The sequence below is a fragment of the Hibiscus syriacus genome, unplaced genomic scaffold (assembly GCF_006381635.1).
Source record: "Hibiscus syriacus cultivar Baekdansim isolate YM2019G1 unplaced genomic scaffold, ASM638163v2 tig00112517_pilon, whole genome shotgun sequence".
NCBI classification, from domain to species: Eukaryota; Viridiplantae; Streptophyta; class Magnoliopsida; order Malvales; family Malvaceae; genus Hibiscus; species Hibiscus syriacus.
In genome coordinates, this window is record NW_024063353.1 from 356,815 (window position 1) to 417,762 (window position 60,948).

The following is a 60,948-nucleotide window of genomic DNA, read 5'->3' on the forward strand; positions in this document are numbered from 1 at the left end:
TCTCATTTAATCAAAAAATGCATTTAATCTCATGTCTTTCTATAATAATATTAATCGAACTAAACTCCTTCCATTTAAACTACTAAATGTTAATGATTTCTAGAATGTTGAAATTAGATCCAATACTAGCTGGAGCTTAAGGCGAATCCTAAAGATGAGATAAGGTTTTTCTTGTTCTGTCTTCTCGAGCAAGAAAGTGAGTGAAATTTGGAATGCGATTAGGTTGAAGGACACTAAAGTACCAGGCAGAAGCTGATTTGGTTTCCTCTCACATCCCAAAACATAGTTTGATAGTATGGATGACATTACTCGATAAACTTCCTACTAAGGAAAGGTTGCATCGTATGGGGCTTATCATTGAATGTCAATGCGTTTTTTGTGATGATGTTTTGGAGACAAGGAACCACTTGTTCATTGAGTGTCCTATGGCAGCTTATTTATGGGAAGCAGTTTTCTTCCTTTCTGGCTTGCGGTTTAGAGTTTTGTCATGGGAAGCTCATATAGCTTGGGCTTGTGCTAATTGGAAAGGTAAATTCTTGCTCACTACGATTATGAAGATTGCTTCAAATGCTCTTTTCTACATTCTATGGGAAGAAAGAAACAAAAGTTTGGTCCAAGGTCGATCAAGAAATGTTGAAGAAATGCTCCATGCCATTAAGGATATTGTTGGTTTACAATTAAGGGGTAGGAATATAAATAGATTAGATATTGTTAATATTACTCTTTGTAATAATTGGTGTATAGTTTGATCATTGATTTTTTGTAAGTAGGGTGATCAAATGTAATCAGAACTCTGATTGTTTTTATAGTAGTTTACTGCTCTATGGGTAATAAAATTGAATTATCCAAAAAAAAAAGTTAACACCACCACGGCATTGAGATCCATAAATAATTATTAAACATTTGCAAAAGAAAGTAATAATTTAAGGATAAAGTACATAAACGTCCCCAGACTATAAGTATGATTTATTGAGCCCATTAACTATTAAAAATTATAAAATGATCCTATAACTATATAGAGTTTTTTTGTTGAGTCCCTTGACTATTAAAAATTACAAAATGATCACTTGACTATTCATTATGTTCCAAACTCGTCATTTTCTGTTAAAAAATTAATGACTGCATGAGTTGGATGTCAACATATTAACTGAGATACAATAGTTGTTTGAGACTATGAGATCAAGTTTTATCATGTATCAGTTAGCAGATTAACGTACAACTCACACCATCGTTAAATCTTTAACGAAAATTAAGAGTTTGGAACAAAACTAATATTCAGATGACCATTTTATAAATTATAATAGTCAATGGACTCGACAAAGTAACAACTTGTAGTTAGAGGACCATTTTTATAACTTTTAATAGTTGATAGACTCAATAAAATAATATCCTATAATATAGAGAACATGTACTTTACCCATAACTTAAAAGAAAAGGAAAGAAAAGGGAATACTGGGTTTTCAAATTTTCTAAAGTAAATTATATCACAGGTCACTAGTTTATTAGCAAGTTTAAAAACGAGTCATTGAGTTTTAAAAATCATAATCAAATCACTTAAATAATCGATTATAATAATTAGCTCATTATACCATTAAAATTCAAACTACAACCTGATTTATAATATTTTAATCATGATACACCCAAGAATTTCAAAAGGTTAAAATCCAATTACTCAATTAATAGACTATAATAATCAAGTCATGTGCAATATAAAATATATTAGTCTATGGTGGTTGGTGAACCCAAAATTTTATCTTGATCTTCTCATTCGACATATCATATTAGATTCTGAAAATTCATAAAATCACCCACAAATGTTCAAACTTCTCGAGCTCGGATCTACGTCATCCACTGTTAGATGACCTCTATAGAGATATGTTCGTCTCCTCGCCAACGATAACTCCTCCACTGTTTCAATCTTTGAGTGGAGCCCCCAATCTTCATGAAGATCAAAACCCGTATCATCTATTTGTTACAAAACTATTTAGTGACTCAATTGTAGCTTTTGAAATATATGACTTATTTGTAATCTTACTTATAATGGACCGGCATGTGGTATAAAATTTTAATTGAAAATATTTTCTAACAATACCATTTACCATATGTCCAGTATTCAAAATAATGGTGATCTATTTGTAGCAAAAGATTGTTAAAAGTGAAAAAGTGAGTGACTCGATTGTGCCTTTTTAAAATATAGTGACTTCTTTAAAAACCTACTAATAATAAAGTGATTTGTCATGTAATTACCTCATTACATACAAGTAATATATGCGATAGCAGCTCCCCTTATTTATTTATTTATTTTTTGTTGCCTTTCCGGTTCTAAGGTGTCACGATGAATAATTCAGACCAAACCGCATCGCACACCTAGTTTAGGTAGGTGAGTTTCTCAGTATAAATTTTCTACATACACAAAAACTCAAACTTGAGACTTTACTTAAGCGATATCAAACTAATTATCACTTGAACAAACCCCTCTTGATAGCTACCCTTATTCATTTATCATCCTAATGATATGTGATTGTTTACCACAATACGTCGACGTTTCACTTGTGATGGGATCAGAGAGTTAAAACTTATGGGTGTCAGCGAGATGAACTGCGGAGATTAAGAGGTTATAGAAATTAGAGTAAAATACATATTTTTAGCATTTAAACTATCAGTTTGATTATTTTGTCGCAACCTAAGCAGTATACACCAATTTGACCGATGCGGGTGTAGCCTAAGCAGAAGATATATTCGTTATTAAACTTAAGTCTAATTGTGGTTTTAGTCCCTCTATTATACTAAAAGTTGAGATTTGGTGTATTAATTTATTATATTATATCTAATATTCGACTCATTAGAGGATAATTCAGATCAATTCTGCAAAAAATCGTTACAATAATTATTCTTCTAATCTTTTATTTTATAATATTTAATTTTAAATTCTTAAAATATAATGTCTCGCCTCATGTAGTAGTAATTTTTTGAATAAAATAATAGCATGATAACAAAATTATCTCTGAACGTTTGCACAACTACTCACTTTGTTCCCCGTCTCTTTTTAAAGCATTTTAACCCACAACGTTTTATTTTGGAGCAAAATGTCCATTGATTGGATGGAAATTGTTAGTTGACTAACAATCAACACCTATTGACCTGCCAGGTCCACACTTGATGCTAAATATCAAAATATTATTTTTAAATATATTTTTATAAGTGTATTTATAATTAATTATAATTATAATTTATTTAAAAAATTTACATAGTGGCATCATATGATGCATCAATAGAAAGCATTAACAATTTGTTAATTATAATTTCATCCAATCAAATAAACATTTTACCCAAAAGTAAAATATTAAGGTTAAATGCTTTAAAGAAAAAGGTAAGGAATAAAATAATCATTGTGCAAAACGTTGGGATAATGTTCCAATTTGCAAATGTGCCATGACTTTTTTTTCTTGGTTTTTTGAAATGATAATGTTCCCTTGGCCGCCAGGCAATCAAAGATCAAGAATATAATTAATATATGTACAAAGACTTTTAACTATTTGACAATAAACGCTCATACCTCTACATACGTACTTAAATAATCTAATATTTCAATCCTTACCAATATTTAATTTTGATTACGTTGCTGCGAGTCGCTCTCTAAGTTTACCGGCAACAATAATTATTAATTTAGGTAATCAAGCCGAAACCAAACATAAAATGGGTTAACCAAATATATTAATTAAGATAACTTTACGGCAAAGTTGAAGTTAAAATCACAACTAAACTTTGGTTAGGACAAAGCCATAAGCTGTCTAACTTTTTGTCTGATTTACAAGGCTGAAGATTTGTGTTTGTGTCAGGCATGCTTATCCTTTGTTAATTTTATTTTTAATGCAAAAACAGTAGGTAGGATGACGACGAAGAACAAGAGCCGGTTGTGTTTTCTTCTTACCCGTATCACAAATTGTTTAATATTTCAGTCTATGATTGTCGATAACATATCGGTGTTGATATAGGACGTTGAATATTTTTATGTAATTTAAAATTTTATTTCGGTTAATATTTTATCGTATAAAACTATGATGATATTTGTTTTATTTTTTTATATATTTTAATTATTTTAATAAAAATTATTTTTATCTCTTAAAATTGTATAACCTCATTTTCTAACATGAAGCTTTTAGGTCCTTCCTTGTTTACAATAAATTTTATATATTTTCTTATTTTTCTTGTCATAATATAACCCAAACATAATAATTTAACAAAATATAATTAAAAAAATTTATTTAGTCTAGTGATTGGATTCCGAAATCCTTTCCCAAAAGTATTCATTGTAACACCCCCAACTCGTACCCGACCCGGATACGAGTCTGAGATGTCACATTACCTTTTTAAAACATTACTCTTAACAATAATACAAAATACTTAAAATTATATTAAGAAAATACGATAATATACATATATTAATACAAGTTTACCAAATACTCAGAGCATACACAACTTAACCCTTTAGTTACATGTCAACACCCATTTACATAACAAATGACCTACTGATTAGATTGCTTCTGATCTGATAGTTGCAGGAGTAATGTTGTCAGCTGCTTAACCTGTATCTTCTACTTTCTCGGATCCTACGCGTGAAACACTCACATGCTAAGTCATCGACTTAGTGAGGCAATGTAATAATAATAGCAAGGAACTGTAATGAAAATGCCATAATGATATGAAACGAGATGAAATCGTATACTTAATCAATGTAGTTTATATCACCATGATCCTTACCCGTAGCATATTACATTCATTCACGAATTTGTATTAATAAGTTTATTGGCCCATGATACCATACTAGAACCTAAGGTACGTGAGTATTGTGAGGTTGTGCACTATGTTGTCACCACAGCTCGTATAAATTGCACCGAAGTACAACGTAGAGTTTTTGCACCGAAGTGCCGCGTAGAAATTTGTCCCGAAGACCACGTAGAATTTCCCGAATGACCACATATAAATTCCTTAAGAATCATATACATATGCCAATGATCAATTATGTGTCTCAAAAGACCTCACAAATGTTCCAAATAATATATATATCTCGAAGGACCGCGTAGACCCTCTACCCTTGCATGCAACTATACCTATAGTTCTCATCTACAGAACATGGGCTTTTACAATTCACATAATTTATATCGCATAGACATATCATTTCCATACCTTTACCACATAAACATTTCATTTTCCATACTTTTATCACATAATTCATATAATTTTTCTTGCATATTCATGTCACATAATGCATATAATATGAATTCATGTCAAGTATCATAATATGGAATGTGATCATGTATCAAATATTTAATCTAGACTTATCACAAGTCTAGAACTGAATATACTATATTCATGCTATACATACTCATCTATATTTCCTTGCTTTTTCCTCGATCGATCTTAGTTGTCGATTATCCAGAACTCGATTAGGCTCAATATCTACATAAACATAATTTTCAAGATGATATCAGATGCCTAAGTCTGAAATTAACTTCTAATAGCCTAAACAATTTTAAGGAATTGATTTTTATTTTTTTCTTTAGGGGGGAATCGGTTCTCTACTGTGGGGGTATCGATTCCTCTCTGGCATTCTGGAATTTCACATTCGTTTGAGGGGGTATCGATTCCCCTTGAATGGGTACCGATTCCCCTAGCCCAGAAATCCTATTTTGAGCTCGAAAATCATCTCATTTCAGCTCAAACCTTCATATTTTACTCCCTTTAATATTCTTAACTTTCATACACTTACTTAAACTAATTATTATCCATTCAATACCTCTAAACTTAAAAAAACTAATCCCATATAGAATTTAAGAATCTTACTCAAATTTCAACTTGTTCTAATTTTAATTCTATCACCTCATACTTCTTAATTAGCTTGATGACAAGTCAAATCTAGCTTCTAATTCTTATTATGACCTTTAATCTAAGATTTCATTCAATGGCTCCCAACTTTAATCTCCCTTAACTTACAATTCTTTGAGTTTCTAGGTCCTTGTTTCTCTCCATCATCTTTCCTAAACTTCATTAACCAACCATGCTTAACTCATAAGAATTAATCCAAAAGAAGACAACTCACCTTGCGCAGCTTCACGATTGGAGAAGAAGAAGAAGAAAAGAGAAATATCTGGAACCTTGTTTCTCTCAAATGCTTTCCACGTGGTTTATAAAATAACCTTAAGGAATATTTAATATTTCTTACTAAAAGACTCTTTTGCCCTCTTAATTTTCCTTCTTTGCTTATCCTACATGAAATTCATATTAAATCTTTCAACTATTCAATTTATCTACTTTGGTCACTAAATTTTAAAATTCACAATTTGATCATTAACCCGATATGGAGGACGTTACAAATATCCCTCCCTTAAGAAAATTCATCCTCAAATTTTTATTGCACGAACATATGAGGGTATTGACAACGCATATCTTCTTCACGTTCCCACGTGGCTTCCTCTACTCTGTTCCTCCAGAGAACTTGACCAATGGAACAGTTTTATTCCTCAACTGTTTTACTTCATAATCCATATTCTCACAGGCTCTTCTTCATATGTCAGATTCGATTGGACTTTTACTTGTTCTGGTGCAATGATGTGAGAGGGATCAGACCTATACCTCCGCAACATAGACACGTGGAAAACATTATGAATTTTCTCCATTTCTGATGGCAAAGATAACTAATATGCCACGGGTCATATCCTCTTAACAACTTCATATGGCCCAATGAATCTAGGACTTAACTTTCCTTTCCGACCAAATCTTAATACTCTCTTCCAGGGAGATACTTTAAGGAAAACTTTATCTCCAACCTTGAATTCAATCTCTTTTCTTTTAAGATCAGAATATGACCTTTGTCGATCAAAGGCCACTTTGAGGTTATGCTGAATTTCTCGAACTTTCTTTTCTACATCTTGAATCAAATCCGGACCAAGAACACGTCGATCTTTGAGTTCATACCAATTAATGGAGTACGACATTCCCCCTATAATGCCTCATGGGGCCATATTGATACTGATAACTATTGTTGTAAGCGAACTCTGCCAGAGGTAATACTTTTCCATGATCCTTGAATTCCATTACGCATGCTCTCAACATATCTTCCAATATCTGAATAGTTCTCTCTGATTATCCGTCAGACTGAGGATGAAAAGGCGTCCTAAAGTTTAAACGAGTTCCCAACACTCCATGTAAAGATTTCCAGAATCTCGAAGTGAATTGAGGGTCTCGATCAGAGACTATGGAAACAGGCACTCCATGCAATCTAATAATTTCTCTAATATACAGTTCTGCATATTTTTTCATAGAAAAATCTGTTCTAACCTGAAGGAAATGCGCTGACTTAGTCAATTGATCAACAATTCCCATTGAATCTCTTTTGTTCGAGTTAAGGGTAACCCCAACAAATCCATCGTCACATTTCTCATTTCCATTGAGGAATGACAAGCGGTTGCAATAATCCTGACGGAACTTGATGCTCAGCTTTAACTTGTTGACATATCAAACACTTGGACACAAATTCAGTAATGCTTCGCTTTATCCCTGGCCACCAATACCGATCTTTTAAATCCATATACATCTTGGTTCCACCCGGGTGCATCGTCAATGGACTGCAATGAGCCTCTGCCAAGATCTTCTTCAACTCTTCATCGTCTGGTATCACAATTCTTCCTTTAATACAAATTTCCATCCGACTTAACCTCAAAGTCTTTAATCTCTTTACTCTTTACTTGCTCAATTCTTTTCAAACACCTTTCATCTTTACTTTGCACTTGTCCTATTCGTTCCAACCATGCTGGTTTAAGTTTTAACTCTGCACATAGACCACCGTCTCCAGTCAAGATAACCTTGCATCCATCGCTTGTAAAGCTGCAAACGTCTTTCTACTCAAAGCATCTGCTACCACGTTAGCGTTCCCAGGATGATAGTCAATTATTATATCATAATCTCTCAAAAACTCAACTCATCTCATTTGCCTCAAATTAAGCTCTTTTTGAGTCATCAGATATTTCAGGCTCTTATGGTTTGTATACAAGTAACATCGTTCTCCATACAAATAATGACGCCAAATCTTGAGAGCGAACACCACTGCAGCCATTTCTAAATCATGGGTGGGGTAATTCTTTTTATGTGGTTTTAACTGTCTTGATGCATACGCTACTACTTTTCCTTCTTGCATTAATACACAACCCAAACCATTATGAGATGCGTCACTAAATACTATAAAATTCTTGCCAGATTTCGGTTGAACCAATACAGGAGCTTCTGTCAAAATTCTCTTTAAAGCTTCAAAACTATCTTGACATTCAGGAGTCCAAACAAACGGTACATTCTTTCTCATCAGCTTCGTTAAAGGCAGCACTATCATCGAAAAATTCTTAACGAATCTTCTATAATAACCAGCAAGTCCAAGAAAACTCTGAACTTCTGATACATTCTTTGGAACTTCCCAATCTATTATAGCTTTTATCTTTTATGGGTCCACCCAAATCCCATCTACATAGATCACATGCCCCAAGAAATCACTTCATTATGCCAAAATTCACATTTGGACCATTTGGCATAAAGCTTCTTATCTCTGAGAATTTGCAAAACTATTTGTAAATGTACGCTATGCTCTCAATGACTTCAAGTAAACCAGTATGTCATCAATAAGACAACAACAAACTGGTCCAAATAGGGATAACCAGCAAGTCCAAGAAAACTCTGAACTTCTGATACATTCTTTGGAACTTCCCAATCTATTATAGCTTTTATCTTTTATGGGTCCACCCAAATCCCATCTACATAGATCACATGCCCCAAGAAAATCACTTCATTATGCCAAAATTCACATTTGGACCATTTGGCATAAAGCTTCTTATCTCTGAGAATTTGCAAAACTATTTGTAAATGTACGCTATGCTCTTCAATTGACTTCAAGTAAACCAGTATGTCATCAATAAAGACAACAACAAACTGGTCCAAATAGGGCTGAAAAATTCTGTTCATGAGATCCATGAAAGCAGCAGGTGCATTCGTTACTCCGAATGGTATTACAATGAATTCATAATGACCATATCTCGTTCTAAAAGCAGTCTTTGGAATGTCCTTCTCTTGAATCTTCAATTGGTGATAACCAGAACGTAAGTCAATCTTCGAGAATACCGAAGCTCTCCTTTTAACTGATCAAACAAATCATCAATGCGTGAGAGGGGATATTTATTTTTTATTGTCACCTTATTGAGTTGTCGATTGTCCATCCAGAGACGCATTGATCCATCTTTCTTCTTAACGAATAACACCGGAGCTCCCCAAGGCGATACACTTGGTCGAATAAATCCCTTCTCCAACAACTCTTGCAATTGATTCTTTAACTCTTGCAATTCTTTCGGAGCCATCCGATAAGGTGTCATTGTAATTGGAGCGGTTCTCGGTATTACTTCAATTTGAAATTCTACCTCTCTATCTGGAGGTAATCCTGGCAACTCAGCAGGGAAAACATCAGGGAATTCCCAAACTGTTGAAATCTCATCTAATACTTTCTCTATAGCTCTTGTATCTTTCATATTTGCAAGAAAACCTTGACATCCTTGTAGCAAACATTTCACTGATCACACTTATTTATGTTCCTTCTAGACTCTTCAGGGTTACTTTTTTCGATCTGCAGTTAACATCCCATAAAAACGGAACAACCAATCCATTCCCAGAATCACTTCAAACTCGTCCAAGGGTAATTCCATCAGATTAGCAGGGAATTCAATTCCATGAATCTTTATGGGACACCCCTTACAGACTTTGTTTACTCGAGCACTATGGCCTAAAGGATTAGTTACTATAATTTCATTACTCGTGGCTTCTAAAGGAATCCTCAATTTCTTTACTAATTTACTTGTAATGTAGGAATAATTAGAACCTGGATCAATCAGTACCAATACTAATTTATCATACAGCTGAAAAGTACCTGCTATAATATCAGGATCATCCCGATCTTCACTTGTCTTTAAATTGTATACCCGAGCAGTTGAGCGAACTTCATGTTATGCAGAGGATTCAGATTGGTTTCTTCCTCTGCCCCTTCCTCGTCCTCTCTGTGAGGTAGAGCCAACTCTCTCAGATGAAGCAGGCTCACCAACCAATAATGGGCAATCCCGAATAAAATGTCTGGCGTCTCCACATCGAAAACAAGCTCCAGAAGCTATCCGATATGACCCAAAATGATTATTCTCACAATGTTGACACTGTCTCGCTTGACTCTGAGTGGATCTCCCAACACTAGATCCCACTGATTGCGTCTGTCTAGGCCTCACTTGACTTGCTCCTTTAGCTGAGAATGCAACTGATTCGGATCAAGCTTGTGATCGAAATCCTGAGTCTCTTCCTCTTTTTTGGTGGTGCTGAGCTGGAAGAAACACCTGTCCTCTTTGATGTCTGAACTCTAAAGTCCCCGAATCTCTCATTCTAAGCTCTTTCAAGAGCTTTGGCACGATTAATCACCTCTTGGAATGAGGACAAATTCAATACTATCAGCATCTCTTTCAATCTAGGGAGTAAGCCCTCCATAAACCATTCACAAGCCTCTTTTTTAGTTGGTACCAGCTCAGATGCAAACCGACTAAGCTTGTTGAACTCATATTCATACTCATATACAGAGCGGTTCAACTGCTTCAAATTCATAAACTCTTGCTTCATTTGCCGAATGAACTGATCTCCAATGTACTTGTTTTTGAATTCTTCTAAAAATAAAGACCAAGTCAACTGGTCATTTGACATCCTTATGGTGACGTTCGTCTACCATATCCTCGCCTGACCCCTAAGTAACGAGACAACTCCATCTAATTTCTCCACTTCAGAGCAGTGGAGACCATCCAGCATGATTTTCAAATCATTTAACCAAAGATCCGCCGCAACCGAACCTTCCTCCGCTTCTCCCTTAAATTTGGGAGCTCCTAAACCTCTCAACTCTTTTGCTACATTTATTCTTTGAGTTGGTGGAGCAGGAGATTGAATACGTGTCAGAATAACGTCTAATGTTCTGAATAACGTATCCTTATCTTGTACATGCACTCCTTGAGATGCATGTTCTTCACCTTGCCTAGCCAGGGCAGGTGAATTACTGCTTTCAGCAGGCATATCTTCTCCCGCTTCACTTCGAGAGCTACTATGTCCGAACATCTAATAAGAATAAACATATCGCTCTATTAGCAAACCATCATAATCATACTATACCAGATCAGAAGTTCTCACTTTTTGTTGGCATGTATTCTATTTAAAGACTCTATAGACTCTGGTTTATGCCTAGAATCGGCTAAACCATAGCTCTGATACCATTAAATGTAACACCCCCAACCCGTACCCAACCCGAATACGAGTCTGAGATGTCACATTACCTTTTTAAAACATTACTCTTAACAAATAATAACAAAATACTTAAAATTATATTAAGAAAATATGATAATATACATATATTAATACAAGTTTACCAGCATACACAACTTAACCCTTTAGTTACATGCCAACACCCATTTACATAACAAAATGACCTACTGATTAGGTTGCTTCTGATCTGATAGTTGCAGGAGGTAATGCTGTCAGATGCTTAACCTGTATCTTCTACTTTCTCGGATCCTACGCGTGAAACACTCACACGCTAAGTCATCGACTTAGTGAGGTAATGTAATAATAATAGCAAGGAACTGTAATGAAAATGCCATAATGATATGAAATGAGATGAAATCGTATACTTAATCAATGTAGTTTATATCACCATGATCCTTACCCGTAAGCATATTACATTAGCATTCACGAATTTGTATTAATAAGTTTATTGGCCCATGATACCATACTGAGAACCTAAGGTACGTGAGTATTGTGAGGTTGTGCACTATGCTGTCACCACAGCTCGTATAAATTGCACCGAAGTGCAGCGTAGAGTTTTTGCACCGAAGTGCCGCGTAGAAATTTATCCCGAATGACCACATATAAATTCCTTAAGAATCATATACATATGCCAATGATCAATTATGTGTCTCAAAAGACCTCACAAATGTTCCAAAGAATATATATATATCCCGAAGGACCGCGTAGACCCTCTACCCTTGGCATGCCAACTATACCTAGTTCTATCTACAGAACATGGGCTTTTACAATTCACATAATTATATCGCATAGACATATCATTTCCATACATTTATCACATAAACATTTCATTTTCCATACCTTTATCACATAATTCATATAACTTTTCCTGCATATTCATGTCACATAATGCATATAATATGAATTAATGTCAAGTATCATAATATGGAATGTGATCATGTATCAAATATTGAATCTAGACTTATCACAAATCTAGAACTGAAAATAATACTATATTAATGCTATGCATATGCACTCACCTATATTTCCTTGCTTTTTCCTCGATCGATCTTACTTGTCGATTTTTCCAGAACTCGATTAGGCTCAATATCTACATAAACATAATTTTCAAGATGATTATCAGATGCCTAAGTCTTGAAATTAACTTCTAATAGCCTAAACAATTTTAAGGAATTGATTTTTATTTTTTTTTCTTTAGGGGGAATCGGTTCCCTACTGTGGGGGTATCGATTCCCCTCTGGCATTCTGGAATTTCACATTCGTTTGAGGGGGTATCGATTCCCCTTGATTGGGTACCGATTCCCCTAGCCCAGAAATCCTATTTTGAGCTCGAAAATCATCTCATTTCAGTTCAAACCTTCATATTTTAGTCCCTTTAATATTCCTAACTTTCATACACTTACTTAAACTAATTATTATCCATTCAATACCTCTAAAACTTTAAAAAAAAACTAATCCTCCATATAGAATTTAAGAATCTTACTCAAATTCCAACTTGTTCTAATTTTAATTCTATCACCTCATACTTCTTAATTAGCTTGATGACAAGTCAAATCCAACTTCTAATTCTTATTATGACCTTTAATCCAAGATTTCATTCAATGGCTCCCAACCTTTAATCTCCCTTAACTTACAATTCTTTGAGTTTCTAAGTCCTTGTTTCTCTCCATCATTTTTCCTAAATCTTCATTAACCAAACCCATGGCTTAACTCATAAGAATTAATCCAAAAGAAGACAACTCACCTTTGCTTACAAGCTTCACGGTTGGAGAAGAAGAAGAAGAAGAAGAAGAGAGAAATATTTGGAACCTTGTTTTCTCTCAAATGCTTTCCACGTGGTTTATAAAATAACCTTAAAGAATATTTAATTATTTCTCTTACTAAAAGACTCATTTGCCCTCTTAATTTCCCTTCTTTGCTTATCCATCCTACATGAAACATTCCTATTAAATCTTTCAACTATTCAATTTATCTACTTTGGTCAATAAATTTTAAAATTTTACAATTTGATCACTAACCCGGTATGGAGGACGTTACATTCATCACAACCTCTCTCTTAAGGGTTAGTTTCGTATTATTTTTGAAAAGTCGTTATCATAATCTCTCTCTTAAAAGTTAGTTTAGTATTATTTTTGAAAATTTACTTTTAAATATACTATAATTTTTTTAAAAGAATGACTACGGTTAAAAAGTGAATCTAAAAAGATAAAACATCTGTTATAGATATTATATTAAAAATTAAAATTATAGAATATAAATTATATTTACACTTATTAATAATTTATATATCAACCCAAATTATAATAAAATATATTTTATAATAACTCACTTTAATATTAATATAAACTATCAACTTTATTTACTTTTAGATGATTAAAATAAATATTATTTTTAGATAATTAAAATAAACTATTAAATAATAAATTATATTTTTAAGGATGTTATTATTAAGTTGTTAAAATAAAATATAAATACATAATTTAGTGAAGTTCATGCGATAGTAAGAGTAAAATTATAATTTTCTTTCAAACGCAAAGTTAAAATGAAAAAACTATAAATCATAACTTTTACGCTTGGTTTGAAACTACTATTCTATCATATTTTTATGTATATTTACTCGTTCGACAAATTTTACGATCAAACTTAACTTTTTAGCTAAAAATACCTTTAGAAAACACTACCAAACGGACCTTAATTTTTCATCAATAGGGTGATAATACGTATTATAATTTTATTAGATATATTAATTTGTTGAGATAATTAAAATAAACTATTAAATAATAAATTATATTTTTAAGGATGTTATTATTAAGTTGTTAAAATAAAATAAATTATTATTTATTTTTAGATAATTAAAATAAACTATTAAATAATAAATTATATTTTTAAGGATGTTATTATTAAGTTGTTAAAATAAAATATAAATACATAATTTAGTGAAGTTCATGCGTTAGTAAGAGTAAAATTATAATTTTCTTCCAAATGCAAAGTTAAAAATGAAAAAACTATAAATCATAACTTTTACGCTTGGTTTGAAACTACTATTTCTATCATATTTTTATATGTATATTTTACTCGTTCGACATAATTTACGATCAAACTTAACTTTTAGCTAAAAATACCTTTAGAAAACACTACCAAACGGACCTTAATTTTTCATCAATAGGGTGATAATACGTATTTAATTTTATTAGATATATTAATTTGTTGAGAAAAACGACGTATGAACATACGGGATCAATTATCGCTAGTCTCTCAAAGATCCAGCGATTGAAATGAAAAATTTTCTTAGCAGTAATGGTTTTAATAAAGTTTGTTTATTTTAGTGATTAGAATGAAATAATGCTAAAATTCAACGACCACAAATGCTTTACCCTAAATTCCAATTATTTTTGGTAGTGGCGTTGGACTTACGGCGTTGGCCGTAGCCATCGGGGGTGCAATTGATTGAGGTGTGTTAGGCCATATGCCTCTCTACTTTCACATTTATTTATTCATTCTTATCACAAAGTGCCTTTGAATTTCGTCGAGGCGTCCATCTATTTTACACGTTTTCTACGCAAAAATAAAAATGAAGGAGAAAGGGTATAGAATTAAAACAATTGATTTGATTCTTTTCCACTTTCAAGTCAAACTCCATATTTCTAATTCATACACTGTTGTGTGTGAACTTTGAATTATTAGGACAAACTTTTAAAAAACATGTAAAATAAGATTTAATATTTTTAAAATTTTAAGTTCGAGTCCTGTAACGTATTTAATTTTTTTGATTTAAGCCTATGTTGTACCTAAATTTAAATATATGAAATTAAATTAAATTACGACTTGGTGTATGAATATGTGAATCAGTCCAATTTTTTAATTTACCTAAAATAGGTTTTGCATAAAAAGAAGAAGTGTGCAGGGAGAGGAAGATCAGTAGAAATTGCGTTATGAAATTTATTGATTGGCTTAATATAAAAATAAGTGATTAAACTATACTCAAAATTAATTTTTGGTGTTTAAAGATTTTTCGTTAAAAATAGATGCAAAAAGTTTTTTAGTTATATTTTTAGGCACTTATCGTTTAAAAAAACCGTTAAGTAACACGTGTCACGTCTAGATTTTTTAAAAAATATTTTTTAAAATACGGATATGACATGTGTCATTTAACGATTTTTTTAATAGTTGGCACCTAAAATTATAACCGATAAAAATTTAGATATCTATTTTTAACGAAAAATTCTTTATACATTAAAATATTTTTCGAAATATTTTTAAATATTTATTTTTATATTATGCCTTCTTGATTCAAAGTTAAACAGTGAAAGGAACACAAATTGATGGGTCCAATTTCAAATCAATACCTTATCTTTGGTAGTTGCTTCTTTTTATTTCCCAAGTTAGATGTGATGTGTGTGATGCCCATTTCCTTGAAAGTTAAGCATATAATAATAATATAATAGTTATAATAATGTGCAAAATATTTGATGGTTGTATATTCACAAAAGCGGATCTCAGATTTTATGTTAAAAATAAATTTATAAAATATTAAAAATATATAAATATTTTTAATTAAAAATATAAAAAAAATTAAAATATATAAATTTAAAGATAATGAGAGTCTCGCTCGCATCCCGTTGATTCATCCTTCTGTATGCACCTTTTAATAGTCCAAGTCTTCCACTTGAACATGTCTTTTCCAAAAAAAAAGAAATTATTATGTGTATTTATCTTTTTTAAATGTTTTAAAATGTTAATTTTTTAGGATTAACGGTATAGATGGTCACTTTCGTTTTATTTAATTAAGATAATTACCATAAGTTAATTGTCGTTAACAACAACTAAATATTTTAGTATAATCACATATTTAGTCATTGTCATTTACGTATTCTTTTAATTTAGTCTTACTTTTAATAAATTAAAATACTTAACATAAATTCATAATATTTTTTATATATATTAACTTTAAAAATTATTGTTTATATTGACTTATTAAATTATTTATTAACTTAATTTTACAATAGTTTATTTATTTTAACTTAAAATATATATTTTATGTTAAAATATTTGAAGTTAAGATAAGAATAAAATATATTTAATAATTTAAAGTAATAACATAACATGTTTATTAAATTAAGCTAAAATATATATTTTGAAAAGTTAGAATAAAAAAATATTTTTAAAACTTTAGGTAAAAATAAAAAAATTAAATTAATAATAAAATATATTTAATAAGTTAATATAAAAAATTGTTAACTGTTAACATCATCATTCGATTAGAGTATTAAATTTATTTTAATTTATTAAAAGTATGATTAATTTGAGAGAATATGTAAATAATAATGACAAGATGTGTGATTATGCATACCATGTCATCTAATATGTTAACAACGGCAGTTAACATGTAGTGACCACATATCGATTAAATAAAAATAAACAGGATCATACCTTAATAAAATAAAAACGAAATTGATCATATATTATATTTTCTGAAATAAGTGAGAAAAAGTGAACAAAACACAAACATAAACGATCACTCTTGTTGTTAACCCATTTTTATAATAGTCTAGAGAGATTATTAGATAATATTTATATGAAATTTACTTATTTAATTGATAATATAGAAATATTTTATAAAAAAATATAAAATTCGCTAATAAAAATAATATTATTATTTTTTTTAATCTCCATAAGGACCAAAACTACTTGATGAGTGAAAACGAATCACTTGGACAAAATGAATTCTCTCTCCATTCAGATATGTTCCCCTGAATACTGGATTCGAATATTCCGTACCAAAGGAAAAGGGTTAACTTACTTCACAAGCAATATGGTAATTCCATTCTATGTTTTCTTTTTTATTTTCATTAAATTTTAATTTGATTAATATTTAAAAACGTAAAATATAAAACTATAAATTCGTATTTAATGTTCCAGTTTTTTATAAAATAAACATTTTCAAATAATAAATTTATTTATAAAATTTAATAAAAATGTTTATGTATTGAAAAATAAGAATAATTATTTTTAAAAACATATGTGTACTAGTAAGTTGCACGTCATTGAACCAATTCCATCCATTATAATATTATTTCCTCTTTTGCAGAAAGAATAAATCAAAGTTCTAGACGCGTATACAACACGTTTCTGTATTTGTGAGTATATATATATATAATATTATTTTTAAAATTTTAAAATTTTAAAATTTAGCAACACATTTTGAATTTAAACTATATAAAATATTAAATTTTTTAATTAAGTTTAAAGTGATTATAAAGTAAGTATATGTTTTAAATCATTAAGTCATTTGATAGTGAACACTCGATCACTCTACTAAGTCGTCGGTGCTCGAACCTGTTACTTCTAGGAGTAATAACGATTCTTTTATTCACTGAAGCAAGCTAGATCGTACATATAAAAGATCAATATGAATTAACATATAATACTAAGTCAGAGTATAATGATTACATCGAATATATAAATAACTTGTACATTTTCTATAATTGTCCATATTTTTGTCATGGGATGAATTTTAGAACAAATAAAATTAAGCTTTAAAACAAAACAAAAAATCATAATGAATATATTATGTAACACTCCAAATTATTAAAACTAGTTTTTTTTTAGGTTTAATAATAAAAAAAAATCTTATGAATTAAAATATTGATTGAGGGCTTTCAATAATAATAAAATTTCATATCAGTTTTAGTTAATGGTGTTCCTTCTGAATCATTTCGTTTAAAAGAAGCTTCGTCAGGGGTGTCCACTCTCACCTCTGTTATTGATACAAAACATTAATTTTAATTAATCGAGTGAGCATCGAACTTGAGAATTTTAAATTGATTGTCAACATTTAAATTATTCAAATCAAGTTTTTTATTTACAAAAAAGAAAGTATTTTTCTTTTTCTGATTACAAGAATAGTATTTTTTCCCTTTAAAAACACATGAATTCGCACCTTGTTAATAAAATAAATATAAATCCCAAGAAAAGTTGCACTCCAATAACAACTAACATAATATACATGAAAGATTTGTAAGAATTGGGTAAATGATGAAAAACTTAACTGTGTAAACCAATCACAAGACACGTCTCTGGTTTCAATATAGACATATGTTGTTAACATTTAACGATATTATTTACGTGACAGTAGGATGGCAACGGGCCTAGTATTGGTCCCCCGTCCCCGTCTCTATTTAAAAAATTCGTACTCGTCTCTGTTTAGAAAACCGTGGAGATTTAAACGGGGATCCCTATCGGGTAATCGTGGAAAACCGCTGGGAAACGGGTATCCCAGTTTAGCATGAACGGTTATTTAAACGGATATCAGGTCGGGTATATATATATTTAAATTAAATATATAAATATTATATATATATTTTAATTTAAATTAAATATATAAATATTATATATATATATATATATATATTAATTTAAATTAAATTTATTAATATTATATATATATATATAATAATTATTTTTAATATTTATCTGGCAGGGTATCGGCCGGGTAATCGGGACGGGGATTATCAAACCCGTCCCCGTCCCCGTTTAACATAAACGGTTTTTCCCCGTCCTCGTCCCCGTTTAGCATAAAAAATTTTCCTTCGTCCCCGTTTAATTCGATTTTCGGTTTTTCCCGTCGGGTTCGGATTTTTTTGCCATCCCTACGTGGCAGTTAACAAAATTGGTATAACTAGGGCACATGTCCTTATAAAGTTACATATTAGCAGTGTTGGTACTTTACTTTGTTTTATTCCATTTTGGTCACTACTTGTATATGATTTGTTTCGTTCAAAATCTTTTATTCCAGACATGTGTTAAATTTATAGATTAAATCTCATAGATTTTAGAATTAATCACTAATCCAATTCTCACACTTATTATCAAGATAATATATATCTTATAACTTGTTCACGTGATTATATTAAACCATTTAAATAATTCAATCATTATATTAATATAAATTTAAAAATAGTTGTCATTTCGATATCAAAGCCATCGTTGGGTGGTGACTTATACCCTTCAAAAATAAAGGTTTAGATTTATTCTGCAAGGCATACTTTTAAAACAGCACTCAAAAATGGGGAATTAATTTATAGAGACGTGTCTCGTGATTGGTTTACACAGTTAAGGTTTTCATCATTAACCCAATTCTTATGAATCTTTCATTTATATCATTAACTCAAACTTTTAACGAAAATATTATTAAAATATAAAAAATTTTAATTTTTAAATACTTTTCTGTCGTCAGATCAAAACGGGAATAATCAAAACTTTGAATAATTATTAGACAACTTTATCTTTTTTAATATGTAACTTAATCTTGGGGTTAATGACTATGAATTATTTTGTTTGAAACATACTCGATATAAAAGTAATTTTTCTTTGTTTGGTTTCCCTTTAGATTCAAGGTTTCGGCTTGGTCAATCTAGATCGATTCGGGTCGTACACTTGGTTTTGATGGGTGAGCCTCCTAACGACGATTTTCTGTATACGCAAGGACTCGAACCTAAGACCTTATTTAAGTGATATCAAATTATTTATCACTTGAATCAACCGATGTTGAGCATATAAAAGAAATTTAATTGTTCCAAGCTTAGACATCTGTTGAGTTTAAATAAAATAAAACGACCAACGCATCAATTGAATTTAATAATTTTGAAAACGACATCATTGTATGATTAAATAATACAAATATACAATATATATCGTAAATTTATGACGATTAAAAAAGATTAAATAGGAATATGATATGAACTCATGAGTTATGATGAAAATCAATCGTGGGTATTTTTTTAATATTTTATTTGGAGATTTTGGGATTTAATATCAGATTTTTTTTTATAAAAGTTGGTTATTTTTATTAAAATATAAAATATCCATAATTACAATAAAAATTTACTAACATAACTGTAAACGTAAACGTAAACTAAATTATAATTATGTATTTTTCTATAACCACTAACACAAAAAACTAGCTACTTAAATCACACAATGACCATAAAAAAGTTAAAAAACCTAGCCAATGCTTGAATAAAATAAAAATACGAACAAATCTGACACCATCGATAAACGAATCACAAAAGTGGATGAAACTATTAAAAGACCATCGACAAATCACAAATCAAAGTCAAGCGACGTGAGCAAACTATTCACGAGCGCACAACGCGTATCCAAATCAATCTGATGGTCCAAAGCAGGGAATATCAACAAGATAACAAATAAGTGTCATATTTATCAGTCGTGGCGATGTCAAATATGTAAAAAAAGATAAACGAAAAAAATGGTAAAAAACCGTAAGCTACCAAAAGACATAGAAAAACATACCACAAAGACAGAAATAAACGTGTCATAAAGGCATATAATATATTATAAAGATATAATTATTCTTATTAAAAAATTAAAAAAAAACAAAAAAAAAAGATAATCGACGGACGACAATCAGTATCAAAATTAGAAAAAAAAAGGAGAAGGAGAAAGAAATCGACTATAATTTTTTTACAATCCCTATAATAGTATTTTTCAGATTTTTTTGTTATATTGGTGAATAATCTATCACATTCATTTCAGGTGGGGCATCTTAGATTTAGTTTTAAATATTTGTTATTACAATTATTTATTCTTCCTTTTAAAATAATATTAATACTTTAAATTATTAATTCTGACTTTTCTTTTGGGGTGTCACCATTGATGATAATTTTTTTTGAGATGAAAATAAATATCCAAAATAATAAAAAGTACGTGTAAATATAAAAAAATCATTAAACATAAAATTTATTTTGGTTGGTTAAGGTGTAAATATAAATTAATTGAGAATATTGATTTGGTGTTTTAATTATTATATATTTGTATGTTTAGACTGTTTCTCGAATACGTTTTAATCTATGATGCTAACATCGAACCAAGTGAAAACGAAACGATTTCCGTGACTTGGAAACCATGTAATACGTAGGCTTTAGGAAATTATCAGCCTTAAAAAAAGGCTTAATATATAAATAGCCCCTGAAGTACGTTATATCTTAGCTTCAAGTACTTCAAAATATTTCGTATTAAGGGTTTTCCCTTAATATTTTCATCATTTTCACTCTCTACTCATATTCATTAACTAATAATGTGATAGACGAATTTATTGAATGACTTCAATTGTAAAAAAAATCTTTTAGAGGATTTAAATTCGACCAGATATATTCATTTTCCCTTAATATCTTAGCTATGCTGCTCTCTTTTGGATGAATAAACTTTACTTATCCAACAAAAAAATTTATTGATTGGACAATCACGCTGTTGAAGATAATTTTAATAATAATTTTATGCACAAAACGCTGACTGTATTTCATTAATAAAAATAGATGAATCAAAATTATAACGTATTTAAAGAGAGAATTAAAGACAATGGTCTTAAAAATCCATACATAAAATAAAAAAAATTAAACCCAAAGATACAAGTGAATAAAACATATTAAACATCAAAATAATACAGTAACATTCGTAAAACTCATTGTATACGTCCAACGAGACGCTTTATGATGTGATAAAGGAGTTATGAGTGAAACAAACAATCTGACATGCTGTTTTGCTATACAATTATGATTATATCGGCAAACGACCATTTACAAAAGAGGGGATATGATAATACGTGCTCACCGACAAACCAATTAGAAAACAAATGTCGTGAGGATATTTGTAGAAGCACCAACACGACCGCAGAAGTATGTGAAAAACTTACCGAAAATCATAAGGAATGTGTCAAAATAACAGAGAAAAAGTGTGTCATAAGTGTATCACAAAGACAACTATTCTTATTTAAAAGTGAAAACAGTCAGAAAAAATAAAGACATAATATACAGAAAATAAGAAAAATAATAATCACCGACGGTCGACAACCAATATTAAAATTAATACCGCTGTCAGCTAAATAAAAAACAAAAGAAGAAAAAAGGACGACACAAAAATATTGTTACACTTACTTTATTATTTATCTTCATAATATTGAGCTTTTGAATATTGAACTTTTAAAAGTTACATAACATTTCATTCAATAAACCTTTAATTGTACAAAATAAATATCACATATTTAATTACCATCAAATGGATAACTTAACATGTTAAATTAATAATAATAAAAATCTCATTCAACCCATCAATTATAAATTGAATTTCATTTTAATATTTTTTAACATTTTGAAATAATAATTTTAAAAAATCAATTATATATATATATATATGATTTAATGATTTACTTTTAAAATTATAACAATACATATCGATGTGTAACGTGTTCGGAAGACTCATCCAAATAATATAAGTTCTCCCTTTTATCAATAAAATATTAAATAAATCAATACTAATCATAAAAGAGAATTCATTAACCCTTATCATCTCCACCGTTCATCGTTTTCATCAAAATATCAACCTTGGATTCCTCATTAACTACATCCAACAGTAACTTCTTGTTGGATCCAATGTATGTACGACGGGCTTCTCGTGATTTCCGAAGCACATTACATTCTTATCCGGATGTGAAAGATCTTGTCCGTACGGTTCCCATCAATTGCAGATTCCAAGGTGGGGTGTACAGTATACCCCCACATAAAGAATGGCTGTCCACCGTCAGATTATAATCATCCACTCTTACCATGTAATTTCTTCTTCTTCTTTTTTAAGAATAGGAAGAAGAAAAAAAAGAAAACCCTCCGAACCTGCAAAAACGTGGGCCCACTTTTCGAAACAGTATCAATCTTTTCTCGATACGCATACGGGCTACGACCATACTCCTTTTTTTTTTTTTAAGATGATATAACGAGGAAGATTCAGAAAGTGACACGTGGGGAAACGTGCAAGGAAGGGCAAGTTGGGAAAGAGACGAAGTTTGATTTTCGAGGAGCGGCGTCAGAAGGAACCAATTAACGGCCGGGACACGGCGGCCTACTTGACCGTGAAACAAGCGGCGAAAGCTGACGTTTGTTTGAGGGATATAATCTTTATTTGTTCTCGCATAGCTGCTTCTGGAAACGTGTCGCTGACCCTCGCCGAAAATGAAAGCCGGCTAAAACTGGCTTAGAGAGTGGACCGTATAGAGGAAGTGGGCTCCACAAAATTAAATGCTTTAAAAACATTTCTTTCTCGACGGGTGAGAATTGCGAAAAGGTCCACCGAAATTATCTAATGTCGCCGAGGGCTGGGCTCTATGCCCTAACGTTTTGTTTGGTATTTATCAATTTTATAAAACTATTTAAATCTTGGGTAAAATACATAATAGTTTCTTCAAGTAGGGGGTGCTTAATGACTTGAGTATCTCGTGAGCGGTCAAAATTCGGTAAATGCTTAACTCGAGTTAGTTTGACTCGAATTCAAATTTGACTCGAAACCTTAAAGAGCTGAGTCAAATAAAGTCTAACTCGACTCGATAAGTTCGCGAGCAGCTCGTTAATTTTTTAAAATATATTTTTTGTAATTACTTCAAAATTATTTCATTCAAAAAATAATTCTAAATAATAATTATTAATTATTAATAATAATAATAAATAACAAGTTAACTAATCTATTATTTTAATAAATAAAAAAATTATTAATTAACAATATTATTTTAATATAAAAAACCCTAATATCCTCATATAGTATTAGTAAATTTTATTTTAGTTAAAAAATAAGGAAAATTGTTTAGTGAACTTAACGAGCAACGAGTAAAGCTTAACGAGCAACGAGTCGAGTTGAACAACAAATTTTTTTAATGAGCATGAGTCAAGCATAATTTTAACGAGCTTAACGAGCAATGAGTTTAGCACCCTTATTTCAAGGTAAGATATTATTTTATTAATTGTTCGATTAAAATTATTAAATAGTCTTCTAATTGTATAGAGAAGTTTTGTTGAGTACCTCGACTATTATAAGTAAATAAATAATGACTTGATTATTCATGTTCTAAACTCGTTGTTTTTTTATAAAAAAAATAGATTGTCGTCTAAATTTGACGCTAACCTATTAATTGATATATGATAAAATATGATATTAAAATTGTTTGAGTTGTATTTTATGGATCGATTCTCCAATTATATTATGTCGTTAGTCAATGCTTGAAAGTAATGACGGTATCAACATCATTAAAATATAATTTATCATATCTCAATTAGTATTCTAAGGTTCAGCTCAGTGATCGTCAATATTTTGGCGGAAAATGATGAGTTTAAAACATATGAATATTTAAATGACTATTTTGTAACTTTTAATAGTCAAGTGACTCAATAAAACAACATCATCGAATCGCAAGACCATTCTTATATTTTACCTTAAATATTAGCAAGTAATTCAATAAAACAACATCATCGAATCGCAAGACCATTCTTATATTTACCCTTTATGCATTTAAAAATAATTTTTTAAAAAACATTTAATTTATTGTTTTCTAAACAAGGGAAAAACTTTTAAAATAAAATAAAAACTGAACAATAAAATGTCTTTAATATTAACCAATTGTTTGTTTGTTTGTCATGATTATGGACAAGTGCCTACTGTGCCCTGCGCACCGAGATTGTTGGTGTAGTTGACATGTGTGTGTTTATGAGTGCATTAATTGAAATGGACTATTAGTTTCACCAATCTTTCATTGATTTTTTTACTTAACTTGAATCGATTATAAAGTGATCTGTTTTAAATATTTTTAATATTTGATAATAAACGCTCAATTATAATGTTACAGTAACTGGTGTTCGAACTCATACTTCTAGAAATAATAAAAATTTATTTAATCACTGAAGTAAGATGATTTATGCATTTTTTTGTTGGATATCAATTTCATTACCCAAGAAAACATAATTCTGCTACAAAATACCAGCTCATAACAACACATCAACAACTAATAGCAAAGCAATACCAAAGGAGAACAGAAGCAAAAAACAAAGGCTAAACCGAAGACTAACAAGCAGAGAAAACACATCACTTAAGAAATACCCTAGCTAACACAAAGGGCATTGTTCCTAGAGTCGCTTATATTAATTGGCCTCCATCGAGTCGAATCTGGATATCAGTTTTAATGCTCAGCAGGAGATCACAAATCGGCCTCAGCAATCCACCATACAGCCTGTTATTCCTTTCTCTCCATATGACATACACATAGCTTGTCAGCGCAAGCTTAAACACTCTCGTGATGAGAGACTTTCCTTTAAAGCAGTGAGTAGCCCATGAAAGCTCGCCTTCCCAGTAGCCAACTCTCGGTTAACCCCACAGAGCAAAATAATGTCCTTCCACAGGCTTTTAGCATAATCACATTCAAAGAAAATGTGATTTCTAGTCTCAGGCACCAAATCACATAAGAGACATCTAACATTCTCTATTACTAGACCCATTCACATCAGTCTAACCCGGGTGGGGAGCCTATCCAAAATGGCCATCCACAGGATTATACTGTGCTTAGGGATGCACCCGGGAACCAAACCAGATGATGCCAAACAACCTTTGGAGCCACGATGCGCAAGTCCTCCCATAAACTACTATTATAGATGTGCATCTTTCATTGATTGTTTGTTTCATGAAACGTGAAAGAGTTTGTTGTGGTTTCAATATTGTTTTCTTGTAGAATAGATGTGTTAATCTCCTCATAAACTACTATTATAGTACTTAATATTTGTTTTATTCTAAATTGGCACTTTTAGTACATAGAGATAATACCATTCTAGTCGTACGTCTATAATTGGCACTTTTAGTACAAGAGATAATACCATTCTAGTCGTACGTCTATATTTATGATTTATTATTATAGGATTTATACATTTTAATTATCTCTATTGTTATTATTTTCATGACTATAATATTATTAAATGATAAATTAAGTTAGTGTTAAAAATCAATTTAATATCAATTAAATTATAAAACTATCAAAATATCCTATTTTAAATTGTAGTTTATCAATACTTACTATTGTGAATCGAACAAAATGAATTTAGAGAGTTACCCTTATAATAAATCTTTGCAGTATTCGATTCATATTATCAATTAATATTTTTTTAAATTGATTTAATCAATTAATATTTAATTACATCAAGTCTCAACCCACCTTAAAAATTGAAGAGGAATTAAACACGATAGCCTATAATATTTTAGTGAACAATTTTGAATAATTTTTTTTACATTATATGATTTTATTTAAATTTAAATATACATATGATATTTTAACTACACGCATTTCTTTAAATTAGTACCTAAATAATTTTTGCTCACAAGTTAATACTTGAATTATGTAGATTCTTTCAGATTGGTATCTAAATTTTTTTTGCTTCCAAATTAACACATGAACTAGATTTATTCTCTCTAACCCGTACCTAATTTTGTTTAAATTAATACTTAAACTTTAATCTCACTTATTATTTTGATAATTTTTTATAATATTACTTTTAACAAAGTGGCCCCATAATAATATTTTTTTACTACCAATGAAACAATCAATTTTTTTGTACCATTTGCTACACTTCCAAGATAACGAATATACTATATATTCTAAACAGCTACGATATCTATTTTAGTTTCATTTTTTTGCTAGAATTATCATTTTTATGCTAACCTGCAAACCCTAAAATGTATATACACAGTATTTTTATAATATTCGGCAAGACGTCAATATTAGGAGGTTAAGACAATCTTTTTCCTTGTAAAAAGCGATGAGAAATCTCTAAGTATACAATATATCGAAATTATCATAAACACAAAATCGATATTATTTTTCATGTGATGTATATTTGGTTGGATCGAGGTGTATCCAATTCATTATTAGTTGTATACTCGTATTAAAAGTTGGTAATCTATATGTTTAATACCCAAACTATCACTTTTGTTATGTTTTTATCACTTAATTACTTTTTAAAAAGTATTCGAACGTTTTATTTTGATCGTCTACTATATTAACTTTTTAACGATGTGCGATAGAAATGAAACTCAACCGTAAAAATATGTATGATTTTGAAAAATATATATTAGATGACCAAGATGAAACAAAATCATACATCCAAGTTGACAAAAATACCCTCATCCACCCTCTTCACCACTTTCCCACCAAACCACAAAATCCACAACCGAGCCACGCCAACCAAACGCAAGCTAACATATCTAAAGGAAAGAAAAAAAAAATAAGTTGGGCCGTGATTGACTAGGATTGTGGGTCCCATCTGACCGGATCTCAAACACGGACTTCAATCCCTTTTATAAAACTCCAAATTGGAAACTAGTCCGGGACACCCATTTTTTTTAATTATATTTTTAATTAGTAAACACCGTAATAAATTTGGGAAAAGAAATAGCCCAGTGATGAGCTAAGATTTTTCTTCCCCACGCGCCTGCGTCTCCATCGTTCCTCTCTCTCTCTCTCTCTCTCTCTCTCTCTCTCTCTGCTTTCTCGCTCTATCCGGTCTCATTATATAAACTCGTGTCCCCCCGACCCTCTCTCTCCACGACAAACTCGATCATTTGCGTTTGTTTATTTTCAAAAGCCCTCAATAATCGTCAACCCTAAAGGCCATTGCCGGTCGTGTTGTTTTGTTTTATCGTTTTCATGGACGAGTTAAACGGTAAGAAGCGAGGTAGAGAGGAGTCCAACGAGTCGGACCTGGACTCGACCGAGGTGAAGAGACTCAGAGATGATTGTTGGATCTTCTTGACGAGTCGGATTCTTTGCCTGTTAATCATGATCTCGCTTCGGTAATGAGTTTCGAAGAGGAGATATCCGTCGCGCCTTCTACTTCGACGGAGTCGGTGCAGGTTGTTGATCTTACTTCAGATTCCGGCGAGTCGAAGCCGGATCTCGGTTACCTTCTCGAAGCTTCCGACGACGAACTAGGTCTGCCTCCCCCAACGGCTTCCACTACGGGCGACGAGGGAAGTACCGAAGCGGCTGATTTGGATCGAGTCGATTCACACTCGTCCGGATTCGGTGATTTGTGGGGTTCGAGGAGCAGAACCCGAACTACGATTCCTTCGAGTGTGGATTTGTTGATGATTTCAATGTGGACCACTTCGCTTATGATGGATTGTTCGAGTATTCCGATGTATTTGCGACTCCGATATGTCCGGTCAGTTATGGCGGCCGGAAACTCTGTCGTCGGAGTAATAGTACGATCATAATTTCTGAAAAAGGAAAAAATCAAAGGAAGTTAAATACAAGGCATATCCCATCTGTAAATTGTTTTTGCCCTCTCTGGGGGTTTCTTTAGAATTTTTTATTAAATATGTTACAACATACAATTTGGCTCAGACATGTGAAATGATAAAATCTTCAGGCGTCTTAACAAAACTTATTCTTAATTATGAGCGTTAGATTTTTAAATAAAAATATTTTTTAATTATTGATATTGTGAATAATTTATATTTGATTTTCTTAATCATGGTTGTCCCTTATTCCTATATGTAATGGGGGTAAGAGGGAGGTAAGATAGTAGGCTGCCCCCAACACCAGGTTGAGAGCAACTTCCGTAGAAGACCTCCGAATTATGAAATGCCTCGATCTCACGACCTCAAGGTTAAGAACCTTGTGCTCTACCAACTGAGCTGGATAGTCATCTAAATTAATTAAAAAATCAATAGTTAAAGAATATCATAGCAAACGTGTTATGTCCGTGTGGGGCTTAAGGTATGGTGGGGTATTCCTTTATTTTAAAAAATAATAATGTAAGTGCATTTTTATTATTTAGAAAAAGTTAAATTTAGAATAATATAGGAAAAAACTAGTATTTAAAAAAAAATAGTATAAATTAATTGGTTAATATATTAAATACTAGTTATTACTTTTAAAAAAATAATTTTTAAAAAATAATTTGTAATAAATATAAGATAGTATTTATTCAAATATATTTTTTAATATTTTTCATGTTCGAATTCAATATCTTAATAAATATAATAATTTATTTATAAACATGCTGTCTCCAAATGTTTTTTTTTAAAAAACCATATTTAGAGGATGCATTCTAGAACCTTCTAGAGTTTTTATCAACAGAGATTTAGTAGTTTATAGATATAATCTTCTTTGAAGGTACAAAAAATTTAAATAAAATAAATGTTTAAATCGATTAATTAATAAATAACATAATTTTCTTCACGATTTTTTATGATTATCAGTTCAATTGTTTCTTTCATAATTTTCCCTACTTGTAAAAAATACAATAAATAAATGATTCTAAAAGCTATTTTCTATTATTTAATTTAAAATTTTAATATTATTATCAAAAAGTATTTTTAAGAAGACAAATTATTATTTTATATAATATTAGAAACGATCGATCATATTTAGTCTAAAATTACCGACGACAATTATATCTTTTAAAAGTGTAGTTTTCATTTTTTTATTCATCTAAGGATAATTATATATAATATCTGTTCAAAACACTTTTAATCCATTTGACAATAAATACTCGAACACTCTATATACGATGTGCTCGAACTAGATACTTCTAAATATAACGATCATCCTTTAACAACTGAAGTAGTTTAGTTGACATTTACAATATAATATTGGCCTAACCCTATCCCACGGTGTTATATTTGATCCCAATGATTAGAGTCTTGAATCAAAGATGGATTACCCTAAAAATGTATTTTTTTTAATTTCTCATTAAGCCCAATATCTTGAAAATGTTTAATTGAGTCACTACAATTTTTTGGAAATTGTCATAATTCGACCTCTTTTTTTTTTGGAAATTACCTTCTAGCATTTTTAAAATTTGAAAATCTTAATTAAACTTCCATTTGATTAAAAATTCAATCAGTTCCTAATTTTTTTCACCAAGATTCATCATTGAGTTGACTCGGACTGTGAGATGGAATTACGTGCTTATACGTTTGTGGGAAAGGAAAAGAAAAAAGGAACTCTAAAAGAAGAGAGCCCTAAGCAATGAGTTTTTTAGGGTAAATATGAACGAGTTCGCTCTACATTGTTTTTAGGGTGCCTAGTTTTACGTGGGCTAAAATAGATTGGCCCGTGACTCATTTTGAGTTTTAGGTATATAGAGTCCAAATTTAGTTATCCAACAAGAATATTTTCTATAGTCCATTTGATCATCTCTTCATATTATACATAAAATATATATCCAAATTTCAAAGTTGTTAACATTAAGTCAGCTTAATGGTTAAATGAGTATTTTTCTTTATAAAGATATTAGGATCGAGTAACTGCGTAGGGTGTATACGTGTTATCAGTGATTCAAAAAATTATAAATAGATACTGAAATTGAGCACATGCATAGGGTGTGTGTATTGCTCTTCGCAGAGATATTGAAATCGAACATGACTTAAATTTTAAGATAAACTACATGTTTAGTCGCCATGTTTAACATTATATTTTTAAACTTTGTTCAATTAGATCATTTGGTTGTTGATTTGTTAAAAATACTTTTTGGGGGTTAATTTATGCAATACTCGAAAAATCTCTCTTAAATTCAAATTTTCAAATTCATTTTGAATTGTCAACATCAAATATACTCTTTCAAATCTAAACGATAAGAATATCGACAAATATAAGAAAATCAATATATTTTAATTCACGATGATCATACGGTGAAAATTGTCGATCATATCAAGATAAAAATTACGCTGAGTTTTATCGATTTAAAAAAAAACTATAATTTTATGTTAATTTTAAAAAATAAAAGGATTTAAAACGTAGCGTATTGATATTGACATTAAAGATTAACGTTTGATTGATCTATACGAAGATAATTCAATAGTTTAGTAATAAAATTTAATTATTTTTATAATTTAATAACTTGAATAAGAATAAGTTAATATTTATTTTTATACAACGATCGATATCCGATTTATTAATCAGTTAATCTAGAATTGAATAACACAAATACATGAATGATCATTCTTACTCAGTTTACTTCATTCGTAAACATTAGAATTTGAACGCCTGATATTTTGATCCTATGTTATGCCGTGCGACACTCGAATGATACTCGTCTCATACAAGTCAACCTTGCCTTTAATGATATTTGACTCATCTTAACCCGTCATAAAATCGTACCACACTCAACAAGAGTCATTCCCTCATTCATTAGTCAATCCCATCTTAACCTGCCCACATAGACAAGCGTCGTATTAGTCCACAAATCACAATATAATCTCAAACCCACAGTACTATTGAAAGAGAGATACCGCAAGACATAACAAATGTTAGCTTACAATCTCGCTCCTCATCCAAGAGCGTGATATGAGATCCACAAATCTTAAACTATCATTAAGTATAGTCATAGAAAAACATTATATCATCCACTTGATCCCAATGTCCGAAAGTCTAGATTCTACATAAACCTGGAACAAAATCGTTTACCCATAAATAACGATTGTTGTAGCACGGCAGTTCCCTCACGTCGGTACCAAATATTTACATGGTTCGTGACTTTGCTTTGGGCTAACACCAAAGACCAAACTACTCCTTCCAAGTACCAACTCCTTGGAAATTTCTTTCTAAATTTGCAGAGGCGTGGATCCATTAGTCATGCCACACCTTGCACGTGCGACATACGCACACATAAACAGTGTGTTATCTATCAGCTGATGGTGCATGTATTTAATATATTATTATCGTATTTAAGTTATTAGAATTTTTAACATTTTGAAATAAATATATAATATGTAAATCATTATATTCATAAAATAAATAGATAATTAATAGGGTGAGTTTAGTTCACGGAATGTAAGATTACCAGTGAAAATAAAAGATTACCAGAGAATAGGATTACTGAGAATATTGTATTTTGTGTTTGATTAGTTTAGCAGGAATGTAAGATTACTGTGTTTGGTTAAAGGAATAAAAGATTATGAGAATGTATATTTGACCAAATTATCCTTATTATATATATGTTTTTTTAACAAGTTGAATATTTATATATTTTCTTTAAAAAATATAAATTCATAAAATTTATATATTTTTTTTACAAAATTAAAAATATAAAAAGGTTTAATGGAAGAGTAAAATTTTATTTTAATCCCTGAACTTTATATAAATTTTAATTATAGATTTTTTTGTAAATCTAAAATAGTTTAAGGATAAATTTGTAATTTAACCTTCGTATATTTTTTATTATTTAATGACAGAAGAAGAATATTTTGAAAAATAATTTAAGGGCATTTTAGTCCAAAACGCAGGTAATCCAACAATACTTAAGGGAAGGGTAATGACATTCCCGGTAATATACCCAAAAAATCCAATATTAATAATAAAACATTACCTAAAATAAAATTTTCGATCAACCAAACATGAGAATGTAGATTTAATTCCCATGAGAATTCCATATTCCCCGAACCAAACAGCCTCATAGTAAAATAAAAATAAACACTTGGATAAATTACTATTCACCGACATTCAATTTAATCCACGTGTCAGATGATTACCCATTGTGCTCATACTGGTTTCAGATTTAGAGTGTCGCACTAGATATTCCTTACTTGCCAACGGTTCTGATTTTATCCCCGTATATAAATAAGATCGGCGGATTTTTATTAAGAAAAAGGGGGAAAAAAAGAGAGAAAAGAAACAGGGTGTGCGACAGAGATCCAATTCGCAGAAGATGAAGGTTTTCGTCAAGACTCTCAAAGGCACTCACTTCGATATTGAAGTCAAACCCGAAGATTCGGTTTGTTTCTTTTTTTCTTCTTTTAATTTACGTTTTCCCCTATTTTGAATGTCAATTAGGGTTGTACGATTATAATCCGCTTATATTTTTTCTGATTTTTGTGCACTTGTTTGTATTAGCTTCCATGGAATTGAAATTTGGGGATCTTTATTATTGAGTGATTTGTTCAATTTTTTAGTATCAATTTTTTCTGATTTTTGTGCACTTGTTTGTATTAGGGTTAAGTGGCTGATAACTCGTATAGTTAGTTGTGGTGCCATTTCTTCTGGGCGGGGGAGGGTTAACAATTGCCTATAACTTATTAAGTTATGGGCCGCAAGCAGGATGGGAGCAAGTATGTTTAGTGAGGAAAAGGAATTGCTCTATTTGATTAAGCTGTGCCCTTTATTACAAATGTATTGATTGTATATATCGCTATGTCAATGTTATTTTCTGTACCAGATCTAAGGTTTGAGCTGAGAACATACAAGCTTTGAACATTAACATATGCTAATATATTGTTTTATCTAAAAAATGCTCTTCCATTTGGGACTGGACTTTCTTCAATCAGTGTGAGTATGGCACCAGATTGAAGGTATAGAGGTTATTTTTGTAAAATTTTCTAAATAGGTTACTGTTGTGAGACAGAGTGAGAATGAAATTCTTCATTCTGTAGTTACTTCTGATCAAGGTTTGTGTTGTTCGAAGGATGTGGATATTCTAATTATTTAATATAATATTTTTATTTCAATTAATTTCCTCCGTTTCCTTGCGCTTCCCCCTTCCACTTTTTCTCTTATTTTAATATATATCAGGGTGATTGATGCCTTCTGGACAAACTGCATGGTGCAGCTTCTTTTAACTCCTCATCGTGGTGTATTAAGATTCTGTTATTACTTCTCGTGGATTTTCTTTCAGGTAGCTGATGTAAAGAAGAACATAGAAACAGTTCAAGGAGCAGATATTTATCCTGCTTCACAGCAAATGCTTATCCACAAGGGGAAGGTTCTTAAAGATGACACAACATTGGATGAGAATAGTGTTGCTGAAAATAGCTTTATTGTCATCATGTTGACTAAGGTGAGATCGGTTACAACTTACAATATCCGTACACTAAATCTCTCTCTCTCTCACTCCCTTCTTCCTTCTCTTTCTCCTCTTTGTAAATTTTCAGCAACCCTTTAAATCTTGCTGACCAAAGTATGCTGCCTTTGTCCTGCTAAATGCATAATCTGTCATGATTTTATTTTCGAGGCTTTTGAATTCAGAAGTTATCTTATGGCAGTGTGTTGTCATCATCTTCATTGAAAACTGGTTGTTGCCTTGCTTTAGTTGCATCTTACAATATGTCATTTTGTTGCTAAACCCAAAGTATGAATTCTTGGTGTTATCTTTTGTCCTTTAATCTACTTGTATCCTAATTTGTTTTTCATTGTTTTTCATTTGGTACTAATCATGATTCTTTTTGGATTAAACCAATGCTAGAGTAAGAGTTCATCAGGTGGGGGTGCAACTGCTTCAACTGCTTCTACAACTAAAGTACGATTTAGTTGTCATGTCTTTTTCTGCGTTTTCCACTCCTTCTCTGAATATTACTTGCATGCATGATTGATTATGAGCAGTTATTGTCAATGTGTCTTTTCAGCTATATTTCTGAGAAGACATTTGCATTTGGTATGACTTAACTCAGGATTCTATTTTCTCCTAGGGGAAAAATTATTTTCTCTTAAATGCTATGATGACTGACAAGCAACCTACATGAAAAAAAATGCATTTTTATTTGTTAAATCACTGCATGAGCCAGTGTTAAAAAGGCGCAAGGCGCACTAAGGTGATAGGGGTATTATAGCCGAGGCGCAAGGCGCGTGCCTTATTGAAGTGAGGCACACTTTTAAAATATATATATATATATATAGATTTTACCGTAATATCATCCTTCATTCCTTCTTCTAACATTCCTCCTTTTATAACCCCAAGCAAAGTCGATCCTCTAACAGAATATTACCCTAATATCACAGCAGCTCACTGTTGTTGTCACTGTTACAAGCATGTATTCCTTTTTTTTGACAAATCTGTTCCATTTTATTATTATAACTATTTCGGTTGGCAATGGTAAAGGGAACATAAGATGACCCATGTGCTAACAGTAGTAGGGCTCGTGTGGTGCAGAGTATGGACAAAATACTGTTCCCATTCATTGCATTCAACATTTTCACTGTCAAATTATTGACCCAAATCCCAGATTTACAATAGCCTATCTGTGTTTTTCCTAGCCCCAAGCAAAAATTGTGCTTCATAAACTACATGTTCCTACATTATTTCCCCCCAAAATGACCATTAATCGTCTTCTTAATAACCCATAGATCCTCCCTTTCTTAAAACCTATACTTTCAATACTTTTTCCTATAACAAAACCCTAACATCTTTACCCGTTTTCCTAAAACTCCCAAAAAGAAACCCAGAGACAATCAGTTAACCACTAGAAGATATGCTAAAGCTGAGTCAATACATCCATTCCTGAGGCAACCCCGCATCATGATTCATTCCTTGTTGCCTGAAATTGCGTTGTTTTTGGTTGCCTAACACGTTCCCACCACTTCGAAGTTTCAAAGCAACATCAGTGTCAGCAGCAGAATTTTGGGTTAAACTGAGGATGAAGCTGGGTTGAGTGCCAATCTCATCAAGGTCCAAGTTCAAGGCCCTAGCTGGAAGCAGAACAGTAGGACAAGCATGTATTCTAATAACACCTTAACTAAAGGTTGTTTCTAATAACGCCTTCTTTCTAAGTACTCTCCATCTCACTTTAAGCCTAATTCCAGCATCAAACCCAACTGTCTACTGCTTCTGATTGTCATGTAGCCTAATTCCATCTCCAACTTAAGCAAAAAAGAACAAACCATTGGAAAGGCAGAGCCTTTCTGCGCATCAGCGCCTTTCTGCTCCTGATCAAAATCGTCTCGCCCAGACTAAAATAGGTGCTTCAGGCTCGCCTCGCCTCAGCGCCTAGGCGCACCTTGGATGCGCCTTTTTAAACACTGGGATGAGCTACGAAAATGACTGGTTTTCTCAAGTGTACAAATTCTTCTTGTTTTTTGCCCAAATGCTATCTATCTTAGTTTAACTGTTGATATATATATAATGTTGGAGCCTGAGTTGGTTTGTTTACTGACTTGGTCTTTTACTTTTAAACATTTATTGGTTACACAACCTCATACTGAAGTTTCTCAGTTATTTCAATTGTTCTCTTTCGTTCCTTTCATATAGCAAGTCACAAGAAACCTAGTGGCCATTATCCAATCCTCGCATCATTGAATCTATCAAGAATGGTAGAAAATTTTATTTTATTTTTAAATCCTAAAAAATGTGTGAATGCACTGGCCAAATAATAATCTAATATTAATGATGTGGGAATGTGCACAAACTTGGCTATTAATTCGCACAATATCATTATATGAATTTTGGTCTACAAATTTCTTTAGTGTGTATATAGATGTTGGAATCTGAGTTGATTTGATTATCAACTTGATATTGCCTTTAAACATATACTAGTGACACAACCTCTTATTCAAGTTTCTCAGTTTGTTCATACTCCCCTTCGTTCCTCCCCAATAGCAAATCAACAAGAAAGCTAATGGCCACTATCCTATTCTCTTTTATTCTATCAAGAACAGAAGCAAATTTTCTTTTGATTTATTTAATCCATCAAGAATGTTTTCAATGTGTTGGACAACAACAACGATAATAATAATTATGTATGAACGTGGACAATTTTAGCATTTACCTCGCACAAAATCATTATATGGATTTTGGTCTTCAATTTCCTTTCGAGTATGATTGTAATTGTTTATTTTCTTCCTGCTATGCACTATACAATATTTAGGTTAATTGCTTTTTGAAACTGTGCACATCATACAAAGTTATTGAGTAGTGATCTCCAATAAAAAATTTCTTGCTATTTTTCTCATTGTAGGCTAAATTTCATCTTTGCAGGCTCCCCAGGCAAGTGCAGCGGCACCAGCAGCGGCACCAGCTCCGGCTCCGGTTCTGGCTCCAGCACCGGCACCGGCACCAGCAACAGTTTCTTCTACACCTCTTGCAACTTCAGCTGTGTAAGTCCTACTCCTTACTTTTGTGGAGACATAACTGCTTTGTAACTAATTAATATGCTTATGTGTTTTTCAGGGCTGCACTTGTCTCTGAATCTGCAGCTGTCGCATCCAATACCACTGCGTGAGTAACTTTTTCTCAGATTGTAATTCCATTTGCCCTGTTTCAAAAGGTGTAAGGCATGTTTTTTCTTTAATCCTTCTTCAAGTTCTTTCCAGTTGCATTTTTTGTGATATGTTCTGTTACATCTTTGGGAACAGGTCAGAATCTGATGTTTATGGCCAAGCAGCATCTAATCTGGTAGCAGGAAACAACTTGGAGGGAGCAATCCAACAAATTCTTGACATGGGTGGGGGAACCTGGGATAGGGATACTGTTGTGCGTGCCCTTCGAGCAGCTTATAATAATCCAGAGAGAGCTGTTGAATATCTGTATTCTGTAAGTATCACTTGTATCTTACTTGAAGATGGGGAAGTGAGTGCTCCGTTGAGTGCATCCCGTTGTCAAATTACATATGGTTATTAACTTGTTGATACTGCAATTGTTTTATTGTACTTAGTTTAAATGCGGTAGTTCCTAATAGACTGAGGTCATATTGAGAGGTTTTGTGGGAATGATGATCACGCTTTCTTATCATTTAAAGTTTGATGTAATTGTATGCGCAACTTTGTTTTCGTTTCTTGGTATATGATTAAGCTAAAAATGTGCCTGAAATACACTTCCATTTCGTGGTCAATTTTTTACCAGGGGAAGTGTGCTTTTTTGAAGCAAAAGATATGCTGTGTAGGAATTATGATTTCCCATTTAATGCCATTTATATCCTGCTATTTGGCATTTCTTGTCCTCTCCTATTCTGTTGTTTTCGTTTGTGAACTTTTAAATTTTATTTTTCATTTATTTGCATGGCCTGGAAACCGTCTCTCTTTTGTTGGAGAGAATCTTTCATTTCATTTCCTACTTTTAAGCTGCTGCTGCTGCTGCACATTTAATTTTAAAATCATTGCTAATTTTAGGGTATCCCAGAGCAAGCTGAAGCTCCACCTGTGGCCCGTGCCCCTGTAGTTGGGCAAACAAATAATCCTCAAGCACAATCTCAACAGCCTGCTCAAGCAGCAGCTGTTCCCACGAGCGGACCCAATGCAAATCCATTAGACCTCTTCCCCCAGGTATTGTTGATATTCAATAAATATTTGTTAAATCAGATGACGAGAAAACCATGACCTTTATTGATGGTCCTTCGTTGATACAGGGCCTTCCCAACATGGGTGCAGGTGGTGGTGCAGAGGCAGGCACTCTTGATTTCTTACGAAACAGTCAACAGGTCTCTCTCTTTATCTTTCTCTTTCTCTCATGTAAACTCCTACGTAGAGTGTACTAAAATGCCTCTCTCTCTTGCAGTTCCAAGCTTTACGAGCAATGGTGCAGGCCAACCCCCAGATATTGCAGGTTATTCTCGCTTCTGTTTTTTATGCTAGTCACGTGCTTTCATTTTCCTTTGTCTCGACAACCTTTTCTGAATAGTTTTGCTTATTGGGTTTTGACAGCCAATGCTTCAAGAGTTGGGGAAGCAAAACCCTCATCTAATGAGACTTATCCAGGAGCATCAGGCTGATTTTCTTCGCTTGATCAATGAACCTTCAGAAGGTGGAGAGGGTGAGTCGTATCACTTTGTTTCCAAGTTGTCCATTCATATATTGAATGCTTATTTGCCGTCTTCCATGTCACAGGAACGTATTGGGCCAATTGGCTGATGCAATGCCACAAGCTGTACAAGTAACGCCCGAGGAACGTGAAGCCATAGAACGGGTAAGGCCTTTTTTGTAAAAATTCGACTTGGAACGTAATTAGCCCGTGTGTTTTGTTGGCAATGATGAATGATGTGGCTTTGTTTTACAGCTGGAAGCAATGGGGTTTGATCGAGCAACTGTGCTCCAAGTCTTCTTTGCCTGCAACAAGAACGAGGAACTAGCAGCCAACTACCTTTTAGACCATATGAACGATTTTGAGGATTAATTGGGTAAAAAGAAGATAATGGCTAGGGGAAGTACCTCTCTCTCTCTCTCTCTCTGCTTTTGGTATTCATGTCCCTCCCGATCCTTCCGACTTTGTTTTAAGTTTCTCAAGTGATGTGAAGTGTTGGTGCAGACACAAGGGATATATACACGTCTTAAGATGTTCTTTTCTTAAAGGACCATTGTTATAACGTTATATACAAGTGCCTTTCTATTGTTCGTGTATATTTTGGAACCAATTTGCATGAAGTCTTTTGTTTGTTGTTTGTTTAGATTAAGGTTATTTGAATTTCGTGCGTTTTTAGAATTATTTATTATTATTTTAAAATAACTTTATATTTTTAAACTTTTGGAAAATTTCTCATGAAAACACACGCCCAATTATTTTTCTATTTTTGCAAGGTATTCATTTAAAAATTCTGAAATTTCAAAATATGTTATCAAATTTTGAAAAATCATGATTATCGGATTGATACCCAATACTATTATACGAGTATTTGATTGAGTTAATCAGACATCGATTTAGGGGCTGTTTGTTTGTCTCTTAATGGAGTCATTTAACGTTGAATGTTGAATCATTCAGTATTCAACGTGTTTGTTTCGTATTTTTGAATGATTCAGTGCTGACTGATTTAGTAAAACAGTGCTGAATGATTTTGCACAGAAGTACATTTTGAATGATTCAGAGTCATTATCAAACAACATGTCACATTCAGAACTAATTCATACAGAGTCTCTGAATCATTCAACGTTTAATCATTATGAAGTAAATAAATAACCCCGAATATTAAATGGAGTGGGATCACACTAAATTCAATTTTTTTGAGATTATGTATAATTCCTCTACCATTTTACATGTAATGAATCATAGAAAAATTTTAATTAATGTGTTATATGTATATATATATATATATATATATATATATTACATGTGGGTGAAATTTAACGCAGACTCAAAAGTATGTGCATACATATGTTGAAGTTTCCAAAATCTTAGGTGCTAGGTTTTGACGTTTTCCAAAACACTGGAAATTATTGTATTCTAAATCAGTATATATATTTAATATTTTTGTGTCGTTAAAAACCTATGTGCGTTGTTATTTTTTGTCTTTATTAATCGATAACGATATTAATTTTAATATTAATTATTGACTGTCGATTTTTTTCTTTTTTTTCTTTTTTATATCATATATTTTTTTTCTTTTTTCTTTTTTTAATAAATTTATCTGTGTTATATGTTTTCATCTGTTTTTATAACATGTTTTTATGGTTTTTGATATGTTTTTCGGTTGTTTTTTAATTATCATTTTTCTAGGTGTTGATTTGACATCGCCACAACTAATCAAGATGACGCTTATATGATATCTTATGATTTTCCCTGCTTTGGACAATCGGATTGGATTTGGATATTCGATTTGTGTTCGTGGATAGCTTTTTACGTCGCTCGAGTCTGATTTACGTTTTTTCGATGGTCTTTCAATAGTTTGATCCCTTTTTGTGGTTTGTTTGACGATGCAATCATATATGTTTGTTTTTATCTTTGTTCGAGTTTCTTAGTTATATTTAATATTTTCTTATATAATCCTTTTGTGATCTTATGTTACTAATTTTCTTTCAATGATGATGGAATTTATATGCTTATTATTATCGATTGTGATAGTAAATCTTTAGTGTAATATGAGATTTCAAAATAGTTGCTTTTATAAAAAACGGCATTTTGATCACGACGACCCAGAAAGGGATCGTATATAGACGATGAATGATATTTTGATGATTTTACCGCACTCAGTCAATAAACCCATAATGGGGACGAGAACCCATTATCTACGATAGCGGTTGCGTTTGATGATTTATCGCAGTCGTTGGAGCGTGGAGCCAAGGACGAAGGGTTCCGGTTGGACGAATTTTGTCGTGGATGTTCTCTGTTTCTGTTCTTTTAATTCTCTCGGCCTCGCCTTCAGATTCACCGAGATGGAGTACGTCTCCAAGGTTCACTCCCCTTTTAGACCCCATTGATGATTTAGCCATAAACCCAGGTTTAATTCAGTTGATTTATGCCCTTTGACACCCATTGATCAATGCTCTGATCCATCCAGGTAGGTAATCTTGCAGAAGCATCGAGGATATTCGGCACTATATAAAATATACTCGATGTGAACGTTGCTAATGTTACGGTGAAGAAACAAGGAAGCCATTCGCGTGATCTGCGTCGAGTTAGACAGGGTCTCGACCTCATCAGAGCCTTGTTTGAACAATTCTTGTCATCCAAGTACGTTATATCCCCCCCTCCTGGCATTTTAATTGCACTTTCTTCCTGTATTATTCAATTTACAGTTTGCGTCTTTGAATCCAGAGATTTTTCAATGAGAAACGCAGCTTCAACGGCTAATTCTCAAGGATGTGCACCGTACCATACGTGGGCTGTAAGGACGGCCGTTTCGGCCGGAATGCACACTCTTCCGACAAGGAAACAACTTCTGCTGAAACTCAACGAAACAGGTGATGATGAAATTGGAATCCCCCATATTTTTTTTGAAGTGTGAAATCTCAGGTATACTTGTGTTTGGCAGATCATTCGGCGAAGAAGATGACGAGAAGGTATATCAGAGCTTCGGGCCAAGTCATATTTTGCATCGATAAGCTTTATATTTCCAGAAAGACCAGCCTGGACTGGTGAAAATCACGTCCCTTTCCATGAACAAATATCTATTTTAAAATTTTGTCTAGATAAATTGCGGGCTCGATAAGTTCTATTATAAATACAAATATTTTAAATGGTTAGATTAAAATAATTTTTAATCCGGCCTGCTCATAAAATAAAACCGAACTCTGTGGGGGCGTGGCGGGACCGGCCAATCTGTCACTTAAATGTGAGTGTTTGATCGAGTCGAGTAATTTTTTTTAAATTATTCTAGTTGAAGAGTTCTATTTACAACTTGAAGTTGATTTAAATTTTTTTTTAATTAATTCGCAACATTGTACTATTGAGGAGGCGAATCATGACGTTGTTGTGGCAACGTGGCAACTTTCCGGTTTGCTTCATCAAAGGAGTTCCACCGTAGGGGTTGCGTCTAGTTGTATTGGATATTTTTTTCTTTTTCTTTTTCTTTTGCTTGAGAAAGAGGGACGGCCGTGATGGGACTTGTCCCCTAATTTAACCCCCTTTTGTTTTTCTCTCATTATTGTCAAAGGATACGACAACGTTACCGGCATAACTATATCAGTAGCTATATCTAAAAAAACAAAATCAATATTTCAATTTTAAATAAAATTAAATATTTCCTGACCTACTCGTGTCATATATCTGATTTTAGTTAATAGATCTCCAAATGAATTTTTTTTTACAATGAATGATCTATTATCTTACTGTAGTCGCTGATTGTGACAGATCCATAAATATTTTTCAAGAAACACACACATACATTAATAACATTAAATTTTTACATTGGATGAATACAAATAAAATTTTTGAGTGGCACTGTTAGTAAAATAATCAATTAATAGAAGAAAGCTCATATTTCAGCGTAAACACGAAAAATTTCAAGTTATATAAGATAAAATTCTAAATTTCATCGAACATGACATGATTTTCAACTAAATTTTGTCTTTAAAAATTTAAGGATGCTATAGTTTCTACCGGATTAATTTCCCCATGTAATAGGTTTATTTTCTGATATTAATGATAAATTATTGTTTCTTAAAAACATTAGAATCAAGTCTTAGATCGATCGATTAAATATAAAAGATTGTGATCGAAAATTATGAAAGTGTTTTGGAAAATTACCTATTTCATTTTAGTAAATATTAAATAATTAAGTTTATTCTAAGTGGATTCTATTAATTGGTTGGTATCATGAAATAAGCTGATGACTGTCTTTTATGTAATTTCTGGATAATATTAGAATGGATTTGGTAGTAAAACTAAGAGAATAAAAAGAATAAATGGAGTATGTATTATTATTAATAATATTTATGTAATTAGGAACTCAAATTTTTCGATGATAAGATCGGATCATGTTCGCATTTAAGATGAGAAATCTGTGATCTTATCTAGTGACGGATCCGAAGATGTTTTCAGGAGGACATATATGTTAATAACATAAAGCCTTTATATGAGGTGAGCACAATAAGTAAATAGAAAAACTAATACATCAAACACTGCCCTTACTTGATCCATGATTAAAATATGGTTATACCTAGTGTATTTGGATATAATTATTATAATATTCATCTCTTTACATATATATTTTATTTTATTATATATATTTTATTAAATATGATTTTTTTCTTAAAAATTGGATCAAATATATTTATTTTAAATCCAAATCAAATAATATATATTAGATCTAACTCAATCTATGCACAACCTACTTGGTGGTTGTGGGACCGAGTCCCACGGTGGGTAATTTATAATTAGAGGTTTCTCACGAAAAATGCTATCAACCTGACGTTCCTACTATCATACCTCCTCTTATTACATTATTAAAATAGGGTCATCTAATTTTATTTTTTTTAACTGAAAATGGTATAGAAATTTGAGTCTAAGTCTGACCTTTAATAGAGCGCTAATTCCGGGCTCCACTTTTCCTCTATACCTCAACCTGTGCTTTGTCCTCTTCTTCAAAACCCCTTAATTTCACATGTGATGGATAAATGTAAAAAAAAAAAAAATCATAGTAATTTATTTCAAATTATATATTTTCTCATTCTTAATATTTAGTTATTACTTTGTTACACGAATTGAGTGACTCTAGTGATAAAGAAATTGTTATTATTATTTGAGGTCTCAGGTTCGAGCCAAATTTTTTTTTAACTACTGAAACTATTTAATTGATTCTCAATTATCTAATTTTATTTATATGTAACAATGTCATTTATACAGATTGATCTCAAATTTTTATTTTAGAGAATAGATATCAAAAATAAATTAAAATTTTTGAAAGATAAAAAGTATATTCTTTGTTAAATAGAACTAAATTAAATTATTTTTTCTTATAAGGAATATAACAAGAAGTAAACCACTTAAATCAAGGTCCATTTACCATGACCTATACCTCCCATTAGATTGCTTATAATATCCCATTTTTATTTTTATTGTTTTAGAAAAAGATCCCATTTTTATTAGTAAGAATTAATTGTATCACATATTATTAAATTATGTTATTATTTTAAATTGATTATTAATATTTTAATTATTTTAATCTCATTCTTAGATTATTACTTTAATTCTAGATTAATACTCAAAATTTTGAGTATTTTAATTGCATTCACCAATTTACAACCATTGTTTTAAATTAGTCCTTAAAATTTTGAATTTTTCAATTTCGTCCTCATATGCACAATTCGACCGTCGATTCCCAATCTCCAAAAAAAAACCCTACCTCATATAAATGTTCAAATTCCCTCGAACGCTCACCATTTTTTCTCTCTCGAATCTTTCCCTTGGAAACTTTTCTTTTTTCTTTTCCGGTGCTTCTGATGGACGGATTCGCAGTGGCGTCGACGGCTTTGCCGTCATCGAGTACGACGGTGTATGTGAGCTGGGAGGAGGTGAATGTTTTAAGCGATAAAGGAAGGAGGGAAGTTCATTATTATTTGAAGAGAAGGGATGGCGTTTCAGATCTGGCTGTGATTGGGAGGGAGAAGAGCTTGAGGCACATGTCTTATCATTTCTCTATTAAGAACTGCTCTCTTTTCTTCTCTTCGACTTCCTTCTACAAGCTTAAGTCTCGCCGGGAGGTTGTCTATTGGCTTAATTCCGTCGTTTCCGGTAATTACTGCTTCGAAAATTCTATTTGTTCATATATTAAATTTTGATAGTTTTTGGAGGTTGTGTTTTGTTAGGAGTTCGTTGAGCTCAAATTTTCACAGGGTTTTATGCTAGATCTGGGCGTTTAGGGCGAATATTGACAAGACAATATTTGATTTGAGTTTATTAGTTAATTTTTTCCTCCCTAAAGTATCAGTTTTTCACTGTACTCTTTTGAACTTTCTAATCAATCAAATTTTATCTAATTTTGCAGTACGGGTTGATAATACAATTCAACCTTTTTGGCCTTTCCCAGAACAATTTTTTTTCTTCCAAATTTGGATGGAATTTTTTGACTGATGCCATGATTGTGCCGGCCTTTTTTTTTAAAATTAGATTTCCTTTTGTCCATAGGTATTGTAATTTTGTCTTTTACAATTATCCCTTTCCCTGGAATTATTTTAAACCCAACCCGTATTCTTTTGGCTAAAAAGTAATCTGGGCGTTTCTTCTCCGCTCCTTAATTTGGCTAGGGTTTTGATTTCTGTGATTGGCGTGGGTTTCGTTTGGATCCACTCAGCATTGTATATATTAACTGTCTATAATCTGGTCCGCAGGATTGCTAATTCAATTTTTAAGAGCCGATTGAGAGCATCACGGTTCTTACGCCCTCAAATATCTAGGTCAATATCTTTCATGACCAAACATTTTTTATTTCTACAAACAAGTTCCATAAACAGAAATCAGCTGCTAATTCATATTGGATATGAAAGATTATATAATCTCTCTCATTGTTTAGTGCATCTGATTTTCACTTTACCCTTTCTTCAGGATACGTTTTGTTTTAATCATGTCTGTTATTGCTTTCCTCTTTGCGTCACTTTTCTTATATGAGTCATCTTAACGGAATGGAAGATTTGTGTATTTTTTTCCTAATTGGTGTTTGAAATTTACAGATTCACCCTATCGTGGGTCACACTGTTCGGTTGATGGAATTTGGAGTGGAAAAAATGTGAAAAGTATGGAATTTGGTGCAGTCAAGGTATGAATTGTATTTTGAGTATGTGGGATTCTTTTTGTCTGTTAATTTTTATTTGTCAATATTCTGAATTTTTCTTCCTACAGGATATTCAATCACAGAAGCTCGTCCAATACTCTAAAGAATTTTTGTGGTTAGGTTCTTCTTGGACTTGCAAGAGAAAAAGGAAACACTATCAGTCTTTCTGTAGGAATGGCGTAATAATTTCGGTGAGTAATTGTCTTCATAATTCCTCCCGGTTGTGCTTTCTTGTTTATGGTTTTTTGCACTTTGCAACTTTATCATCTTGCTCATTTTTTGGCCTTTTGTGTCACATTCCTCTAAAATCTTCTCAGGTTCACAACTTTGTTTACGTCTTAGCTGAGGAGGATAAACGACTTGTTGCCTATTTGGAAGATTATATGAAGACTCTAGAGGCAACAAGATGGTTGTGGTTCGATGGTTTCACAAAATTGATGAGGTTGATATTGACGTTGGTCCCAATTATAATAGCAGAGAAATTTTCTTTTCTCCTTGTCTTCAAGATCTCAGTATTGAATGCATTGATGGATTGGCTACAGTCCTTTGTCCTGTGCATTTTAAGAAATTTTGAATGAGGCGAAGTCTACCCAGCTGGAGCCATTTGCATGCTGTAAGCAATTTGAAAATGATGATATCAAGCCTTTTGATGTGTCTCAACTGAAGGGGTATTGGAAACAAGATATACTAAGAAATATGTATAGTCTTGCTCCTTTTAATGATTCTGCATACCGTCAGCACCGTGCTGATGAACAGAAGACAGTTTGGGATGTTGATGATAGTGTTGGGATCAGGCCTAGAAAGAGATATCGCCAATTAAAAGATGATGATGTTGTGAACTTACATTTTAGTGGCAATAGAGAGTCAATGGAAACATCCCGTGCGGATCTGCAAGATGCTCAGAACAGTAAAAAGGAAAACGAATCTTTCAATGTCCAGGTTGATGAGGCTAAGCAATATTCTTCTCTGCATTTAATATTAGGTTCGCAGTTAGAAGTGTTGGCTCAAGATAGTGGTTTGAGAGGGTGTTGGTTTAGAGCTCATATAATCAAGAAGCACAAAAACAAGGTGAAGGTGCAATACCGAGACATTCAGGATGCAGCTGATGAAGCTAGCAAATTAGAGGTATTTTATGCTCTCTTTTTAATTTGTGGAACTGAAAGCTTGCTCTAATAATGTAACTCATATTCATAGGCTTTTCTTTTGTAATTGTTTAATGATCATCAATGTTTTAATGCTATAGGAATGGATTTTGGCATCTAAGGTTGCTAGTCCTGATGAGGTGGGTGTTCGTATTTCTGGTCGGACAACTATTCGACCACCTTCTCAGTATACTAAAGGCAGTGTTTCATGTATAAATGTTGGGTCTGTTGTTGATGTCTGGTGGCATGATGGGTGGTGGGAGGGCCTTGTTGTTCACAAGGATTCTGAAGAAAAATTGTGTGTTCATTTCCCAGGTTTGTAAATGCTTTAATTCTAAATGTTCATGTTTGATTTTTCATGGTCATGTATGTTGAAATAGGTTTTTGATCTTTTTAATTTCCAGTTCTGACGTATATTATTTGCAGGAGAGAAGCGGGAATCAGTCTTTGACATTTGTGATATAAGACAATCTCAGGAATGGGTAGGAAATCGGTGGATAAATATGAAGGAAAGGTGTGATCTCGTGGGTATCGTGCTCCGGGCCGGAAAGCAAAATGCAAGCAACGCCAATGATTCCCTTGACAAAAACACCATTTGTTTTTATGGTGGACAGATTATTAAGGATTCGTCTGATCGTAATGACTCTCCTGGCGAATCAGGAAATGATAGTGCAAAAGATGAGTGTCTTGTTCCAGATCTTTCGAAGGATGATTGGCTTTCCCAGTTGAAATGGAAGTCATCTGGAAAAAGAAAACGTGTGACTTCGACCCATGTACGGAAACTGAATTGCAGTCGGAATCTCGTCAAGAGCACTGCACGTTCAGTTTCTTCAGAACCATTTTTGATCCCTGCATCCTTGAAAGTCGATAATGATAACTGCAAGTACATAGGTGATCCCTTATTCAGCTCTTCAGTAGTGCCGCCTCTAACAAACTTTGTTATGACTAGATGATTGACCGTTCCTATTGAAGTGGAGTTGCTGCTTTCTGTTTTGTCTGACGTTCTCATTTTGACAAGTCCATGGCATCCATCTCATTAACTTAAGCTATGGGCTCTAAGCTTAAAGAGTCCTGCAAAATTTAGGTCCAGTGTAGGATGTCAATATAATAACCTGGTAGAATCTCTAACATAGCAAGCCTCACTTATTTAGGGTGTTTGCAGGGAGATTTCTGCTTTATTTGTATTCTGTTTATTTGTTTCTGGTAATAAAAGTTTTCCATTATTTCCTTCGGTCAATTATTCAACCGTGAGCTGTTCAATTACTCAATTATTCATTGTCACACTATCAATGAGTTCAATATTCATTGAACTGAACTCATATCTGGTAGTATAATTTGAACTCCCTATGATTTTGCATAAAGTGGGTTTTAATCGGGCTTTTAATAGGAGGAAGGGGATTGGGCAAATTTGGGGGAACATCATCCTAAATTTTGAAGATTTTCTTGTCTTATTCAAAATCGTACCTCATTGGTAGTTTCTTTAGTACCTAATGTATCTATGACATGATGGATTAAATGAACTAAAAAGCTGGACATGGATTTGAGTTTGGTTCCATAGCAACTTTTTTAAAACATAATTATCGTAGATGACAATTTTTGAGTAAAAAAAATGGAAATGATAAAGGTAAGATGTCGGGACACTATCCTTTGTGACTTGAGGGATCTTTCAAATAAGCAGGAAAAAGACCCTTCTTTTCTCTCTCTATCGGTTGCCTGCTTACCAGCTTAAGATGCTCTTTGTTCGTCCTCAAAAAATGGGCTTGCCCCACAAATAGCTCGGTTTCAACTGGAGGCTAGTGGTGTAGTGCTTTCAGCTTGAGATCGATCCCTTTTTTCCTCTCTATGAAGTCCTTTAACAGGTGAAGAAGCCATGGTTCTTCTTAGTGAGGCGCCTAGGAAAGAGGCTAAAAGAGCAGAATTCAACAACCCACAGAGCTTCTTGCTTCCAGGAACTAGCCTTGCCTCTATTCAATCCTTATCCATGGCTCTTGTTTGTACCCTCTCTCTTTACGTGTGTCGTTCTTCTGCCTGTTGAGTGAAGTAATGTTTAACAGTTTCTGGAGTATTTTGTTTCTATTTGGTGCAGGTCCACGAAGTTGTGATTTCAGCAGATATTGGATGTACGGAGTGTCAAAAGAAAATTGCAGACCTGATCTCAAGAATGAATGGTGTATATGTTTTTCATCATTAACTTTACGACTCTGGCTAAGATTTATTTTTACATATGCTTCATTCAATGAAATTTTCAAAGATTAACAATGGCACAAGATTTAGCTGCGTTAATCCAAGATTCCTGCATTGACCCGGATCCTAATTTTGTTGCTTCTTAGCAGATACAGATTCTGTTTTGATAAATGTGTTGGAGAAAAAGGTAACACTCACTTGCACATACCCCAAGTTGGCTTCAAACCAAGCTCCTGTTGTTTACAGGAAGCCTGTCAGCCCAATGGCCATCATCAAGAAGTTCTTCCCATCTTCCCGATGATGATCACCGATCGGTGAACTCATAAATGCAACCCAATTCTAAATATTATGATTTGCTTGTTCATATACCTTTTGTTGTAAGAAAATTTTGTACCTTATTTTGGGGCAATATCTCACTTGTATATAGAATCACTGTGCATTGTTGGATGTGTTTGAAGGCTTTGTTGTATATTTTCTCTGAGTATTCGTGTTCGACACATTTTCGAGTATAAGTTTCTCTATTATTTTTTTTTCTTGCCCTTGAGGCAAACTAAAAGCAAAGCTAACTGATGCTCGGAAGTAATGCAAAAGAAGACATTTTTGAACAAGAAAAGGATAGTTCAGAATCCTGTACATGAAAGGATTCCATTTAAAGTCATGGTTCATTTAACCAAATGGAGTACCCCTTCTGCTGGTTTATGAAGAGAATCAGATTCCAGAATCAAACAAAGGGTGTTCCAATGAGAGAACCGAGTTCGATCCCTTGAATCGCTCTAATTTCAACAATAAAAAAACCAAAATTTCCAATCATTAATCTCAATCATCTTTTGATCAGTTCCAAATCTTCATGTCCGGAGGGGCAACAGCATCTTCTACATTGCCCATATTTTCTCATTTCACTGCTTAATTTTGGAGATTCATACATGATTTAACTTAAAAATTTCTTGTCTTTTAAGTCTAATTTTATGCCTATTAACTATTAGCTCATAGCCTCATGCTAATTATCGCATTGATGTACTTGGAAACACTAATACCCTCACTTTCTTGTTCTTGATTTGCATGTTAGAAGCTCTGTTGCATGGTGATGAGAGTCAACATAGATCGCCATGGCTTTTTCAGGAAAGTAAGAAGAGCCCTTGCTAATATGAAAGGTAAAGATCTCCATTGACAGCTTAAATCATTTCTGGGCCATTTTACTATCCTGAATTTGGCAATCTTTCTCTGATTTTTCCACATCGAAGAAATAGAGAAACACTCACGTGCGGCGCCTTAGTATACGGCTAAAATAAGGTGGTACCGGTTTTGTTATTATTTTAAATAACAAAACCGATAAAAAATGACCAAAAACATCATTTTTTTGATCGGTAATAATTACCTATATAGGTAAACACGGTAAAATCCTGTAAAAATATTGTGTTTTAGGTAGCGCTTTACCGAAAACATCATTTTTTGACTAGATTTTTTTATCGTGTTTACCTATATAGGTAATTATAACCGGTAAAAAAATGATATTTTCGTTCATTTTTTTACCGATTTTATTATTTTTCTAAATAACAAAATCGATTTCACCTTATTTTAACCGTATACTAAGACGCTGCACCGCATAACTGCTCACAAACAAGCCTAAAATCTGTTTGAATAAAAGGAAGCCCAATGTTTAAATGATAAATCTTTTCTATTCATTGGCTCATTCCTTCATCATGATCTATAATGCATTAATGCCCCCATTTACTTTTCCCTTAGTAATGTAAATGAGTCGAGACATATGGTTAGTTACTCGAGATCGATTTAGTAAAAGTTTGATAAATATTAGACTCGAGTTCTTAAATAGTTGAAACGAGTTATTTGATACTTGACTCGAGAAGCTCGTGAGCAGCTCAAAAATATAATATATTAAGATTTTATTTTTAATTTTTTTAATAATATTAATATTTACGTGTTGATTTTTTTAATGTAGTACAAGTTTTTACGTATTTAAGGTTTATGTTTGAGTTTGAGTTTGAGTTTGAGTTTGAAACTTTAATCGAGTTAAATTTAAGATTTTTTTCTTCTTTTTGAGCTTTTACTAGTTTCAATTCATGATTTTGAGTTCAAGTCGAGTTTGAAAATTTTAGACTCGTGAGTTTTCGAGTTGAATTGAGTTCTATTTCATAGTTTTCAAGTCGAATCGAGCTTGAGTATTTTACGGTCCTAAATTTGTCGTTTTAAGCATCGACAGTGCCTCGTCGGTAGTTAACATGCATGCCTAACAGCAGGCTTTCTCATGGGAAGTGGGAACCTTCCTGCCCTAGCTAGCCCCACCCTTCTTTTCTTACATTACTTGCTTTCCTATAAATGAGAAGGAAAATCGATCCCGTCACCTTCTAAAAGGACGACCGTCTACTTGTAAATCCGGATAAGGTTATGTAACCATCGCAAATAAAACAAATGGCAACCGGTTTCATTTATTACCACCACCTCAAGATGTTAAAGCGGCAGTGGAAGATGAGACGAGATGGTCGGCGTTTTGGGTAGTAAAATGATAATTCTAATCACGACGTGACGCAAAGATAAAATTGTTGAAGTTTCATCTTTATGGGAAAAATATGAAACAGAGAACACATGACTTTCATATCAGTGAAAGTTAATCTTCGTCAACATAAAATTATCTACATCATTATGTTGTTTTTTTTATTTATTAGCCGAATGACGAAAACATGAATCATTTAAAAGTTATGTGAGTAAATTGAAAGTTTTTAAAATTGAACATTAACGCACATAAAATTTAACTGTGTTTTGTGTGGATCGAATCTAGAATCCCGTGACCATCTCTTTACAGGTTGTTTCTTCGCCAAGGAAGTCTGAAGGACTATTTTAGCTTCATGTGGAATTCGTCATGATGTGCAAAGTTGGGATGACTGCCTCAGTTGGTTGGTTGTTAACCTGAAAGGTAAATCCCTCAGAGTGCAAATTCTCAAGCTGACTTGGACTGGTTTCTTATACTACATTTGGAAGGAGCGTAACCATAGATGTTTTAGAGGTCATGCTTGTTCGGTTGACACAGTTGTATATAGAATTAAAGAGGCTGTAAAAATCAAGCTGTATAGGAATTGTATACATAAGATTGATGAGGCCAATAGGTTTTTGTTTATTAATTGGGGTTTGATCTAGTTGTTGACTGTTCTTTGTAGTAGCTATGCTGCTTTTATTTTGGATGAATATAATTTACTTATCAAAAAAAAAAAAAAATTGAGTAATGAAAGACATAATTTACTTTTGATTTAAATATATCATGATGACCAAATTTTAATTTGATCCACATCATTATCATCGTAATAATATGAAAGGCATATGTTCATGTATCTCAATTATGCTATTTTCTCTAATTTGTTTGAAATTTGAGAATTATAGTTAGAGAAAATGTTGTCTAAAAAATATCAACATGTGAGATAAACAAGTTTATAATCTTAACGATTGATAATGTATACACATTTTACGAATATAATTAGTTAGACCTAGAAACTTAAAAGAGACCAACTTCCTTTTTAATCATCGAGGTCACGTAATGAATTTTTGATAAATCTTAATACATGATTAAAGACACATTAAGCTTTTTGAAAAAAGAACGTTACTGAAACTGACATTCTTGGTTGAAACTGCTTTACGCACTCTTTCACTCTTGAACTGGATAAAGGATATGTAATAGTATAATTTATTGTGTACTTTTTTCACTTGATTTTCTCTTCACCATTGCTACTGATGTTCTATTTCGCAAGGTAAAGTGATAATACTTGGCATGCATAACTTTTGCTTACAAACAGCAAAGCTTTTCTGCACGGCATGAACTGAAGCTTCCATCACTGATATACTAACCAATTAAGTAATTGTCATCTTTCTCTGTTAGTATGTCAGTTTCTGAATCAATACAGTTCCCAAAGTACAACTCTTTAAAACATATTTAAATATGCCATGGATGCTTTGTTAAGGCTGATTTGGTTGCATTATAAAGTTTTTACTCGTCTTTAATTATTCTGGGTTTTGTTTATCTCCTTTCTTTCTTCTTCTTCTTCTAAACTTCTGGGATCATGCAGATTTGTTGTGCAGGGAAGAAGGTGGTGAAAAGGGTGGCAAAAATGGTGTCTTTGAAATGTAATTGGGCAGATAACAGTGGGGTAAAGCAGCCTCTTTTGGTCAGCTTCAGGGGAAATGAAGATGGAGGGAATCGATGGAAAGTTTTTAGAGAAAAAATAAAGAAATCATGGGTTGAATCGAAGGATTTTGGACGTTCGGATCCCAGGAAAGTTATATTCGCAATGAAAATGGGACTGGCACTGTCACTTGCGTCGTTGCTCATATTCTGGAAAGGATCTCACGAAGATATTGCTCAGTACTCGATCTGGGTAATACTCACTGTCATAGTTATGTTTGAATTCAGCATAGGTACTTATATCATCGATTTCCCCCCTTTTTTTCTCTGAATTCCGTGGAAGTTCCATTAATGGTTAGACCGTTTGATTCTCTTTTAAACAGGAGCAACGCTTATCAAAGGATTTAATCGCGGACTGGGGGCACTGTGCCGGAATACTTGCGTTTTGCTTCGCCGAGTTATCCGTGGTAGCCGGCAAGTTCGAGGAAGTTGTCGTTGTTATAAGCATTTTCATAACAGGTCGGTTAGTACTCGTGTTCGTGTTCTTGTTCGTTCTTGAAGTTAATGAAAACTAGCATATTGCTTTGCCGTGGATAGGATTCTGTGCATCCTATTTGAAGCTGTACCCGACAATGAAGGCTTACGAATACGGGTTCCGGGTATTCGTATTGACGTATTGTATCCGGTAACCGGACCAGGGAATACACGGAGGCGATCTTAATTCGACTGGTCCTGATTGCGGTTGGAGCTGGTGTTTGGTTGGTTGTAAATATATGTTTTTTCCCGATTACCTCTCTTTCTTTCTGTTTATTGAGAAACGCCGGCGGGAAGGCGTCGAGATCGGTAAGATTACCTCTTACCATATCTTAGTTTTATCGCCAGTCGCTAACATTTCCATTTTGTTCAATACATAATTATTGATTTTTTTTAGTTATTAATTTGGAGTTTTGTCAACCTCCGTCAGTTGATGTTGTTATCACCTGATCTTAGGATCCGGCCTTTTTCAATTTTCAAATTCCATTCTCGTTGCCTTTCATTTTCTTTGACATCCAAACAAGGCCGTGGATTTTTTAATTTTTTCTGCATATGTCCTCGCTTTTTTTTTGGGTTAAATTTGTTCACTTTCTGGTATTGAATTTCCCAGAATTTGTCTTGGGTCATGTTCTTCGGGATTGATCTGCTTATCAACTTTTCTCTGCATTATGGTCTTGTAAGATCTACGAATATGATCTCATCACTAAAAGCATTATTGAATCACGAGATTTAAGGATCAAAAGATGGAACTTTAACTGTATGTTTTAAATGATTTGTAATTAATGACGGGTAACGAGGTATTTTATTTTACGTTTTCAGGTATAACTAGTTACTTGAAGCTGCAGGCATTGAAATAAGATGTCTATGGTTGAGGAACCTTTGTATCCAATTGCTGTCCTGATAGACGAGCTAAAAAATGATGACATCCAGCTTCATTTAAACTCAATCCGTAGGCTTTCAACGATTGCTCGTGCTCTTGGGGAGGAGCGAACCAGGAAGGAATTGATTCCATTTTTGAGTGAAAACAATGACGATGATGATGAGGTGCTTCTTGCAATGGCTGAGGAGCTGGGGGTGTTGAGCATGCCCGTGTTTTGCTGCCACTTTGGAAACCCTTTGCACTGTTGAGGAAACCTGTGTAAGGGACAAAGCTGTCGACTCTTTATGCAGAATTGGATCTCAGATGAGGCAGAATGATTTGGTTGACTCGTTTGTTCCTCTAGTAAAGGTTAGATGTTTTGTTTCTTAATTTGATATTATTTAAATTAATGCTGTTTTTGTCATATTATTTTCTGATACTTAGCTTCTGCTTGGTATAGATCTGAAATTGAGGTTCTGAATTTTGTTAATTGAGCTATGGTAACCGCAAATAATTTTTGGAGTCCTTCAACTTTGAACTATTTGTGAAGCATTGCTAATATGAAGGACAATGTAAACTTAACAGAAAGGAATTTAAGTAATAGTAAGGATAAAATGGTTTATGAGCACTACTCTTGGTAGCCATATTTTCTGTTTCCTTTCTCTTTTTAATGTTTTATTTGTTTATTTTTATATCTCCAGAGGCTGGCTGCTAGGGAATGGTTTAGTACTCGAGTTTCATCCTGTGGGCTATTTCATATTGCTTATCCAAGTGCCCCTGAGATGTTGAAAACAGAATTACGGTCAATATACAGTCAATTGTGTCAAGATGACATGCCGATGATGGTAAGGTCTGCTGCATCAAATCTGGGGAAATTCGCTGCAACAGTTGAATATGCTCATTTGAAGTCTGAGATCATGCAAATATTTGATAATCTTACAGAAGATGGTAAGTTGAAGGATAGAGACATACTTGATTGTTTAAAATCTCCGTACTTGTTATGTTACATTTTTGTTTATCTTTCAGCACATGTATACTGCCTATTTGCTTCTTCTACTCTACTCGCATCCCACTGCTCCCCTCTATGTTTTGAATTTTGTGGCCTGTTCAGACATTTCATCAAGCCTTTTTTATGCCAAGCTTGGAAACATAACTGGTTTTGTTTTATGGTTTTAGTAAAAGCATTCGTAGATTAACTGTTTATCATTGTTTGTATTTATATATCTTCATTCATTTGTTACAGGTTTAACACAAGTTTTTTCTAATCTGTATATCAGATCAAGATACATTTCTTTTATTAGCTGTCGAGGGATGTGCTGCTCTTGGAAAGTTGTTAGAACCCCAGGATTGCGTAGCTCACATTCTCCCTGTAATTGTCAGTTTCTCCCAGGTATATCTGTAAACGACGTACATTTTTCCTGTTTACATATAATTTTGTGTGAGTTTTTCAAATTGTCTCGTCTTTGTTTTTGATGGTCTTGTAAGGCATGTGAAACTTAAACTGTTCATAACCTTGTGTTAATTGTTGGCATGTATCACCAATGCTTTGCGGCAGGTTATTGGTAATTTTTCTTGTAATAATTGAATACCTTTTGTAATGTTTCATGATCCATGGGGTATCATGTTCTGACCTTATAAAGTTAGAGTCACGCCGTGGAGGTTGAAGTTTAAAAGTTGGTCCTTAAATGGTGACAGGAAGACTTTATTCGGTTGCTTTAGCAATATTTATCATGTAGTTATTCTGCATTTTTAGTCTATTTCATGCTTTAATTAAGCCTTTTTAAAAGGTGTGGAGTGGGAGTGGTGTTGGGTGCCTGATTGTTCTGTTGCATAAAAAACATTCTATACTGATTCTGCCATCTTTAGCATGAAAACTTTTTTTTTTTTTACAGAAAACTCTTCATGCACTTATATTTGTTCTATTTCATGTAACTAACAGGATATAACTTGGAATGTGCGTTATATGGTTGCAAATCAATTATATGAACTTTGTGAAGCTATTGGACCGGAGCCTACTATGTATTTATGTATATCAAAGCTACTGATAACACATGTTAACGCTATATGAATGGAATGTTGCTCCTTTACCAAAACTAGGATGTAGCTGTATGTATCACTATCTTACACGGTCTCATGATCAATTGTTTAGGAGAATTATTATTTTGCTTTGGCCGGTAATTTTCTTCTTGATTATTTGTCACACTAACCTAGAGTGGCTTTGTTTTTGACGTTTATATATGTTGATCATGTTTTCAGGACTGCGGTTTCTTCGTGATAACGAGGCTAAAGTTCGCATTGCAGCTGCAGGAAAAGTAACCAAGTTTTCTCGAATCTTGAGTCCATACCTTGTGAACCAACACATTCTTCCTTGTGTTAAGGTACTGATGTTTATGATCCGAAGCTTCTGTTCCTCTATGGAATTTCCTGTTAGAGCACAAACTACTGTTTGTTTCATGTTGTGTCAAATATTGGTTGTCTCCTCAGCTCAATTTATTGCAAATGCATTTCATAGGAACTGTCATCAGATTCTTCGCAACATGTCCGCTCTGCTTTGGCTTCAGTTATCATGGGAATGGCTCCCGTCCTTGGAAAGGTAAGAACATAGAATTGCTCGATTGGGAAGGACCCAGAAAATTTCAGGGTTTGTTTTATGCTGGTAATGTAGAACAATGAATACCAACAAGAGGTGATTGATTTACCAACATAAATTTTAGTCTAACAAGTGGGATTGGGGTGATATAACGTCTTTTCATTGATTTGTGGTTTTTTTCTCGATGTTCATGCTGGATGTACCAAAATACTGGTTTGAATTGCTTTTATGGGAATATTGAACTTTATTTGATGGACCTTGCAGGATGCAACTATTGAGCAGCTTCTTCCAATATTTCTTTCTCTTTTGAAAGATGAAATTCCTGACGTGCGTCTTAACATTATCAGCAAGCTTGATCAAGTGAATCAGGTTTGGCACAGTTCGAAGCTTCATTGCTGTTTCTGCTTATGTGATCTGCTTATGTTTTTGCATCCTTGGTTGTGTGTCTTTTGCCTGAGATTTCAACTTTTTCAAACTTAAAGCAGTTGAAGCACGATGGAACCAGGGTCTTCCAAGTGGCTATTAGTACTGAATAAATTCAATTTTAATTGCAACTTGTTAATTGGTGTATGTGCTATTAGTGCATTCTACTTGTAAACCTTATATTGAAGTTAGCAGCATTCGCTCAAGCGCTTCTCAAGTTATTTAACTCTTTCTCGCAGGTTATTGGAATTGATCTATTGTCCCAATCCTTATTACCAGCCATCGTTGAGCTTGCTGAGGATAGACATTGGAGGGTTCGACTTGCAATAATAGAGCATATACCATTATTGGCTAGCCAGTTAGGTGTTGGATTTTTTTATGATAAACTCGGTGCCCTTTGCATGCAATGGCTGCAAGATAAGAAGAAGATAAGGTTTGTCTTCTTATCTTGCATGTGTAATAGCTATAAGGTTTTAGCTGCTAACAATTTAAAGCGTCTTGCTGAAGAATTTGGCAGGGATTGGGCAATGGAGCACATTATTCCACAGGTCTGTGCAATAATATTGACAATTGATCCTTACCAGAGCTAGTAGGAAGTATTTTCTGAAAATTAAACAGATACCTGTTCTAGTCCTTCAGTTTTTGCTCGTATTTATGAGAATCCCCCGTGACAATGTAAAACTTTATGTTCCAATACTTTCGTTCGCTTTGCTTGGTAGAGTGGATTTAAAACAATGATAAAAAAGATTGAAGACATCTCAAATTCATTTTCTTCACTTTCCATCATCTTCCACCGTCCATCCTTCCATTTTTTCGTTCTATCAAGTACACCCTTACTGTTTCTTTCTTTTCTTTTGTTCCCCTTTTCTCTTTAAGCTTGAGCATCACCGCCCTTGGAAGTATTCAACATTCAAATCAAGACTGTTAGTATTCCAATTCCGAACAAGCTTGACCTCCTCTTTCCATTCGTTGTATTTCTCCCCGCTTGATCACATTTGCCTTCTGTCTCGGCCTAATGACTTGCAAATAGGTGGTGGAGGCAACGATTCGACCATGCTTGGTTGAGCCGAGTGAGGACCCTGACGTGGACGTTCGTTATTTTTCTACTCAAGGACTTGAGTCGAGGTACCCCTAAGCCAAACTTATTTCTAAGATTTCACTGTCGAAGACCACTTTGCTGGGTGCTTAGATGTTTTTAATTTACCCATGATAAATTAAAGATTAAGAGAATAAATAATTATTATATATCTTTGTCCTAAAATTGGACTTAATAAAAATAAATGAAATTTATCCCTTTAAATTGTTTCTTAAATGATAATTCTATTGTGTTAAACGAGTAAATTATCAAAATACTGGTACTTTTATTTTCTTCGAAAGAGTTTTCAAATAAATATTTCGTAAACAGTTGAAGTGAAACCAAAAGCATGCACAGTAGGGTTTGCCATGGAAATCGCGTTCATGTCGGGGTGAATATTACAATCCCCGACGTCAAAATTGATCCCTATTCAAGTACAAAGTAAAGCTTTTAATTTGGTGGTTGAAGAATTCTCACCAAGAACCGGTGGCTCAACCTCATTCAGTCCAACAACCAAGGATCAGTGACCATTGGCGGATTCAGAATTTTTGTTGTTGTTAGAAGTATGACAATTCGAGATGATAAAAAGAAAATCTTATTTAAATAATTGATTCACACAAGTCACGGCAAATAACATTTAATTCCATGACAGGATCTCGTCGTAAAATTCGTGTGAATGAATCAAGAATAAAAAAACGATTAATAACATGAAAAAATTATTCTATTAAATAATCGAAATAAGTGTAAAATAGATACAAAATCGAAATTGCAAGAACTGAATGGAAACGAGTTGAGACTTGCAACTACGTTGTTTTCTTAAGATAGATTTTCACTCCTATGGTGCTTGATATCATTGGTCGTCTGTCTCCCAAGATACAACAACTAGATGATCAACTACAATCACACTTCTATAGAGATCACACACTATTCTCTTACCTTCATCTATCACAAAAAACTAGAGAAAAGAATTCTTTTGAGTTGTTTTTGAATGTCTTTAACCTGATAGGTTTACATATTTATAGAGATTTCACATAGTGAACAATTGGAAACTTTTGACCTAATGAAGCATGTACTAATGAGAATCAAACAATCAAACAATTTCCAAAATTATTGTTTTGATTAAAGGAACCTTTTAATATTTATCCTTTTAATTCCAAAACATTGTGAAAAGATATGCTCTATTTGAGGAAAACTATTTCACATTTAGGTTAAAATATCCGCAAGCCCACAAAGAACTCGATCAGTTTGGACATTCACGTTACTCACATCGTGCACGTCTGCACACACTACAACAAAACTGGCATTTTGCGGTGTTTTTTTACCTATAGCGGCATTTATAAGCGCCGCAAAAAATACCTGCGGCGTTATAACAAACGCCGCTAAAAATAGCGTCGCTAAAGTTCGCAGCGTTTATGAACATAAAACGCCGCAAAATGTAACGATATATAGCGGCGTTTTTTCAACAACCGCCGCAAAAGGTGCTGATATTTAGCGGCGTTTGTAAGACAAACGCTGCAATAGGTTTTGACATTTCGCGGCGTTTTTTTACAAACGCAGCAATAGGTTTTGACATTTAGCGGCGTTTGTTTTACAAACGCAGCAATAGGTTTTGACATTTAGCGGCGTTTGTTTTATAACCGTCGCAATAGGTTTTGACATTTAGCGGCGTTTTTAGGATAAAACGCCGTTGATGATCTGGTATATAGCGACGTTTATAGTATACAGACACCAATAAAGGTTGGTATATAGCGGCGTTTGCAACAGAAAAACACCGCTATATGTGTTACTATTTTGCGGCATTTTTTGATACAAACATCGCTAAATGTATGATATATTGTGACGCTTTTTGTAACAAACGCCGCTAAATAACACATAATTTAACCAGTTAAAATATTATTGTCGTTTACCCCAAATATATTTTTCAACCTGTTTCATTATCCAACAATCATAACAACAATAACATAAAACTCTATATCCATAACAAGCAACATAAAATCCAATATAATAAATAAAAGTTTTCATTAACATAATATACGTTCAATTAAACACAGTTCAGTAACAATAACATAATGTTGATAACATAAATGAGTCTATGATGGTGGATTTTGAGGTTGAGTTTTCTTTATCATATTCATCATATCA

At 32.8% G+C, this 60,948-nt stretch overlaps 2 protein-coding genes and 3 pseudogenes across 3 annotated transcripts; all 5 read left to right on the forward strand.

The window, feature by feature from the left end:
* The first annotated feature begins 27,777 nt into the window (after positions 1-27,777).
* On the forward strand, positions 27,778-28,593 carry LOC120181180. The gene has a single exon (XM_039186365.1). The coding sequence runs from the start codon at positions 28,045-28,047 to the stop codon at positions 28,462-28,464; it is 420 nt and encodes a 139-aa protein (XP_039042296.1). The 5' UTR covers positions 27,778-28,044; the 3' UTR covers positions 28,465-28,593.
* Positions 28,594-32,803: 4,210 nt separating this feature from the next.
* LOC120181184 (ubiquitin receptor RAD23c-like) lies at positions 32,804-39,256 on the forward strand. 2 transcript variants are annotated; one of them, XM_039186368.1, is made up of 12 exons: positions 32,804-32,969; positions 33,867-34,028; positions 34,434-34,487; positions 36,939-37,057; positions 37,131-37,178; positions 37,316-37,493; positions 38,069-38,221; positions 38,305-38,376; positions 38,454-38,501; positions 38,600-38,708; positions 38,782-38,861; positions 38,952-39,256. In XM_039186368.1, exons 1-12 carry the CDS (start codon positions 32,904-32,906, stop codon positions 39,066-39,068), a joined length of 1,206 nt encoding a protein of 401 aa, XP_039042299.1. In that variant the 5' UTR covers positions 32,804-32,903; the 3' UTR covers positions 39,069-39,256. The 2 variants fall into 2 exon arrangements, with proteins under 2 accessions (XP_039042299.1, XP_039042300.1); XM_039186369.1 differs by lacking the exon at positions 34,434-34,487.
* A 740-nt stretch (positions 39,257-39,996) lies between these two features.
* On the forward strand, positions 39,997-41,744 carry LOC120181154 (annotated as a pseudogene).
* A 2,753-nt stretch (positions 41,745-44,497) lies between these two features.
* On the forward strand, positions 44,498-48,245 carry LOC120181183 (annotated as a pseudogene).
* A 5,838-nt stretch (positions 48,246-54,083) lies between these two features.
* On the forward strand, positions 54,084-58,408 carry LOC120181168 (annotated as a pseudogene).
* The last annotated feature ends 2,540 nt before the right edge of the window (positions 58,409-60,948 follow it).

Bases quoted from the DNA above. Each gene is read 5' to 3' on its own strand.
- LOC120181180 (XM_039186365.1), top strand. From the start codon at position 28,045: ATGAGTTTCGAAGAGGAGATATCCGTCGCGCCTTCTACTTCGACGGAG.
- LOC120181184 (XM_039186368.1), top strand. From the start codon at position 32,904: ATGAAGGTTTTCGTCAAGACTCTCAAAGGCACTCACTTCGATATTGAA. The intron at 37,494-38,068 runs GTAAGTATCACT...TGCTAATTTTAG, and splicing joins CTGTTGAATATCTGTATTCT to GGTATCCCAGAGCAAGCTGA. The intron at 38,709-38,781 runs GTGAGTCGTATC...TTCCATGTCACA, and splicing joins ACCTTCAGAAGGTGGAGAGG to GGAACGTATTGGGCCAATTG.